This window comes from Accipiter gentilis, chromosome 30 (genome assembly GCF_929443795.1).
Source record: "Accipiter gentilis chromosome 30, bAccGen1.1, whole genome shotgun sequence".
Taxonomy (NCBI): domain Eukaryota; kingdom Metazoa; phylum Chordata; class Aves; order Accipitriformes; family Accipitridae; genus Astur; species Astur gentilis.
In genome coordinates this window covers 8,106,297-8,177,716 of record NC_064909.1, presented here as the reverse complement: position 1 = coordinate 8,177,716, position 71,420 = coordinate 8,106,297, and the positions used below count along the sequence as shown (strand labels likewise).

Sequence of the window (71,420 nt, the reverse complement as noted above, 5' to 3'; positions counted from 1 at the left end):
ACAGCAGCCTCACTGGGGCTACCGAGTAAGGTAGTAGCAAATGAGGTTTGTGAGGATGCATGCAGAATTTGAAAGTCTTTCTTACTAATAAGCCCCATCAACTGCTTCACGTGCCCAATCCTGCCACCGCAGGAGGGTCATCTGGAAAATCCCTAGCCAAGCTCCTGTGTCTGATTCCCCTTTGTCTCCTGTCTTGTGTTTTTTACTTGCAGATGTGCATTTCTATACCTGTGTTGTGCAGGATCAACCATGAGTTATAATGTTAATGGTAGACTTTATTAATAAACCGCTCTAGGAGGGTGCAACTGGTTTAGCACAGTTTACTTTTTCCATTAGGTATGGGAAGCCTATTGGGGCACCCCACACTTGCCCACAAGCTGAGAGGTGATTTAATGAACTGCCTCCTCTAAGGGTTGGCTTACACTTAATTCTGAATGAGAAATTACTGCCATGATAGTTTTTTGGTTTTCCCTACAATGATATCATCAGGGTGAATTTAATACAGTATCAAGGTTTTGACCAGGTTTTATGTTTCAAGTGAGCCCTTCTCAAACACCCCATCACTATAACGCTGGGTCACAAGGCACCTCGTTTGGGAGGTCTCTCCAAGTGCACTATTTTTTTTTCTTATCTGCTCTTCTTGTGGCCATTGCTAACAGCCTGAAAACTTACCATCTTGTGTCTTTGAAATCTTCCACTTAAATGATAAAAGAAAATTGTTCATGAAATAGGCAATGCTGGATACATTCCTGACGGTTACACAAGAAGGAACTGAAGCTCGCAAAGAAACAGAAGCTCTTAAATTTTGGCAGCATCGAGTAAACCGTCTCCCATTAATAACTAACTGACATAACTTTAAACTTTTTACTCCTTTACAGATGCCTGTTACTTGGCAGCTGGCCTCATCCCAGCCAAGTCAGGAGTAAAGACTCCCGATGATTTCAACTGGCCAAAGGGTCGGGAGGCTGAGGCTGGACAGCTGGATGCTGCAGCGCTCCAGGGGGGAGCAGGGAGCAGCGGCCACTCGGGGAAGCCTCCATGAGTAAAAAGGTTCAGTCTGATCTTCTTTAAAAAGCTTTTCTCTGCTTTTTAATCTCGAGTATGGATGCACTCTGCAGGAATCTGCTTCGAGCACTGCTTCGCAGGCTCCCTTTGCTCATATCTCATCCTAAGGAAAGCAAGCTGCGTGGTACATGGCAGCTGTATGGGTCAGGTTTGGGGAGGTGAAGAGTGTGCATCCAGGCAGATCGATATTTGCCAGAGAGGATAAAGCAGCTGTACCTTTCTTTCCCTCTCCCATAAATTAGCCCCCCTCAGCCCAGGTGTAGGCAGGCTTGCACACTGGGAAGTGATGCTGTTGTGCAGCTGCCAGTGCTGCATTTGCACAGGGCTGCATCCATTCCTCAGCCCCCGCTGACTTCAAGGGGGGAAGAAATGTGCCCCTTTGCAGCTTATATACCTGTGGGTGGTGGAGAGAAGCACAGGCACACCTAAAGACGGAAGAATAAAAATCCCACTCCGGTTTTTCAGCCTCAAGTTGCAGCCTTGGTGACTACTTCTTTATGGTACTTTTTGTTCCAGTGGCTGAAGGCAGGTAGGAGCAGCACGTGGGCTCCAGGAGGGTGCCTGCTTTTCTCCGAAATTCAGAGCCTGTCCCAGCAATGCGATGTTCACTGGTATCAACCTCAGGGGATCTCTTCTGTGCTGTGCAGGATTGGCCCTGTAACTCACACGCTGGCCTATTGGTCCAGTGGAGTAACTCGGGATTTGAAGCACTGCGAGCTGAAGCAGAAATTTGCCCTTAGCAAACACACTACTGTTTGATAGGGCTCTGTGCCTGCTTGTTGAATGTAACAACTGCACCGGTTTTCTAACAACAACTTTAAATGCCATTCATCAATAAATCCATTGGGCTGCTCGGCTTGTATTACATGCCACTGATTAACTACCATTAAATTAGCAGTTAGTGTAATCAGATATAAACATTCCTTTGTGGCTAAGCTGTTAAACTTTTTTTCCTTTTTACAATTGTGTGTAACACATGTCGGCACGAGACAGGCTCAGTAATTTCACGTTACTGCAGCTAAATTATGTTTGTGGGCTCCAGAAACGCTTCTGGTGCTACCAGGCTCGTAAACACCTACCTGGCAGGGAAAAGCTACAACTTCTGCCCCAGAGCGTTCAGGGTTTAACAGGATTCGGCGTAGTACAGTGAGTGAATTTATTACACAAATATGTGCATGGGCTATGGACAAGCGATTGACAGGAGGAGTTCAGAATTTGATTTGCTGCCATTCGCCACTGATTTTCACCCTGGGTCACGTTTATTAATTGGCGTAAGTCAGTATCCAACTCATTACAAGGGGACATGAAGGAAAGGTAGGTGTTTGCAGTTTAAAAGGAGAGTGATGCGACTGTGTGGCTTTCTGCTCTGGGAACTCCTGGCTGTTGTAGTCAAAAGTGGATTTTGGTTTTTCAGAAGGAGACACTTCATAGGTATTGATTTGTAGAATAGAATGAACCTTATTTTACACGCAGCTCTGCATCCTCTCTGTTGCTAGGCTTTTTTGTAACTCTTAAAGAGAGAAACTAAATACACAGCTGTAGTAATACTCATAAGCCACTTTCTTATATACCTGTGCAATACAGAACATAATTAAATTATTACTTGAAGTTACTATCTCAGTGCCAATGTTAAATCACAAAAAAATACCAACTTTTGTTAAATCACAAAAACAAAGACGTTCCCATCATAGCCTTCCATTCCCTCACAGTGCAAGAAAATAGCTAGAAATTGCAGCACACTCAGAAGATGGATAAACTTATGTTCGGACAAAAAAAGGCTGTGGAACAGAATTTTTTAAATGTTTGGGTGGTGGTTTTTGTTGTTTGGGGGTTTTTTTGTCTGTATTAAATCTGACAAATTTTTTTATCATTTAGATATCACTGTATTGGCTTTTAGATGCTTATACATTTTAGACTATACTTGTGCATAATTGTAGGTGAAAATTTGCACCAACAGATATTGGTCTAAATGACTTGTAAGCAGGAAATTGGACTACTAGATCAGCTGTTTTAAAAATTCAGTCTTGTCTTTTTAAAAAAACATATCATTCAAAACATTTAATTCAAGTCATTTAATTCAAGTTGTTGGGATTTTTTTGTGTTTTGTTTTTTGTTTTGGAGGTTTTGGGGTGTTGGGTTTTGGGGTTTTGTTTGTTTGTTTGTTTCATTTTAGTTGTACTGTTTGGAAATACTATATGGATTATTACAGTTTGATAATATGTTGTCATTTGCTCTCATGGAAACTTGTTTCTCCGGCTATGTTCAGACGGCTTTCCTGAGCTGTCAGCCCTAAAATGAGAAAGCGAGACAATTCAGCTTAGCTGCATGTGTTGTCTAACACTGTTTCACGATTTCAGAAACTAACAGTACAAATGACATGGGTTTCCAAAACCCAATAGTGGGCCACTCTCCAAATGTATTCTCCCTCACTCGGACTATGAGAAAGGGGAATTTATATGGCTGCTTTTAATATTTTCTTCAGGGGTGTAAACCTGTAGAAACTGGATTAGTATGTTGACTCCCCCAATTAACTTTAATCTAATATCCTGCCTATTTAAATTAGTGTAAACATCGGTGTATAGGGTTAAGGGAAAGAGTTGAACTGAAAAAGATTTATTTAAGGATTAGTGTAGTAGCTAAATTAGAATTAAATCCAGGAAGTAAACATCCCAGCAATGCAAGTTGTGGGAAACAAGAGACCGCAGCAAAGATCAGCGGTTTGAAACAATAATGTGCCACCACGGGAAGAGAAAGGAAGAAGGGGAGAAACAAGTAAATCAAGCATTACTGTACAAATAAGACTTTAAGCCTATTACTGCCACACAGGTTGTGGGGAAACTCCCAATTAAATGCAGTGGAAAGAAACTTTTATCCCTTTTATCATTCTCCTTGATTTGCTTGATTGCGTCATGTTGCAGACCGCAATATCCACAGCAATTAGAATAAAAGGATAAATTTGTAGAAGAATCCCTGAAGGTACAGAAATTATCAAATTTGCTGGCATCGGATTTGCTGCAACATCTCGTGAGGGTTTGTTAGAGCCTTTGGATGAGAAAACAAGCAAAAAAAGCAGCTTCGCTCGCTGTTAGGCAGCACTAGGAACCAAATTTGTCCGGGACGTGAACGCATGAATGTTTTCTCAGACTTAGCAGAGATTTTACCTCTGTTCTGTCCAGCAGTACCACGGCAGCTCATACCAGCTGTGGCCCCTGCTCCCAGTGCCACCCGTGAGCCAGAACGCAGCTGGCCCGGACTTACTTGCTCAGCAATACCGCCCTGGCGCAGAAACCCTGGTGCGGAGCCTGGCTCCGCCTGCGCCTTGCCCTGTCCCCGGGCTCGCCGACAGCTTCGGCACAACTGCAGGCTGGGTCCCCGGGTCTGAGAACCGGCCGCTCCACTTCTGTCTGTCTCCTGTACGAATAGGAAGGGTGAAAACCTGAGCACGCTCCTCCTAAATGAAGCCTCTCAGACTCCAGGAGTCCTCTGTGTGCCGAAAGGAGAAGGCTATGCTCTCAGACTACGGAAAGCTGCCTTCCAGATTTCAAACAAAAGTACTAAGCCTGGCTCTCGGTATTCACGTAGTATTACCTTGGATGGAGACGTGCCATCTGCTGAATTAGCCCCCTCAGACCTGAACTTTAGTTGGCAATTTGCCTTCCAGGTATCCATTTGAACAAATCCTACTGAATCGGTGACAAAAATCTGTCAAAAATTCAGCCTGGGGTAAAATGGCTGAAGGCTGCTCCGGCTGACTAATTTATAAATTAGGTAAGGGCTTGTTCATTCAATAAATACAGTTTTAACTGGTTTTCTTCCCATATATCCAACAGCCTTAGCAAATGTCCCATGTCCTCCTCTACTGTCAATCCTTATCGGCAGAAAAATTAGCCCCTCGCTGCCGTGCTGCCGAAGAGAGCGCGGGGCCCTGCCTGAAACGAGGCTTTGCCCGCCGGGAGCCGGCGTCCAGTGAAAGGCCCGTGAGAAGCCGGAGGAGGAGGAAGGCCCGGAGCTGCGGGCACCCGGCTGGCGGGGCAGAGCTGGGAGCACGCGTGGGGTAACCTCTGCTGGCAGAACACGCAGATTGCTTCCCAGCCATGCCTATAGCTCATTTTTTCAATCGTTTTGGCAGTTTCTTTGCGCTTTATACCCCCCAAAGACTGAAATGATCCAGCCAGCTTATTCCAAAGGAAAATGTCTGAATTTCAGCTCCTACGAGCTATTGTCTTGTAAAGGCAGGCAGCTTAGTATTTCGTCTTTCTGACTAAAGCGGCTTTTAACAAGCTCATTCTTGGCAGAAGGTTTTGGGCTTAACCACGACTGAAATAATTCACGTGCCTTAACAGTGTGCTTTGCGTGAACTGCCACCCTGCTTGGCAGGACTTGCAAAGAAACAGTGGTCTGGGGGTGACTTGGGCCCTTGTAATGTGTCCTCTGAGGGGTCAGCGGGAAGAGTACAGTGTCACTCTTCATGCGACATCTCCTTGCTGGATAGGGGAGATAGTTTACAGGGCTGTTACTTCACAGGACAAAAAAGTCAATCCACAGATTTGTTACTCTTGTTCTAATCCTCTTCTCTGCCTGCACGCTGAGCACCCTGTCAGGCAAACCTTCCGCAGTCTGTTCTGGGTGGATGTGGATGGCAAATATGAATGCAACAACTCAATGTTCCTCATTCACCTAAAGAAATGCACAGCCCCATCAGCAGCATTAAACGTGCAGCAACAAGACCTCTGGGTAAAAGCTCAACCAAAGAATTTGCTAATAAACCTCCCCTGTCCCTGTAATTCAAGCTTTCCCCCTGCCTGACACCTGTTCCAGCCGAGCTGCTTGGCTTTAGAGCTTCATGATATTTTTAATAACGTTGCTTGTCTGGGCGCTCAGCCGAGGGGTGCTGCTGTGGCCCTGGGGCACCCCGCCGCAGTTGGGGTGATGGAAGGGCTGTGTTGGGGGCAGAGGGTTCAGCACCCACCCTCGGGGCCGGGAAACCCTCCAGTACCCCCTGCTCTGCAAAGGCCGCGCTGCCCCAGCCTGGTGCTCTGAGACACTGGCTGCCCTCGCATCCCACCATGCATGCGACGGAAAGCAGCAGGTACGGAGAAGGCGGGGGGTCAGGCATATGTCTGTCCCTAATCGCCATCTGCTGTAAGGTTTTGTTGCTCTTTTTCTTGGTGCATGGGACCTCACTTTGGGAGTAGTGCCCCTGGGCCAGCAATTGATACCTTCTTCAAGCTAAGCAGATTTGTATTTCCCTGACCACGTAGGAGAACTTGGGACTTTTATGAGAGTCCTTTTATCAGATGCTGGGGAAAAGAGGTCTTACTATAACCATGAAGTGGGCCCAGTCTGTGTAGAAAGGGCAAAATCTGTCCATAGATCAACTTAGTGAAGTACTACAGCATACAAATAATTTAACTCTGCTTAATTCTATTACCTTGGACTCCTAAAGAGTTACGAGAGGCCCCTTAGTTTCAAATGGAGTATAAAGAGAGAGTAGAGAGTACTATTTCAAGGCTAAGTCCCATATACCTGTCTCTGAAAATCAGATCTGAAGAGGTCTCAGCTGGAGTCTTAACCCTGAGATGTCCACTGGGCACATTGGGCCAGTCTGGACCCATTTGTTGGTGTCCTGACGCGCCCCTCAAGAACACACATATTGGGAGTTTATATTACTTAGATTAACACAGTTTCCTGCCCCTACCGGTGTCTGCCATCTCACCAGCTTTACAGTAGCCTGGCAAGGGGAGTTTTGCTTCACAGCAACAGAAACCTTAAGCTAAGCTCAGCTGGCAGCACCGACCCTCATTGGTATTTGCTGGTATTGGTTCTCCGCGTGGCCGCAGCCAACACTTGTGCTGGCCGGAGGGAGACGGTTTAGCAGCAGTGAGGTGGGATGGCTAGGGCAGGAGAAGGCAGTGCTGTCTCTGTGGCTGGGCTCGCTTGTGCTTATTTACAGTGCTTGTGAAAGTATGGCCTTGATGCAGGACCCATGCAACTCAGGGGTTTTTTTCCATTGACATCAACAGATTTTCGGAGCAGGTCTTTGGACAGGATCAGTAGGTGAAAAGCCAATTTACTTGTGATGTCTTACTGCCCATTGCATCAATCCTGCATATAAAAAAAAAAGATCACGTCTGAGTGGTGGTTTCCTCCCCTTGTTTAAATAAATTCAACTGCTCGGCTTCTGATTTCCACCTCCGAGCTCCACATCGGCTGGCCCTGTTTGTGAAAAAGTCAGCAAGCACGTTTCAGCCAGCGTGGGGTATTAACGTAGGAAGCCAACGCTGGGTCGGTTCTCCTTGTTCCTCTTACCGGCTATAGAGTTTCACAGCCTGGGATATTAGTAAATATTTATGTTTAATTACTTTCACTTAAGAAAAACAACCACAGCCAAGAAAACTACAGAGCAATTTAATGGGTTTTAACTTGCCACACTAAACCGCCTTCTTAAACATAATGAATTACATGAAGTCATCCAGTTTCAGACTCTCTTAAAGAGGTAATTTAATTCAAATAAGGTTGCATATTACTAGCTTCAGTGTCTGAAAACATTTATAGTGCCAGTAACTGTTCCATTGCCCTGGGTTATTCTGCAGCCTGAAAGACAATAACAGGCTAAGCTTAGAAAAGTGCGCTGTGGTTTGGTGCAACTGATAGATGAAATTGCTAGGTTCATCGCCTCAAGCGAGAAGTGCTGGGTGAGTGTGTTGGAGTCTCCTTTTATGTAAGTCAGTCTGGGTTAAAACAAAAACAGGAAAGTAAATAAGGCATCAGCTGCTCAGCAGCATCATTTTTGAATCCTTTCCACAAGAAAACAGCCTACAAAAGAACTTTGTGGGCTTCTTCCCTCTGGGTCCTAGCTACAGTGCTGCCTTTCTTACATACAGCGATTAGGTTCAGGAAAATGTCCTTCGGTCCTTTGTTGCAATATAATATAAAGACACTTCTGTTCTCCAGCACCGCTGTAGAGCTCCTATTCAGGGAGAAAATAAAGGGAATGTTGGGATACCTGCACAACTCTTTTTTCCCTGGCAGGTAACTAACAGAAGGAACTAAAGAAAAATACCTGTACTCTTCCATCCAGAGATCCCCAACTGCTGGAATGTGTGTATGACTAGGAACATCTATCAGGATATTTTTTTCCTCATGAGACAAACTGTTATCATTTGTTTGAGTTCAGTACTTAAGAGCCAGAAAGTCTTGCCACATAGGCTGTAAAACTTTGTGATGCTTTCAGTGTCCTTTAAATGGCTGTCCTTTAAAGTAATTGCATATTCTAAAGCTCCTTATGGGGCTTAAGGGCTTTATTTGCCTAGGACAATTGCACACCTTGTGAAAAAAAAGCTATAATCCAAATCCCGAGCTTGGTTCTGCCAGTTTTCCAGATGTTGATTGCTAAACTTGTGAAGGCTTTTAGACGTTGATTGCTGAGTATGCAGCCTGCATGTATGTCTATTAACATGTTAGAAGATGCACAGGGAGAGCCCCTATGTTTCTGCGAAGTTTGATACACAACTCACATTTCGTAACTTCGGTCATCTATTATGAGAACATGTAATGAATGCAAAACTGAGGAAAGATTACTATATTAGAAAGTGCAGCAAGTGTAATAAACAGTCCACGCATTAACACAATGCCATCATACTTTAACTGTACACCGTGACTAGCTATGCAGATAATACTTTGCCAACTTTTGAATAGGACTGGGAGCACAGACAGCGTTCAGTGGAACTAGCTTTGATTTCAGAGCTTATGGGATCCCAGTGAAATTACAGTACAATGTTATTTGACACTATGTCTTCCAGTCATCTCCTGGTTCAGATACCTTTTCCTATCGATTAAATTCTTACCTGAGAACGCATTCATTCCCCTCGATTCATACTCCAGCCTTGAAAGAATTCCATGCGTTTCAAGTTGACTGATGGAAGAGTGAACCACTGATCAGTATTTGTACGGGTAACGATATCAGTTTTGGAATAATTTAAAATCTTTGAAGATGGCTTCACAGAATGGCAAAGAGTTTCTTTTCAAAAACAGACTTGTGGGGCAGGGACTGACTCCTTCCTGGAGTCACGCAGCATCTGGCTGAATGGAACCGTAAGCTTGCAGGCTCTGCAGACTACGTGACTGTATTAATTTGGTCTGATTGCAAGCTCCTCACTTCCATTCACGTTCAGCTAGCTCTGACTGCTAATTAATTATGTGCTTTCAAGTTTTACTCTCATAATACAAAAGTCACCCCTGGGAGAACATTGCTGAACATGCTTGATGAATGTATGATCTCTTCTTCAAAATAAGCCACGTATAAAGTTGCTTAGGTGTTCTTACAGAAGACTTCTGATAGGATTAAAAGCGAACATAGAGCAATGGAAAAAAAATATTCTTCATTAGAAGGGATTACTTTTAAACCTTTCAAGACAACTGATTTTTTTTTTTTCCTTTTAACTCAGACTTGAGTCAGCTGTTGAATGAAGCTGAGAGATTATTTCTTGTCAGGACCTATCAAAAAAACCTGAGATCACTAAGGCATTTGGGCCTGTTGAGCATGAAATCTTCATTTCTCTCTATGTTGCATTTTTACTATGTCTAAAAAACTGTATTCACTTCTAAGGGTACTTAGCCATCTTCTAGGAGAACTAATTTCATTTAAGATCATGGTCAGTAATCAGCCTGGAAATGAAACCATTAATTTTAATGCAGTAAGTGCACATACACATTAAATTTTATTGCTTTGTCTGAATTTAAAAGGGCAAAGGTAGGGCAATTTCAGGGTAGTGTAAAGTTGCAGGTGCCTGTACTTTACTGCTCACCTCTTAAGAAAGAAGAGCTCAGCGTTTCAAACTTAGTCCCACGTGTCACTGAAATAAACTGGAAAGGTTTCAGGAAGATTTGGATCAAGCTTTTGGACTATAGCTTTTATGCATGAGGATCTTCTCACCTAAAGATACATCATCTGTAAAGTGTACAACAGACTTGACAGCGTAGTACCACTACAATCAGTAATGACACAGATTTCACGAGTCCTGAAACTTGCTACCCGAGCTTGATAAATGTAAAGATCTATTGTGCCAACCATAAGTGCATTAAAGAAAGCATAATAATAAGAGCGTAACCAAAGCCAAGAATATTTCCATTTTTTCAAAGGCTTCCAAACATTTTATATGCCGTAAGATCACATGCAGAGTCAAAGCATCACATTTCAAGTTAAAGTCAGACATTCAACTGTAACTCTGAATGTATGGGTTGGATTCAAACACAATATTTTCACATTACTTGAGTTTAGACTTTCTTTGTGTTTTTATGTTCCTGTTCAAAAGAAAGGAAATCCCTGATACCAAGACAAGTAATCTGTGTTCTGAGCCAATAAATCCTCAGGGAATTTGAAGCAGGTAGATTGTAAGAGGCCCGTTTAGGAGTCTGAAAAGCAATGGGTGACATTAGATGGATCTTAATGAGAGTTGCAGGTGCTCAGCTTTTAGGACGAGGTCATTTCCCGTGTGTTGGCACAATGACAAAGATGGAAGATTGAATGGTTCTTCTAATTCACAACTCAGTAAAATATACTCCTTAACTGGAAACGGCTGAAAAGATACCTTTGGAATGCTCTCGGTGACCTAACACGTCCTAAACACTGCAGCCAAGTCTCAGCATCGTTAAAATAATAGATGCAAATAAGAACCTGCTAGCCAGTAATCAACAACAGCTCCTTTCCCAACCCTTATCTTTTGGTTACATGTTTAATAGAGATGTTCTGTGGCTTTGTTGCCATCCTGACTTCAGGGGGAAAACAAACCCCAACCAAAAGTCAGCAGTGCAAATGCATGCCTTCGTATTTAATTTTAACGAGAAAAATTGTGCAGGTGGAGACTGGAGAGGCTGAGATGTCTCTCTCAGCCTTCTGAGAAAGCACAGCTTTGGCAACATGTCCAGCTGTGGGCCAGGCCTAAAACACCATCTAAAAGCACCTAAACTTCCTTGTTTGTCTCTTGACCTCTGTTTGTAGTGTCACAGCTAAATGATTCAATACAAATTCCCTTGAATAAACATGCAAATAAGACCAAGTATTTACATTTCAAATGGATTGTCATTAAGGTTTCAAGCTGTCAATAGGACCAGCACAGGAAAATGTTATTATTAGACCTGAAAGTCTTCGAGGGAATGTGTGAGAAGAAAGGCTAATATCAGGGGACCAGTAATCTGTTCCTAGCCGGCTTTTAATTCTGCTTCGCAAACATGAATGATTTTGAGTGTTGAATGAAGAAGCAAGCTACGGAACCTGCACCATGCATTTAAACTACAGCTGGCTGGAATACTATATGCCTGAAGGCAACATTTTTAAGTTCAAAGGTAAACATTTGGGGTTTTATAGAGAAAATTAGTTGTACAGCATATTTGATTTAGTATACCGCTACCTAGTCCAACTTGTAATTGAAATGTATTAAAAAAATAACCCTACTTCCACTGACAGTATGCAGGTTCCTAGAGAGCCGCATGCTTGCTAGTAAACATCAGTCCTCTGGGCCAGGTCTAGAAGACAGAGGTCAGAACTTCTATAACTTAACATTTTTCAAGGCACCCTAAAGACTTCCTCTTACCTCCCCATGTAAATTGTTTACAGCCTGCTCCAAAAAGGAGCTCCCCTGCAGGACCTTGACCATGCCTGTAAACTGATAAAAAACCTCTCCCTGGAAACTTCCCCTGGTGAACCTTGCCATAATATTTTATTGTCTTCAATCCTAAGTGTATACACAGGGATCCTTTCTGGTAAAAACGCAGGCAATAAATAACACTGAGCAAGGAGAGGTCTATACATTGAACCTTATTAAGGAGTGATGGTGGCATTTTGTAGTTGTTCTTGCTGTTGGATTAAAGGGGAAAAGGGAGCTTCCTAATGCTGCTCCAAATGCCAGCACGCACTGACCTGCAAAGCTGTCACTTAGCATTTGCATGCGATTTTGGACATTTTAGTATGGCCTGCTTAGATTTTATTTCTTGTAATTGTGGGGCTTTTTTTGTTTAAGTAAACTTTTTAAAAGTGAGGAAAACCTATGCTGCACAATGAGGTATTGAGAACCATGTGTTCCATGGTACAGAAAGATATGTTATGATTCTTATCTTTGTGAGACTGTGAAAAAATAGTTCTTTGTCCTCAAACTCATTAAAAAGTTATTTAATAAAGAACTTGAAACCATTATCAATATTTACAAAAGAAATGCTTGAGAGCTGAGTTATGTGTTTTGAAATTCACAGAAGGCTCAGTGCATTGAAGCAACAATATACGTGATAGGAAGTATAGCTGACATTTTCCAAATATAAAAACCAGATGATGGAAGGTTTAATTTCTATGAATTGGAGCAGTAGCTGAGAGCCTACTAATCTCTCAGGAATATTTTCAGCCCATCGGGGTGCTCAAAGAATAGAAAATTCTCAGCATTTCTGGAAAAGCAGTTGAGATCAATGTGATTTTGCTAGATCGAAAGGTGGCTCCAGTCTCTGACCTAGATTTGAGGACTAAAACAATTTTTAAGGTTTTTTGGTTTTGGTTTTTTTTTTCTGAATAACAGCATATTGTTTTGTTGTTTGTTTTTTTTAATTCTCAGGATAAACAGAGCCAAATTATCAAGGAATATTATATGAATAATAAAGGACTATACACAATTATACAGTTTTTCTACTTGCAAAACAATCCTGATGAGTTTATTGGCTGGTATCTATTACGCTTTAGAGAAAGGTGGGAATAAAAAGCCCCCTCCAAAGTGTAACCACATTTGACTGAGGATATATCCATCCTCAAAACGGTGTGAGAAAAACACTTCCATAGAGAGATGTAGTCGTTACCTGCTTCTCTAAGCACCTGGAAGCTTCAGAACCTGAAAAATCCTCAGAAATCCTTTCGACCCTTGACCCAGGGGTGCCCAAAGCCAGTTGGCAGGTCATTCTCCGCCAGCCAAGGCTGCGGGGCGCTCCCCTTCCCGCGGGGCACGTGCCGAGCCGCGCAGGTGTGAGCACCTGGGGAGGGCCTGACTCTGCAGCCATCCTCAGGGCTCAGCCAGCCTCGCAGAGCACCGCTGGGCATCTCCCCTGGGTCTGTGAGTCAGGGCGTTTACTTTCCTAAAGCCAACGTCAGCAGACTGGCCTTTAAATCCACCTTTTGCGCTGTTAGAGTTAAACGTGCCCTAACTGCTGGAAATGTGTGTGCTGAGTGTCTCTCTCTCTTCCATTCATCATTTAACCAGGGACTGACTCTCAATTCTTTTATGCAGCAGCTGATAAAAAACCACCACAGTACAGAATAATTTCCGTAATAGTTTTTAATACACAGCCCATCATGAGTAGTCATGGTGGAGGGAATCCCATCATGTATTCTCCCGCCAGAGTACTCCAGTAAGAGGTGAGGGACAAGGGACGAACTCTGGTCAGGCAGTACAGGGATTCAGGTATGTAGGTCTCCCGGATTGCAGGACAATCCTAACCACCAGGTTACACGATGAGGTAGCAGTACAGAGCCTCAGTCTCTGCTTTTTCATGGGAGCTAGGGGTGTTTCAGGGTCCGAATCCCAAGTGCAGAGGCATCACCTTTCAGCCTTAAACCAGGCACCTAACTCTGTATTGCACTCTGTACTTGCTGATGAGCTTAAGCGGCTCTTTTCTCAGCCTGATGGTTGTCCTGAGTCCCATTTGCAGTTAGTTCTCCCTCTTGGGATGCCCGGGCTCTTCTGGTGCATAACATGAACATAAAAATCCTATGTTGGCACCATAAAGTTGGCTGTCGTAAAGCTGACATGCCTGTTGTAAATCTATAGCCCCAGGAACCTTGGTCTAGTCTTATTCATACCAATATCACTCAAAATAAGAGGTCAGTGCTGAAGCAGGTTAGGATCGGAATCAGGAGCAAAAATACTAAGCATCATGTTAGGCAGTAATAACTACAGCTTAGGGGGTGAGCCCTGCACAAGCGCAGCAATGCCCTATTGCCCATGTACCTACTATTACTGCAGGCTTATTTACGTCTGAAGAATTCTCATCCAGGGTCCAACGACACATACAAATACTCAATGAGCAAAAGTAGTTATGTGAGGTGTTCATACACATAACGTGAAAATCTTGAACTGTTTCTGAGTGCAGATCCTAAAGTGCTTTTAAACACTTGTGGGTTTGTTTTTTTTACATGATGCAGTTGGGTTTTTATACGTGATGCAGTGTTGATGCTGTGCATGAGTGTACTTCACTGCTTGTACTGTCAGGGTTATATATTTCCTATACCATAGCAACAGTTGATTTAAAAATATTCAGGCAAAAGACAAAAAAAATAATGATTTATTTTTCATTTTTAATTACACTCCAAGGACTTTAAATCTATGCTTTAGCAGGCTTGAAAATGGTCTAACTGGAGTGAAGAGATGGCAACAGGACCGCAGAATAGATGCAGTGACCAGTACCTTGGCCAAAGGTGTGAGCCTGACCGCCGAGTGCATTAGTTTTCCCAGAAGTTTCCAACTTGGTGAGTATTCAATCGATATGCTAAGGCTGAGCTTTAAGCACTAGTTGGATGAGGTCTAATCCGTACATCTGGAAACAGCCTGTGTATCACAGAGAATATGTGCAGAGGGGGCTGCTCTTATATTTGTGTCCCATGTGTTTGCTTTTATTTGATTTTGTATTTGGGTGGGAAAGGGAAAGAGGAAATTCTCTGACATTTTCACATGCCTTTTTTTTTAAGTGACTCTGAGAAACAATTCAAACATCTTGTCTATTCAAATGGGAGGCTGTAAAGTGACCTGACATCTTTCTTGGACTCAGTCTTGGGTTCTCTCATAGGAAGTACCACATTCCCATCTCTAAGAGCCACTACTGCAATTATCCTGCCAGCACCCTTGGAGGTAGATACCAAAGGCACAGGGATAAATTACAGATCCAGGTCTTCCTCTTTGCCATGGCTGTGAACTGGTAGATAGCAAGTAATTGTCTTCTGAGTACAGAACACTCTGCTCCTGATCTTTCCCATTGCTCTATGCTGCTGAAGCAACTAAGATTCAGACAATCTCCTTCTGTACCTCTCCAGTCTGGCCCTTGTGTTTCTGTCCCGATTTTAATCCAAAATTGTTTAAGCCCTCTAAAAAAACTACTGCTGCCGCAAAGGATTTTAAGGCCTGGCAAAATATCCACATCAGTATCTTCCACAATTGCGCATAAAAGCTCACAGGTCCTAAAGCTCTTCAAGACTATAGGGGCAGAGGAATTAAAATAAAAACATTGGTGGTGATTAATTACACCTGTATTAACAAAATGCCAGTCTTTGCTAATTGTTCTGGGAGTCAGGAGGAAAAGAATCAGCATTGCCCTGCTGGAAGTGGCTCGGTCACTGCAGCCCTCAAAAGCCCGGAGGAGGAGGAGGAGCAGCAAGCAGCAGGAGCAGGAGCAGGAGCAGGAGCAGGAGCCGGGCAGGGCAGAGAAACTGCCATTTTCTCTGCTGGCAGGAGGAAGAAGCAGAAGGGATGCCCGGAGGGGCTTGGTGCATGGAGGGAAAAGGGGGTGTGCTGGAAGAAGCAGGCTCAGTGGTGAAGATGGGAAAGAGAGGAAGACCACAAGCAGAGCCTGGAGACATGAGTACTAAACACAGAGGAGGCAGCCGTACCTCCCACCGCACCTGGGCAGGGCAGCAAGGCACGCAGAGGGCAGCCGCTTCCAGGGAAATGCCAGGGCTCTGCCTTGGCAGTTTGAAGTCAAATACTTGTTTTAGGCTTTCTTGCTTTAATGCTGTAGCTGCCCAGAGCCACGGGTTGCCCCAGACTCCGGCCTATCCCCTTTCCTCAGAACAAGCTCCCAAAGCTTTTCTTTGGATGGTGCTTACGGAGAAAAGTGATGGGGCTAATGGTGCTGATGGTAAAACGTACTAGTTTTAAACCATCAGTCCCAAATCATTCAGTGACCTTCATGTTTGCACGACTGCGCGCTATGCTCATGTAGTATCATACTTATTGCAAATGTTACCTTGATGTTGCCTGAACATTTTGCTTCCCATAATAACTCTGTGAACCACAGCCAGAGAGAATTGCGCCTCAGGCTCAGCAGCAAACACAGCACGCACCCTTGGCCTGCAAAATCACTCCTTTCCGACCTGATCCCTGGCAGAACCCCTGGTTACATGTGCTGAGCAGTTAGATCAGTGCTGCTCAAGCTGTTCCTTCACTTCTGAGCACGTCCTCATTTGATGTCAATTCATAAAATTCCACAAATAAAGCCTATTCGCACCTGGAGCCCATCCCCCTGCATTAAAGTATTAGGTTATAGTTTATTAGGCAGAATGCATATTATGTGCATGTGTGTATGGTTTTTCATTTCAGATTATGAAGAAGAAAAAAAAAAGAAGTAAAAGTAAGAATTCAAGAGTGCCCACAAGCCGCGAAGAGCTTGGATTGAACTACAAACGCGGGGACAAGGTAAGGTGGCGTGATTCACTGAGAGGGGTGAGCCCTGGGTTGTCTCCTGGGTGCTGCATGATCGGACGTAAGTCACTTCCCATGTGCATGTGGACTTCCCACCTGGGGTGTGACTCCTTCCCGTTCCCTTTGGGAACAGAGCCCTCTGTGGTCAGCACTGACACCCCATCTACTACTCTGCGGTCCCGACGCTGCGAACACGGGGGATTTCTAATCTAATATAAATCATCAGATGAAAGAGGGGATTTAAAAACAATTTCTTTTGTGGGTGGTACTTCAAAATACTTTACAAGTCATATCAAGAGGATTTTTAAAACCCTTTCTTTATGAGTTACTTTCTTTTCCAGAATAGTATCCTTGGAAATGACCCACTGGTTAAAAAGAAGACAATAATAAATCCTTGCGAAAACCAGCCATTTGAATTGCCACGCATGTCATTACTTTCAAAAGCCATAGCAGCCTGCACTGTGTTTGGGTGGCACTGTGGAGAAGACAGAACAGTTGGAACAGAGGACTGGCAGCAATGGGATTACACAAAGATAGCACTGAACGTCATCCAGACTGCTGGTAAGTACATTTGTCCGTGTACCAGGCTCAAAGAAAGAGCTTGCAATGTGAATTCAGGCCTGCGCAAGGTCATGATGCTACAGTTCACATCAACATGGTCCAGCAAGACACAGCCACACCGTAGGAGTGAAATAGTGGGAAGAAAAAGCCACAGAGTAAATAACTCGCCTAAACAACTCACCCAGAAGCCCAGTGGCATAAGTACAGGCAACTGCCTGTGGCTTTACCCTGTTACGCACTAGATGATGTGACTGCTATTTTCATATAGGTATTTGCACCCCAGCTGTGCCGGCAGGTTTTGTTTTTCCAGGTGCCAGGCAGCACCCAGGAGCTTACATTCTTAGACTAAGCAGACTTGAGGCTTGCTGCCGTGTCACGCTCGTCAGACCAAACACGTAATTTTTGAAATGCCTGTTGAGAGGTGATCTAGAGCGTTTGGCATCTCCTCAGGGAAGGATCAGACATGGGAACTCACATCAGCTTTTTAAACAATTACTGGAGGAGCTCGTAGGGATATTATTCACAGGCTGGTAGAGGGGCCTGCCATGTGGGAGCTCACTCTTTCCTCCTGGCATAATGAACGTGGGGAGCTGGGCAGCAACTGGGAGGAGTGCAAAAGTACTTGAGATGCTTGGAAACATGTGCCTGTCCTCAGCTTACCTACCCTCACCTTTGTAGAGATGTGGGAGGGATGGGTCCACGTGCCAGGAGGAGCGGGAGCACTGCTGTGGGTTTTGAAGGCAATTTCCAAGCTGCCCTCATACTTCTGTGCATGGTCCTGCCATTTTATTAAATTCTTCTGAAGTTGCTCCTGACCTAAGCTAAGTACTTTTCTATTGACATCAACTTTTGCCACTTCACTACTCACCCCCAGGTTATTAATAAAGCATTAAACAATATTGGTCTGAGTCCTGCTCTCTAGGGCACCTCATTATTAATCTCTTTCCCTGCTAGAATTGGCCATTTATTCCATACCCATTTATAACCAGATTTTAATCCATGACAGGACTTTGCCTCTCACTTTGTGGTTACCAAGTTTCCTTAGCAGTTTCTTGGATGGGTGTTTATCAAAAGGCTTTTGAATGTCCAAATAAATTATATCCTCTGGTTGTTCTTTACCCACTATTTTATTAACTCTTAAAAGTGTAAAAGGTCTGACTGGCAAGATTTATTCTTATAGTGGCTATGTTACTTTTTTTTCCTTCTCTTGAGACTTGATATTTCCCTGCAGATTGTAAAATATTTAGAGCAGTGACCCTCTGAATCTTGTGGCTTGAAGCAGCACCAGATATGTTGTCAATGTTTAATTAAAACCAAAAGCAAATGTAATATACTGCTGACTTTCTCAACTACTTCCTTGTAATGACATTAAGCTAATAATGCAAAATTTCCATGAGCTTGCTTGTCTGTGTAAATATTTACAGGGTCTTTATCGCTGCAGTACCAGATTTCCACATGCATTAATGGAGTTATCCTTGTAACAGCTCTCTGATACAGGGAAGCTTTAATCCCAACTGCCTGAAGAATCAGGGCACACTGACATCTGGCACATAAAAACCCAAACTGCTGTGCTTTGAGAATACAGGTTAGGAGATAAAACATCTTCTCCCACTTACAGATGCTGTATTCACAAAAAATACAAGAATCATCACAATTCACAAATGTAATCAAAAAGCACTGTGCCCCAGTGTCTCTTCCCAAGCTCTTTAAACCCCAAAGTTCATTTTTCCCTTTGGAAAAATGCAGAGCACCGCAGGTAGAGTCCAAGCTTTTCCTTTTCTTGCAGGCCGTCTGTGCTCGCAGGTTTTTGCTGGCTCTGCTAGTGACCATTTATTTTGGACTCACACCACACATCCAGTGTTTCATTATGCATTTTTGCTCCAGCCAGAACTAATACAATTGGCTGCATCTCAGCTCGCTTCAAATATACGAGGGAGTGGGTTTCCTGAGAGAAAAGGAAGAAAAAACATCAAAAAAAGAGATCTTGTTTAAAGTAAAAAGCACTACAAAGATTTTGCCATGGAAGAAAACTTAAAAAAGGCTACGAAATATATGCGTCCAAGGGCCCACCACTGGTCCCACATCTCTGAGGAGAGAGAGACTTTCCACCCTGCCCTGAAAGCTGACAAGACCTTGGCAAAGCAGGGAATGACGGAGAGGTTGGACATGGAGGAGCCCTCAGCGAAAAGGCATGCAGGCCATGGACTTGCATTTTCGAGGGACTTCTGGCCTCGCGGCTGAGGCTGGGCTTTCCAAGAAAAGCTCTCCTTCCACATAAGCAGCCAAAACAGGTGGCCAGGAATTCAACAGGTTATGAAGTCCTTTCAAAAGAAAATGAACTCTTAAGCGTCAAAGGGGAGTGATGTGAGCGCAGAACACTTCTGGAAGAACAAACCTCCCCAGCAGAAGCTCTGAAGCATGCCAACTCAACATTTTTCCCGTTGTGCTTTTTAAGTGAGATGGTGAAGCTGCCCGCACTTGAAAATGTGGGACTTCTTTCTTGGGGCCTGGAGTCAAAATCCCTCGAGACCAACAGCGGGGCTCACTCGAAGATGCCTGCTTGTGGGTGTAAAACCAGGGATAGCCGAGCTTAGCCTGGCAAATTTCATTGACTCCATAGACCAGCGATGCCCACGCAGCTGGGCTGGGAGCGCAGAGGGGGCCGGGAGCACGGGCGCTGGCAGTTGCTCCTGGCCGGGTCTGGATGCAGACTCAGCCAAACCTCCCTTTCCCGTCACCCATTCCTGGAAGGCAAGCTTTGCCTTCAGGACGGCCACGGCTCCTGCAGCAACAAAACTATTTCCCCAGGGAGCAGTCAATATATTGCCACGATCTTAATCTCATTTAGCGTGGTAGCATGGTTTTAATTTTTCCGCGTTTGATCCCTCAGCTTTAGGAATATTGATAGAAATAGGGACTGTGAAGATCAAATAAAGAGCAGCCTGTTGCCTATGAAAAAATACCCTTCGGTCCGCCCTCTCTCCGCGGTGATTCAGCTTTTCCAACTGCGCTGCCGAGATAAAAGGCTCGCATGTGAGCAGAACCGTTAGCAAGGTCTGCAACGCTTTCAGCGCACCGTCTTGCAAAAGAGCCTTGGCTGCGGGAGCAGATGCCGGCTGCTCCTAAATCTCCTTCGGCGGCGGAGAGGCCGGGGGTGCGGGGGGGGGGGGGGATGCGGAAAAAGGCTTCTGCTGCGTTTTGCTTGCTCTTCGCCCCAGCTCGCCGTTGACTTTAGTCGGCAGCTCTGGTTACGGCCCCGTGTCGGCTTTCGCGGCAGCGCAGCGCGGTTTAGGGCGGCGGGCGGCCCCTCCTCGCCCAGCCGGGCCGCCCGCCCGCCTCGCCCCGGCACCGCCGCTCTAATCAGTGGCAGGCCCCGGGCGCGGGGTAATTAGAAACATGGAAGGGGTTTTCTGTCTTTTGAAATCTGTCTCTCAACATCAAAGTGCTCCGCGCAAGTCGTCCTCCAGAGGTCGGCTCCCATATCTAAATGAGTGATGTATTTCATGCTATCTGTCGGGAGGGACATAATGAAGAAAACCGGCTTTGAGATGGGGCGTGATGTGAAAAACAGGTGGCCCGCTTTAACGGGTTGCGGAGCATCTGTTTTGCAGTCCGGTTGTGTTCCCGTAAACTGCGCCAACACGGCGGGCCGGCGGCGGGCGCGCAACCTCCGCGGGCGCGTAGCCTCCGCGGCCGCCAGGCGCTGCCCGGCCCGAAGCGCCGCGTTCCCGGGGAGAGGCGAAGGGGAAGGCAGAAGGGCGGCTCTTCCCCCCCGGCCTGCTCTCCTTAAACCACTGCCTCCTCACGGGGAGAAGTGAAGCCCGCCCCGCCTCCCCATGCCGCCGCCGACCCTCTCCTCGTCCAGCAAGAAGAGCGGGCACTGCCTCCACCTCGCGGAGATGTTACCCCCCCCCCCCCCCCCCCCCCCCCCCAAAGCTTGCAGGGTGCCATGCGAGGTACCCGGCAAAGCAAGCTTCCCCCTCTCTCCGCGCTGGCCCCGCCGGGGGCCCTCAGCCGCTCCCCCGGGGCACCCTCCGCTTTCGTGGCTGGCACGGCGCCTCGGAGGAGCCGGTTCCCCCCCCCCCCCGAGAGGTTGCTGGCCTCGGGTCGCCCTGTAAGAAATATTCCGCTGAGATCACACCGCTTGCCGGTAACGCTTCCAGGGCCTCCTCCTCTCTCGGCTTGCACAACCGCCCCGACTTTACTCTGACTCTATCCGTGCAGGCACAGAAAGCGCTGGCTAGCATCGGCCAGGCCATAAATCCAGCCGAGCGTGCACGATTCAAGTGCTCTCGGGCAAATCGCCGTGATTTCCCCGGGGGGGGGCGCGCAGGACGGCGGGCTGCGCGCCTGCTGCGCTTGGCTCGGGCAGCGCTCCGCGCTGACTTGGCCGGCAGCTTGCGATCTGAGATGACCGGCTGCAAAATGTTGCACCTCGGGAGGCCTCTGCCCTACCGGGGGGATGGGGGGGGGGGGGGGGGGGGGGAGGAGGGGCTGCGCACCGGCGGAGGTCGGTCCATTCAGCTCTCCCGAACCTACGGCGGGAAGGCGATGCGAGCCTCCCGCCGCCTGCGGGGCTGGTGGGGGGGGGATCCCACTCAAAACAAGGGAGGCCTGCAGGTGTCCCGACATCTTTGGGAACGCATTTCATAACGTTGTGAACCCGCTTACTTTGCAAAAATTTACCCCGGCCTGCAACCCGGCCTCCTCTACACCCGTGAAATCCCACTGACCTCAGCAGGCGCAGGGGCTGGCTCGGGAAAGCTGCAGCGAAGCTGTCCCGGCGTGCCTGAAGGGTAAAACCCCCTCTGCTCCCGCTGGATAACAACAGAAACGGTGAGGTGAAAAAAAAAGCTAACCAAACCCACCCCAAACCCCTAACACCCCCTGCCCCCAGAAAAACCCTTGTGGGACACGGCAACCACAACCCGCCGCCTCTTCAGCACCCGCAGCGCGCCTCTCCCCCCCGCGGGGACCCCGCACCGCGGGGGGGGGGGCAGGTGGCACCGCCCCGGCGGGCGGGGCGAGTAGGGCGGGGGCCGGCCGGCACGCCGCCACCGGGAGCCCGCTGCCCCGCCCGGGAGCCCGCTGCCCCGCCGGGCACAGCCCTCCCCCGCTCCTCCGTGTTATTTTTATTTTAATTGGCGATCGCGCACCCCCTCACCACCCCCCCCCCCCCCGTTATTCATCTGGGGCGGTTAGTGCCGGGCTCCGGGAGTCCCGCGGGGAAGGGGCGCCCGGTCCGGCGTGCTGCTGCCCGCGCCTCCGCCCGCCCCGTGTGCGGAGCCGCGGGCGGGCCGTGCCGCCGGTGCCTGCGGAGGGCTCTCGGGAGGCAGCGACAGAAAGAGGAGGCTGCTGGGAGAGCCGGTCGATCTCCCACATCCCCTCCAGAGGCTACCTCGCCCGCCTCCTCCCGGTCTCGCCGCTGGCTCCGGTCCCCGAGCGCTTCCCGGCGGGTCCGGGCGCCGGCAGGGGCCGGGGGCCGAGCCGCCGCCGGCTCCGCTCTCTGTCGGCGCTGGAGGAAACGCTGGCGATCACAGCACGCTGGCTCCTGGGAGCCGTCGCCAATTTCTTTTTCATTTTTTTCTTTTTTCTCTCTTTCTTTTCTTTTCTTTTCTTTTCTTTTCTTTTCTTTTCTTTTCTTTTCTTTTCTTTTCTTTTCTTTTCTTTTCTTTTCTTTTCTTTTCTTTTCTTTTCTTTTCTTTTCTTTTCTTTTCTTTTCTTTTTTCTTTTCTCTTTTCTTTTCTTTTCTCTTTTCTTTTCTTTTCTTTTCTTTTCTCTTTTCTTTCTCTCTCTCTCTCCCCCCCCCCCCCTTTTCTCTCTTTTTTCCCCCCTCTTTTCCCTTTGCTACGTCCGATGTGTATTACCTAAATGGCTCGTCCCTTTCCCTTATTGGAAATGATTTCCCGCTTCCATTGTGGTGAACTTTGCCTCGCCTGACTCTTTACGGCTTTTCTCTTGTTGATGGTCTTTCCTTTGTGGAAGTTTCGCGGGCTGATTGTATTTGTTAATTAGTTGCTAACAGCATCGTAATGTGGGCTTGATGGATAACCATGTCATTAGCACTCACCCCTGCAATTCACATTTCCAACAGGGCAGGGGCTACCCCATGCCGAGACCCGTGATTTGTGGCTGGAGGCTCGTGTGGGTGACAGGCACCCCGAGCCCCTCTCGCCGCTCCCCTGCCCCCTGCCCCCCGCCCCTCCGCGCCCGCCTTCTGCTGTGCCTGGAGGGGGAGCGACCGAGACCCCGACGACGCGGCTTTCACCCCGGATCGCGAACCCGCAGCTCTCGGCTGCAGCCGCCTCGTTTCGCTTTATTTTGGAGGCGAGAAAAGAGGTGGGGAAAGGGCATCGCCCCTCCCCCGCCTTTGTGCGGCTCTGTGGGTACGCGGGTGCGTGTGTCCCCCCCCCCCCGCGCCCCGCGGCTGCCGGGGACGAGGGCATCCCGCGCAAACCGCCGCCGGCACGACTCTCACCGCGCCGCGCGGACACGCGTGGGGAGGACCACCGCCGCGCACCTCCCGCCTGGCCCGGCGGCAGCGCCCGCGGCCGGCCCCGCCCGGCAGCCCCCGGCGGCGGCGGCGGCAGCACCCCCAGCGCCGGGGCCGCGGCGCCCGTCGGGGGGTGGGCCCGCCCGCGCCGCCCCGCCCCGCGCACTTCCCCGCCGGGGGGCTCTGCCGAGCCTGGGAGATGTAGTCCCGGCTCCGGGCCTCGCCGGCGGGGCTTCCGCGGGGAACTACGTTTCCCAGGCCCCCCTGCTGCTCGGCCGGGCCGCGGGAAGGGCCGGGCTGTCAATCAGTGCGCGTCGGCGGGGGTAGCGACCCGGGGATCCCCCCCGCCCCCCCGCCCTCCTCCGCGTCCCGCTAATAATAAGTGCTTCAGAGGCTTAAAAGCAGGGAGGCAAGTGTCATGCGGCCGCGCCGTAAGGGGCTGAGCTCCGGTTGAGCGCCCGGCTCCGCTCTGCCGCCGGCACAGCCCGGAGGAAAAAAAAAAAAAAAAAAAAAAAAAAAAGGGGGGGGGGGGAGGGGGGGAGAAAAAGAAAAAAAAAAAAAAAAAAAAAGCCTCGGAGCTGGTTCTCGGGGAAGGGGCAGAGGAGAGAAGCCCGAAAAGCTGGACAAGCCGGCAGCGAAGTGGCGATGAGGCGCAGGAAGACGGCGGTGGCGGCCGGCTGCTGCCTCGCCTTCCTCCTGGGCACCCTGCTCAACGTCCTCTTCGTCCCCGGCTCCGAGCACCCGCCGCCGCCGCCCCGCGACGGGGCGCCCCCCTCCCCGCCCGGCGCCCCCCTCTACCCGCCGGAGGAGGAGGGCGGCGGCGGCGGCGGCGGCGGCCGGGCCGCCCTGGCGCGGCAGATCCGCGAGCGCTACGAGGAGGTGCTGCGCTACCGGCAGCACCGGGCGGCGGCGACGGCGGCGGCGACGGCGGCGGCGGGGCGGCGGCCGCTGCGGCCGCGGGAGCGGCGCCTGATGGACCTGGCTCCGCCGCGCACCTCGGCCGAGCAGCCGGGACCGCGGGGCCGAGCGGCGGCGGGGCCGCGGGCCGGCGCCTCGGCCGAGCTCTCGCTGGAGCCGCCGCTGCTGGGCTGCCGCGACATCCGCAATGTCAGCGGCGTGCAGTACTTGGGCTCGGGGTACACCAAGGCGGTCTACAAGGCGGTCCTCAACCGCACGCTGGCCGTGGCGCTGAAGGCGGTGGATTTCGGCGGGCACGACATCGCCCACTGCGTGCGGCAGTTCTCCGCCCTGGGGGACTGCTACCGCCTGGCCGCCTACAAGATCGTCAAGGAGATGATCCTGCTGCAGCGGCTGCGCCACGCCAACGTCCTGCAGGTACGCGGGTCCCGCGCGGGCGGGCGCGGAGCCCCGCCGAGGCGGGCGGGTCGCGCCGGGTTTCCGCCGTTTTCTTGGCCCCGCCGCGGGCAACGTGTCCGTGCTACCGCCGCCGGCCGGGGCGGGAGCGGGGAGCGGGCCGGGCGCCGTGCCGCGAAGCCCCCGAGGGTTCACCGCCTCCGCGGGGAGCCGCGGCCCCGTCGAGGGGCGCGGTGGGGGCCGGCTGTTGCCGAGGCAGAGAGGTCCCTGCGGTTGCCGAGGCAGAGGAGGTCCCTGCGGGCGCGGCGGCTCCTCGCCTGCCCTCCCCGTCGCGGCTCGGGGGGGGGGGGGGGGGAGGGCAGGAGGCGCGTCGATGGGCGCTTTCCGCCGGCAGCCCCGCACCACCAGCGGTGCTCAACCCCCCCCCCCCGCCGACAAGCCGTTCGCCCCCGCGGGGCGCGCCGGGCCCGGGGCAAGGTGCGGGACGCGGGGCGTCGCCCCTGCCGCCTGGAGCAGGGCTAACCTGGCCGGCATCCGCCCGCCACGGCCGGCCTTGCGGCTTGCTTTCTGGTCGCTCTTCCTCGCCCGCAGAATTAATACCCAGGTGAAGGAAGGGGGCGAGGGCGAGAGCTGAGGAAGGACTCGGCGATTCAGAAGCACTCCCCAGACGTGGGAAATAAAGGCCGTCTAGAATGCAAGCGCCGCTTGCTGCGGGCACCCCTGGAGAGCAGGAGGCGGAGGGGGGCACCCCGGCAGCCGCCGCGGTGGCTCTCGGCGGGCCCTGCCCCTCCCGCGGCGCCGCGCCGGGTACACGCAGCCCCGGCACGGGGAGCAGCCCACGGGGTAACAACCGGGAGAGGCCGAGTGTTAGTCTTGTTAGTCAGTGCGCCGGCACCGCGGCACTTGCCAGAAGGGCTGCGTAGTAGGACTGTTACACATCAGCATGAATCTCAACGGGTCCATTTGGATGTAAATGCTGGTATGGAAATTCCTATTGCGTTTCGCATAGCGTGAGCGTTGCAGTAGAATAAAAAATGAACGTTAGACCAGACGGTCTCACAGTAGGTGTTTTTTGAACTGAATCGAGCAAAGGAGTTTTGTGTTTCTTCTTCAGCAGCAGCAGCAGGAGTACCAGCTCCCCCACGAGAACTTCAGATCCCAGCGATCAAAGCTCTCGAGTTTCATATACTGTTCAAAGAAAGGGTGGTCATGGTTTATCCACAAGAAAATAGATATTAACCAACCTTCCTTCTTCCTTCCTTCCTATTTCCATGCTCTTTCCTCTGTGGTGCCAGGTCTAACTGTAATACATGAGGAGAACAACATCTGGCAAACTACAAAAAGCTGTGCTCCTAGTAAGGATGTTAGTTGCTCCTCTGTTGCCGTGATGAATTCTTCTCGGGAAACCCGTGCTTGCGTGCAGCCATCGTTACTGATTGAGTTGACAGCAGGAAATACACCCTACAGTTGTAAACGCTATGGGGATTTTTTTTTTCTTCCCCCAAGACTGTTTTTCTTGCTCAGCGGAAGCGAGTTGGCCAGGTTGAGCTGGAAGCGTGTGTTTTTAAAGTCGCGGATCATTTTAGTAGGCGCTAGTGGCTCTTCCCCGTGTTACTCGTGTGTAGTTTTCCGCTCTGGAAGGCTTCATTTGGCGTTGGTTTGGATCAGTCCTCCTCACAGAATGGAAGGGGGCTGCGTTGTCTGTGAAGGGGCCGCCGCGGTGTTTCCGCGTGTGCGGGCAGGGGCGACCCCCGGCAGCGGGCTGGCAGCTGCTGCAGCCCCGCTCCCTCCGCAGCGGAGCTCGGGGGAGCCGCACTCATTCGCTCCCCCGTTTCGTGAGGTCGGGTGGGCTCCGGAGGGCGAAGCCAAGGCGAGATGTGGGGTGTCCCTCGGCGCGGAGGGCCGGGGCTGGAGCTGCCGGCAGGACGAGCAGGCGCTTCCACAAGCGCCGGGAGAAGAAACACGCCCAGCCTCCGTGCTGGGAAAATGCTCTCATGGGCAAAAATCCCGCGTGTTAATTGGGGCTTCGTATTTACATGCCACCCAATTTAAAAATAGATTACACTTAAATCGGAAACATGTTTTCGGTTTCGTTCCGATTTTGTCATCGGGTTTTCCTTTGTCTGCCCTCCGGCTCCATCAGCCCCTGACTGAGCTGCCCGGCTGGGATCAGAAGAGCCCCGAGACCCCGTACGTCGCCCGCATTTTTGTTTAACGTGTTTCATTCTAGAGAGGCACGGGCCGAGGTTCCCGCGGCGTGAGCGAGGGCTAAACCTTTGATAAGACATTACCTTGAAGGGAGACTATAAAAATCGCCCTGACAGGCTTTTTATCTAGGCACAGTCGGGGCAGCTGTGTGCGCCAGGAATAGGTCTCTGGTGGCACGCCGGAGTCGTAAAACCGGTGCAGAAAACGGGCACCAGCGAGCAACGGGAAATTTATTAATTATGTCCCTGTTAGCATCTCAAAGGGGACAGGATCTACCGACCTCAGGACTGATTTTTAGCTTGTTTTCAGCGGCAGCCGGCCCAGGGCTTCGAAATCACTGTCCAGGGTTTGCTGCCGAGGCGGAGGAAATGGGTTGAAAAGGCAGCATCTCCTCCCCTCTTCTGGCTTTTGACAGGCGCTTCAGCTTTCATTGCAGCAGATGCCGAAGGCGCGACACAACATCTGCTGGGCCAGCCAAGGCCGGGAGCTTTTCTGCCTTTGCTCCTTACCTCTTTTTTGCTCCTCACCCCCCCGCCCCGGCGGCTCCCGGCATACCCAAATGCGAGCCGGCTGCTATAAATAGCTCGAAGGACGTGCCACCCTCCTGGCGCTGCGGGCGGGCAGGGCTGGCGGGCAGCCTGCAGCAGCCCCGGCTCGGGGCAGCGAGAGGGGAGCCGGGAGGGCTTGGGGCACGGAGCCGGGCGATGCTTTTCCCTCCCGGCCTCTGTGGGAGCCAGCACCCGCCCCCGCTGCCACCTGCGAGCGCCGTCCCGGCCGGAGCCGGCGGGATCCCCGCAGCTCCCCGCGCCCCGCCCGGGGCTGGAGACGAACCGGGGCTGCTTGGGGCCAGCCGGAGGTTTTTCCCCCGCCTCCCCACGCCGTGGGCTGGGGGGAGGAGGAGCGGGGGAAGCGGCCCCGGCACCCGGGGAACCATCCACGCACGCCGTAGGGCCGCCGCGGGCAGGGGAGCGGCGCGGCGGCGGCAGCCGCCCTCCTCCGGGCTGCCCTGTCCTCCCTCCTCCGCGCCCCGCCGCTCCCGAGCATCCCCGGCCGCGGTCAGGGGCTATTCGGGGTGAATGCGTTCCTGAGTTTCTTCTGCTGGAAATGAAGTTTCGTGTAGGTTCAGTCCTAGGAAAGGGGGTTTTCCTGTAAATCTCTGGCAGCTGACAGCCTGAAGTGTAGTTTGTAAGATAACAGGCTTGTTCTTTACTGTCTCAGCAGTTCCCATTCTGGCCTGTCTCTTGTCAAAATCAGCTTTTTTTTTTTTCTTTTCTTTTTTTTTTTTTTCCCCGCCATCCTTTTAAAAGGCTTGGTTATTGTACAATGTATGATAGAGGGGAAAAGAGCTCTTTCCAGAAAGTGCCCCTGCCTTCAGACAACATGTTGACATGTCCACCGTGCCCTCCGCCTGGGGAAGGAGCCAGATGTGTCAGCTCTGGCAGATGTGGCGAATCAAGTCTATCAAAAGAAAGGTGGAAAACCAGCAAGAGGGAGAGAGTTTTCGCATTAGCCAACGCCGAGGCGAAGGCAGCTTGCCTTCCGATTTTTTATTTACGTGCTCTGCCCATCACTAAAAGCGCCTGTATGTCGCCCAAGTGCCATCGCCCCCCTGGCCCCCGCAGTCTGGGGCAGCCCCCGGCCCGCTGCCGCTTGCCGGGGCTGCCCGAGGCTCCCTGGCGAGGCAGCCGCTGGTAAGGGCAGGTGCAGGCTGCACTGGAAATCTCTTTGCTTTGGAGTGGGGAAGAGAGGGGTAGTTCATTAAAGTTGATTTTATAATGAAGGGCACTGGGGAAGAGGGGGAACTGGGTCAGTGATTTATTGTAACAGAGGATTTAGCGGCCCGCTAATTGCTTTGCAGTCGCTCTGTGTCAAATGCGGTGCCTGATCTCTTCCTTTCCCTCCGTGCTGCGGTTTCTTTTCTTGCACAGTTCAAATGCTGCTGTCTGAATCCTGGCTTTCTGTGCGTTTTAGTGGGGAAGATGATTTAGTGTGCTTTAATTCCTCCCTGCCCGTATTTGAGGAAGAAAAGAAAATCAAACCATTTGCAGTTAATTTCAAACAATGAGCGCGATTGTAAAGACACAAAGGCAATGTTTGATTTACTGTAATAATGTAATTATAGCCCTGGAGTATCAGAATTAAGGGTGTTGCCATTCATGGGCATAAGTGGCTCTTTGGAGGAATTCTTTTCTTTCTTTGCCTTACTGAAGCTGAAGAGAAGGGGGGGAAGGTTTGAAACTGCAGACGGTTGGAAGAGTGCAAGCTTATTTCTGTGACAGCTATTTATCAGCACTGGTAGTGTGAGTTCACAATGATTCATTTAAGAAGAAGCTACCGCTTTCTTAAAAACAAACACAAAAGCTCAAGGAAAACGGTTGGCTTTGTCTGAAGCCAATGGAAGACACCAGCTGCTAACAGAACCAGTGGTTTGCCGGCTGCCCAGACAAGGCGTTTCATGTGGCTTATTTAGCTTTAGCGTGAAGCTAAGACATGCAGATGAAATACTGGGATGGCATCCACACTAAAAAAATCGCCATCCAAGTTATGATGTCAAAGCAGTTTCTATATGAACTGGTTCCGTTAGGACTAGTACATTTTTTTAATTAATTTGTTTTAAATGGTCAGGATTACAGTGAGAATATTTATCACTTAGAAAATTCACTGAATAAAATAGTACTGAAAATAATACATCATTTGCTGTCGACAAGTTTGGTAGACTTAAGATGTGCTAGCCGGTCATGATATTTTTAAATACCTATTTTTAGATAAGATTTTCTTTTCTTTACATGTGATAATTAACAGACATTTTACCCTGATGGTTTCCCTATACATATGCATAGCCAGCAGGATAGGGCAGTTTTAATTTTAATGTGAGAATTAAAATAGTAAAGCTTTGTATACAGTTTGCGTATTCCAAGTGGAAGTAGACAGTCTTTCCAAGTCTGAAGAAAGCCAATATACAATTAATTTCCAGTGCAAATACATTTGCGTAGGGAGTGCTTGGACTGTTGAAGGTCTGGTCCTTCCCCATCCTGCTTGCATGAATCCACAGTTGTTTTCACAGAAAGGAGGGGGGAAGGGGAGATCAAGCCATGGTGGAAACAGCTACTCAGGGACCTCTTCCCTGTTGCCAGTGGGTGGGCATTGAATCCCCTTTGTGGTGGCAATGGTGCAGGATTCCCAGCAACAAGCCTTGATCTGCAGTTGGCTAGAGTTTGACCATGACAACTTTGGGAACTGCTGGCCTGAGAAGGGTGCTGTGATTGTTGATACCAGGTGGTGGGTGACTATGTGAAGAATTTGTCATTCTGAATTTTGGATGGGGCAGCAGAGGCTCACAGCTCTTGGGAGCAAACGTTTCAAAACCAAGCACCTAATGAGAATTAACCTTCCGGGCTGGGGCTGGGGCTGGCTGGGGTCTGACTACGTGCTCCACATGCAGTCGTTGGGTAGGGGATTGCTGCGAGTAGGAGAGTCCTTTTAGACCGGGATTTTTTTGTAAAGCTTTTCTGAAGTAGCTCATTTGAGCTGCTCTTGGGACAGGTTGTCTAAAGATGAATGAGGCCACCACACACGGTGCAAGACCAGGCTGACACCATCTGTTTAACAGGCATTAGGATCAGAGGAACTTCAGGTCCAGAGCAGATGAGCCTGCCAAATCCTGTTGAGGTAGCAGGAGAGGTTTGCACCGCTTGCTGGGCACCTCCTTCCTCTGGAAAAGCTGCCACCACCACTGCCCGGCGAGCAGAGATGAAGCTGCGCCTCTGTCCCGGACTCTCCGCTGCTTGACGTTCCTGTAGACACACCTTGCAGGAGATGAGGTGTCGGAGTCACCGGGGCCTCTTTCGAAGTTGTTAGTGGTGGTCGGTACCGGGTGCCGGCACTGGACACTGACGTGGGTGGAGAGAAAAAAGCAGGCAGTGCCACCTACTGATGGCTCGGTGGAGACAGCTCGCTGCTGCTAACAGATGTCCCCACAGCCCCAAGGAGCTTGGGGTGGAGTGGAGAAGGGCAGAGAGAGCAGACGGATGCGGTTTGGCGAGGAAAGAAGAATTACACAAAGTGCTTCTTTATTGCAAGACTGCTTCCCAAAAGGCCCAGATGTTATCCTGCACTTTTAAGAGTGAAGAAAGGATCTGTTAACAAGAACTCCAGAGCTGCTGGAAGCGCAGAGCTGGTACAATTGCAAACCAACTCTAACTGTTCGTGTTACTGGAAAGGAAGCTGTATGTCTTGATGCTGAAGTCACCAAATAATGTTTTTTTCCCATTGAATTGCATGGGATGGCAGAGTCAGTTCAACTTGCAAAGCTGTTGGCAGGAGCAGCTTTCCATGAGGCGCGTGCCATCACACAAGTTAAAAGGGCTACGTCGTCCATCCTTTTGAAAGCAGCATTCATAAAACTAATCCCAATCATTTGTTGAATGATTTCTATGATTGCTTCTCAGTTTTATGTGCCATGTAAATCGTTCCAGAAGACTCTGGTTTGAATTTCTGCCTCCTTTATGGGAGCTGACGACTTGCAACCTCATCCAGTTTCCTTCAGGGGAGCCCAGCACTGTTTCTTCTGTGCGGCAGCTTGGGGAGATCCCCAGTCACCATGGGATGCTGTGGGTATGATCAAGTTCTCTCTTGCTGCTTACCTTTTTTCATGGGAGCCGCAATGAGTGAACAAGGCTGCTCCACCACATCCATATCCTGGCCTGGAAATTAGTTATGACCAGGGCAGAATTGCAAGGGAAAGCACGTGGTTTTTAGAGCTTCTTCTTTCACTCCCCACCCCATCCGAGCGTGGGGTAGCTAGGTAAACCTCTTCTCCCTGGTATCCATTGATAGGGTGCATGGGAATGGTTCAAAGCTGCACCAGGGGGGGTTCACACTTGACTTTAGGAAGCTTTTCTTTACCAGGGTGGTGGTCAAACACTGGAACAGGCTTCCTAGAGAGCTGGTCAGAGCCCCAAGCCCATCAGTGTTTAAGAGGCATTTGGACAATGCCCTTAATAACATGCTTTAACTTCTGGTCAGCCCTGAGGCGGTCAGGAAGTTGTACTAGATGATTGTTGTAGATCCCTTCCAACTGAAATATTCTCTTCTATTCTATCCTTGCAACGGATCGTTGTGGCCCTTTTGTACGTGCTCTCTCTTCTAGTTGCAGCCATATTTCGGGAAGGGCAGGTAGGGCTGTGGTGGTTGGCCAAGGAGGCGGGAGATGACCCGTGGGAGAGCGCTCCAGGGCTGGCAGAGCTCTGATCCTCCGGCCCTCTGCTCGCCGCACGGATACACAGAGTGTTGGTGGACTTGGGCATGAGCTGGGGCCATACTTGGAAGTCTTGCAGTCCCGATTTATTAAGTGTCTGTGTCAGATATACAAGCTGGGGTTTTTGGAGGTCTCTTTCACGGATTTTTGCACCAACACGGTCGTCTGATGGTTCAGGTAGATGCCTTGTGGCATCTAACTCCGATTGCAATTTTTCATGTCTGTGATGGCCATGAAAAAACTTGACAAGAACTGGTTCTCACAGGCACTGTGCTAATAGTAATATTGACTCCAGACTAATTTTAAAGGAGTTGTTATTTTTTGTCACACTCAGCTGAACCACTCAGTTTAGGTAGCAGACACCAAACATGGATATTTTATATTGTTCTAGGCCAAATTTGGAACAATATGATTTGGAAAATGTTACTTCTTTCTTGGACTATGTAGCTGCAGATAGACTCCAAACTTATTTTAAAGCTCACTATGATGAAGTACACAGTGACATGACTCGGATACCTTAGAAAGAAGAATTATACAGACATGTCTAATGAATCCAGGTCAAGCTTTTCTGGACGTGGAATGCACAGAGGTTATTTGATAGCTTTCTAGTGCAAAATCATGTCATAACAAAGGGTTAAACTTTAGGTGCAGTGGAACTGAATGCAGTGGCTGTGGACCGAGGTCAGGGGAGCTTCTGCTCTGGCTATTTGCAAGATAATGAACTCCCCTTCCAGTGATATCAGCCCAGTTTCCATTGAAATCATGGTTGTATGAGCGGATCTATTTGTCTTCACTGGAAGGCTTTACAAGAGTAGGCTAATTGTGTGACTAAATATTTGCAGGGTTGGGCCTTGAGCTTGTGCAGTGCAATGCAAATTCAAAGCACTATGAATGTTTTTAGAAGAATTTTCCACTACAGAGTATAAGGAAAGCGGGGAGAGTAAAAGGGAGTTAACATTACTAAATCGTAAGATTATAGCCAGCATAATATGTAGCAGAACAGCAGGTATATATGGGTATGTATACACACACATGCATATAAAATATATGGAGATATCTGTGGATCTCTGTGGGTGTACCGACAGAGGTGGTTAGACATACATACGCGTGTGTTTCTAAATAATACATTCCAATTTTTCTATTAATGAACTTCCATGTTTAGTAACAGTGCCAGGTACGAGATTCTGGTACCTTCTAGCTCTGCCGGAGTTTAATGCTAATCGTAATAATGTATTTATAAACAAAAGCCTAGCCAGAGCTCTGAATTTAGAGTTTAATATTTGAATTACCCACTGCTTGCTCTCGGTTCCAGTATCCAGCAGCAGAGGAAATCCTGCCTCATAGCTGTCAGCATACAGTTTGGGTCCTGCTCTTAAAAGTTTCTGCATGGTCCTGGGGATGCCCTGTATGAAAGTCTGTTCCCAGTGAAGCTCAGCACTTGGCAGGGCTTGACTGCTAGATTTCAGTGAGGAAAATCAGTTCACTTCTCATGCACCATCTCTATATATCCTGTAGCAGGAAGGTTGACACTGGATTGACCTTTATTAAGTTTAGGCCTTTCAGGGAACTCACCCTTTTTCTAGGGAAATGCATGTTTCAGGTTTCCAGATGGTTTTGGGCTTAGTAGGTGTGGCAATATAAAACAATATTTTACTATATTTTAATGCATATTAAAAATATATAAAACATTAAAATATAGATGCAGATAAAATGTGTATATATTATACATAGAAACACTTATATACATATATATGCCATATATACACAAATATATACATATATATGTGCTTGTGTGTATATATGTGTATATTTATATATGTATATACCATCAGTGATGAAGGGAAATATTTAAAACCCGAGGGATGAATAGATCTCAGAGTGATATAAACATCTCAAATCATGGATTGGTAAATCACAGCTGTATCAGACAGTGCTGGGAGTTCTTGCTCTTGCAGGGACTGTCCCAGTGCTCCAGGAATGAAAGGTGAATCCAAGGATTGGTTACATAAAAAATATTACATTCACTTTGATGATAGCAATAAAGTAGCAAGCGCTTCTAAAATGTGCTGTGCTGGTTTTGACATGTAGCGGCTCACACAAATGCCTCATCAAATGGCTACCGATGTCAGTAGGAGCTTTTTATTTTCCAAGGGCACCAAGTCAGTACAAAACACAATCTCGACACAACCAGTTTTGATTAGGTAACCCTGTGTCCTTGTATTTTTTAAAAGAAAGTCTGTGGCCAGTGTTGACTACTGTTGCTCTTCATAAAAGTGAGATTTTTTTTAATTGCACTTTTGTACTGTGGGCAGCAGTTAGGCCTTACTGTAGTAAGTTTGGGCAAGTCCAAATTAAAAGAGATAAGAATTAGTTTTCTAGAAATTACTTCTAGTGTAATGCAATTGAGCCTGTCACTTATATTGCAGCTGGTAATAGTGTTCTCAAAGTTCCTGTTCTTGGAGTCACAGAAATCTCATGTTCATTAAAGAAAAAAGGGGGAAATTTCCAGCTTTTGTGGTTGTAGAGAAAATGTAAAGATTGTGAACATTGAGGGCTAAAAGCTGTCAAGGCAAAGAAAAAGATTCACATGGTGGTGTAATTTTTAGGGAAATTGCATGATCTATACAGGGGGGTTTTGCCCTCCATAGCCAGGGCAGCGGGTCTGCCGCAGCCAGGCAGCGGGGCAGAGCCGGGGGAGCTCTAGCTGGGAAAGGTGGCTGGTCCTATCATTCCCCACTGAGCAACCTCTATAAATGAAGTGTAACACTTTGGCGAGGTTCTGGCTTGACATTTATTTTTCTGAAAATGTGGCTAGGGTGCCTACGCTAATGCAAGAGGGCTCGTTGTTTGCACAGACTTACCCTGCTGATGACAGCTTAATAAGCTCCTTTATTTTGAGTTTTTATTCAGTAAGCTTGTTGGCTTTTGTGTAGGGGGCTGACCTCTGCTTTCGCCCTCCTCCCCCCCCCCCTCCCAGCTCCTCTGAAAGGGGCACCTCTGTCCCCATAATTTGTAGTAAAAGGAGTTGTAAAGGGAGGTGAACTGGCCGGCTGTAGGGACATGGGCTTCTACAAAGCAATATAACTTCCGCAGGGGCTGACCCTGTATGCCCAGCATGCCTAAAAACTGTGGCAGTCAGTGGGGGTTTTGGGTGCGTAAAGGCTAATGCAGGACCCAGCCTTTATGACTGAGAAAATGCAAACAGCGAGGGAAGGGTTCGGTAAACAGGGCTACTCAAAATGAATTACGGCACACGATGTGAGAACAAGTCAACATTTCATATCTGGCCTACATTTTTCTAACAGACAGAAAGGCATCCCAATATTGCGACTGTTTGCTATTAGATTCTACACAAAAATATACTAGGGTGGCATTTAAATGCAGTGACTCGAGATAGCAAAAAGATGTGGGATTGTATTTCCTTCCATTCATTTAATTGGAACCATACTGAAAAGGCGTATGAAAACCATCGCTCTTGAATATATCTAAAGAGTAGCTTTGCGACGCTGAGAATGATGTCCAACCTAATAGAATTTCAGATAGAGGAGATATTTTGGCTCATCTTTTGCTTCCAGCTATATTCAGTTTCCCCATGTGGTTATTTTTCTTGTTATTGTATGCATCCAGCTATCCGTTTCTTACTTCACCGTCCGGGAATACAAACCATTTTGTCTCATTTCAGACCTTAAAATGGATTGGACAAAAACAAAAGGAAGGGGAAAAAGAAAAAGTATTTTGGGTAGTACCTCTGTATTTGTTTCTGTGTCTTAATAAGTTGAACGGAAGGCCTAAGAATTACTGTCTTGCAAGATTTTACATCTATATATATTCTGTATTTTGTAACATCCGTATGCTGGCTGGTGGTTCATCAGGAGGGGATGAATGTAACCATTTTAGATGCTTAACTGGCTGTTGGGACTTGCCCAGTTTGTAATCATCGTAATTGCACATACAAATATGGCCATATAATTACATGTGCATTTTTTGCATTTAGTTTCAGGAGTTCATTTAGAAAAGCATAAATATGACCCAATAAATCCTTTATATCTCAGACTTCTGTGCTTTTATAACTCTATATAATTATGTAATAACACTGCATCTGGAGAGGTTTCACTTAAGTAAAAACAATAAAGAGCTCAGGTTGGATTATATCTTTTTTGAGTTAGACCTACACTAACTTGGACCGTACTGTGTTTTTCAGCTTGTGAGATTGATTAAGGTCAGCAGTACTCATGCAAGAAAATTTTCTTATGAGAATAAAGAGCAATTTAATATGAGACCAAAACTGGATCGGGTCATTTAAGCTTCCACAATGACTGAAATGATTACATGGGTATTAATATAGTAAAATATACACTAAATATTCAACTACTTGGGCAGTGAAGACTTTTGTCAAGGTACAAATCGGATACTAAAATGAAAGAATTACTTAGGAGCAAAGTTTCAGCTCTCTGAGAACAAGTCTAAATCATTATTATTACTGTTGGCATTCATGGATTGAGATAAAACAGGCACAAATAGATACTGTAATTAATTTCTACTTAAGTGTTCATATGGACATAAATAGTCTAATTTATCAATATTTTGTGTGTACAGATATGTATGTATTGTGTTTTTGTAATCAAAGGTATGTATAATTGTCATTCGTCTTCTGTATTTCTATTACTGGAATGGTTTTCACAAACATTGAGAATGTCTAATGAAGACCGATATCTTTTTTGTGTGCAGTGTTACTGTGAACCAACAGTTATTGCTAGACTGTGTGTCCTTTCCCAGTCTGGCTTGCTTGCTCGTTTCCCTTATGGCTTTTTCCCCACCGGACAGTGCTACTGTGCTAAAGACAAGAGCTGAACTCTGCAGATGATACAAAGGCAGATGTTAGATTTTGACACTCAGAAGCGAGGGTTTTCAAACCTACTGAGCTTCCTCCTTTGCCTCCTTAGTCTGCCCCTACCCAAGAGAGACGTGAAATACCTAGTAAGAACTGCCAAATCCAGCTTGTCTCTGAGAAGAGATATATATTGTATTCAATATTTTCATTTAATTTCATTTTTTCTTAGTTCAGAAGGCTTGAACAGAATTGAGCTGATGCAATCCTCTAAGACAGTTTGCAGCACACGAAGATTTAACTCCCGTCAATAAGCTGCACAAAAATGTTGTCACAGATGATAAGGAACAAACCCAAGTCTGGTCTGAATGGCTCTAGATTAAGAAATAATTGCTGTTGCAATCTTTGTCATGGTTGTGGCAGGAAAGAGAAAGGTCCTTTTTCCTATTTCAAACGTTCATATCGGCATCTATCACAAATTCTCTGTTGGTTGCCAAAGTCTTTTCGGCATGTTTTAAAATAAAATCTTCTAGCTCTTTTTCTGTTTAGGTTAACATCCATGCTTAAGCAGCTGTTTAGAAATACAGCGCCATTTTTACACCAAAAAGAAAAACATTTGCTTCTTTTACATTTTTCGGCACCCCTTTTTCCTTTAAGTGTAGACAGCTATAGTCAGAGCTAGCAGAACGGTTCATAACAAATTCCGTATTTGCTGACTTTAGCCTGGTCTTTGCTTTTCTGGCTGGGAGGGTCACAAGCCGTAAGAATGTGCTTGATACTCAAATCTGCTTGCAGTGGTTGTGTTCAGCCTCACCCTGCTCCCTCCAGCGATGGCTCTCTGGGCAGGCTCTCTGCTTTCCTGGTGAATTAGGGTTGGACCTCGTTCCTGTCTGCATGAGCCTGCCTTCTTCTGCAGGGCCATATCTGAGTCCCCTCAGCTCAGAGGAGACCTCCGTCATCTTCCCTGAGCTTTTTAAAACTAAAAGAGGTTTGAAAATTTAATTCAGGGCAAGGCAGTAGAGGAATAGCAGCAGGACATTTTTTAACTCTGCGTTTTCACACAGACCCTTTTACTCTATGGTTTATTTGACTGGGGGCAGAGATTACATTTAATTTTATTTCATGTGCATGCTGTTCGGGCTGAAAAGTTGCAATCAGATCCTTATCAGGATTTCTCATTTAACTGCCTCTCTGCCAGGGCTTGGCAGGGAGTTTGTAAAAGCCCGTCCCCCAGCCCTGTCAGATGTTGTCCCACTCCATATAAAGCAAGACATCTCTTCTCCACAGTCTTTAAATATTCTTCTCGTACAATTATTTATGCAAGTGAAAATTAATCATTCAAATGTCCTTGGAAAGCAAATACAAGAAAGAGCTGGAGCATAGATCAAAATTGCCATTTAAATGCTTTTAAATTGATGAAGCTACTGGCAGATAATTTTTTGGAGTATTTGCCCTTCTTGAACAGTACTGCACACAAAAGTCCATCAAGTATAGCAAGAAGCAATTTCTGGCTGGCAAAAGATAAATTTTGGCATTTCAATTGCTTTTCAAGCTACCATGTCATTGAAATACACATTGCCACTCAATGCACAAAAAGTAATCCTATGGGAACTGTCATTAAAAGCTACTTTGTGATGTCTTTTAAGCAGAAAATCAGTCTTATTTAGCCAGATACTGCATAGGCTAAACTAATTTTCCTCAGATAGAATTCTGTTTCTGCATTCATTGATATTTTAAATTATGATATTTTTTTCTTAAACAGTTGTGGTGGTTTGACCCTGGCTGGATGCCAGGTGCCCACCAAAGCCGCTGTGTCACTCCCCTTCTCAATTGGACAGGGGAGAGAAAATATAATGAAAGGCTCATGGGTCAAGATAAGGACAGGGAGAGATCACTCACCAGTTACCATCACGGGCAAAACAGACTTGACTTGGGGAAATTCATTTAGTTTATTACCAGTCAAATCAGAGTAGGGTAATGAGAAATAAACCCAAGTCTTAAAACACCTTCTCCCCACCCCTCTCTTCTTCCCTGGCACAACTCCACTCCTGGTGTTCTCTACCTTCTCCCTCCCAGTGGCGCAGGGGGACGGGGAATGGGGGTTGGCGTCAGTTCATCACACGTCTCTGCCACTCCCTCCTCCTCAGGGGGAGGACTCCTCACACTCTTCCCCTGCTCCAGCATGGGGGCCCTCCCATGAGAGACAGTCCTCCATGAACTTCTCCAACATGGGTCCTTCCCATGGGCTGCAGTTCTTCACGAACTGCTCCAGCGTGGGTATCTTCCATGGGGTGCAGTCCTTCAGGCACAGACTGCTCCAGCGTGCGTCCCCACGGGGTCACAAGTCCTGCCAGCAAACTTGCTCCAACGTGGGCTCCTCTGTCCATGGGTCCACAGGTCCTGCCAGGAACCTGGTCCAGCGTGGGCTTTCCCTGGGGTCACAGCCTCCTTTGGGCACCCACTTGCTTCGGCGTGGGGTCCTCCCCGGGCTGCAGGTGGAGATCTGCTCCACCGTGGACCTCCCCAGGCTGCAGGGGGACAGCCTGCATCACCATGGTCTTCCCCACGGGCTGCAGGGGAATCTGCTCCAGCACCTGGAGCACCTCCACCTCCTCCTTCTTCACTGATCTTGAGGTCTGCAGGGTTGTTTCTCTTGCGTATTCCCACTCCTCTCTCCTGGCTGCAATTGCTCAGGTCTTTGGTTCCCCCCCCCTTCTTAAATCTGTTATCCCAGAGGTGCTGCCACCGTGGTGGTGATGGAGGTGCTGATGGACTTGGCCTTGGCCAGCGGTGGGTCTGACTTGGAGCTGCCTGGCATTGGCTCTGTCGGTCACGGGGGAAGCTTCTAGCGGCTTCTCACAGAAGCCACCCCTGTAACCCCCTCGCTACCAAAACCTTGCCATGCAAACCCAATAGAACATTCACTGAGATAAGAGCCTGTACAGAGGGGTATGCAGGGGGCACTTCACTGGCCTTGTGCTGTATGATGCCCACAGGAGACTCTGCTAGCTAATTTGGGACTTCCAAGAGAGTGTTCCTCGAATGGGAGGACACAAAAGCTATTGGGGGGTGACTTCAAGCCAAGACAATGTGCGGAGCTCAGAGCCTTGTAAGAAACGCTTACTTTGCTCCTCATCCATAGAGAAATGTAAAAGCATGCTGAGATACGTTACACTGATATTGCCCCGTTGTGATTTTTTTCAGCTCTACGGCTATTGCTACCAAGATAGCAATGACATCCCAGACACACTGACGACCATCACTGAACTAGGCTCGCCTTTAGAGATGATTCAGCTTTTACAGACTTCCTGGGAAGACAGATTTCGAGTGAGTAACAACTGTTTTAAAAGGACTTTTAAGAGAGTAATGAATACAAAATATCATCAGGGATGAAGCAGGGGTTATGTACTATGCAATGCAATTCACATTTATTAACCATTTGCTTTGCATATGATTACATCCTGGTTTAGAAACAACTTTTAGCACTCCCTTTCTGCAGTGTTTTAAGATATCATGCTATTTTGTCTGTTGATGTTATCTAATTGTAGCTGGTTATATGATTTTTACACGGTATCTTCAAACATTGGTTACCTGTTAAAGCTCGAGGCCCAGGATTTTTGGTGTTGAGCGTTGTGCTCTGCAACTGGGATTTAAACAATAGAAGGATGCTATATTTCTCTCCTGATCCTTATCAGAGGTTGGGTTTAGAATTGTTCTCTACTGCTTCCTGCTCTGTTTGTCTTTTACTGGGGGAATATTGAAGTAAACGTACACAGATCTCAAAGCCAGGTTGTCCGCCACATTGGCAGTTTACCAGGAGCATGAAGGTCACACTTAATTTGTCCAAAATGAAGCCAGACTGCAGCAATGCTTTGATCAAGACAGCGCTGTCTCGCTCCGTGTATATTGGGATGTGCTGTCGGCTGAGGTTAACTCCTTAAGACGTTGCAAGGCAGCAGCAGTCTTCATCTAAACCACTTTGGTTTGCATGGCTACATCTGTACCAGAAAACTAAAAGTGTGCCTGACTGATCTTGGAGGCGAACCAGCAAGGTGCAGCCCACGTCTGTACTATCGCATTCTTGCACTCTGAGGGCCGGGTGGCTGCACGCAGGATGCTGGTCAGAAACGGTCCCTGGGCCGTGCTGCCTTCTGGGTCACGTCTGGGGACTGCGGGAGAACAGTCTTGGTCCTGTCAAACCCAGGCCAGAGACCGTGCTAGCAAGTGTGCATGTGGGATTAAGTTTCTGTGCCCAGGAATGTTCCCTGGCGGAGTTTATTTTACTAATACAGATGGAGCAAGTGTGTTCCCTCCGCTAGGCTTCAGCTCCCTTTTCCTGACAGAAGTACCGTCTTAATAAGCAGTAGAGGTACTTGTCACGGCTCCTGAAGTACAGGACCTGTCTTCAGCTCGTCTCATCTAGGGAATGCAAATAACGGACTGTGACGGCAACTACGTACAAAGTAAATGACCAAGAGATATGTTAGATTATGGGTAATAAACAGGGAAGTTTCCTTCCAGCGTGGATTTTCCGAGTGAGCAATTGCAAAGGGAGATGAAGGAGAATTAGATGAAGGTGCTGAGCTGATTCACAGAGGTGGAATTATAGCTGAAATATTCCTATGACTGCTCTAATGAAGTCTTAGGTAACATCAGACTCATTAGCTTGTCTAGGACGCAACTAAGGCAGAGAAGAAGGAGGAATTACAATCACATCTTCTTGATACGTGAGACTTGATTGTGGTCCAGTCCCGAAAACGGCTGCATAAATATTTGACCTTATTCCTACGGATAATAATTTCCTTCTGTTGAAGGACTCGGCAGTTAGCTTCTCCCAAGATCGGCACCTCTGCGCTCAGCAGAGGTTTGTGGTACTGAGCAAAGCCTTCATCTGTGTGCTTAAAGCTTTGTTGCACGGGGGCATTTGCAGTCCCAGCCTGGCAGTGGGTACACGGGGCAGCAGCCTGTCGGGGCTGTTCACAGAGGTTCCCGGTGCAGGAGCGGGGGCTTTTTGGCGTTTGAAAAAAGGCAATAATTTCAGATGACAACCTGTGTTTTTATTCAAGCTAAATTCTGGGTTCATTGGCAATTGAAGGTATGTGTATTATAGGTTAGTTAGGGCTGGATTGCCTTTTATATACAACATGTTGCAGGATGGCACATACTGAATCCTGTGTCCTTCCAGAGGAAGGAAAGGGTGGTCAAGTCCGGCATCCCATAACCAGGCCTGTGTTCATCTACACCTACAGGCATCTCCATGTGAACTGTGGTATCCTGTAAGTAGGTTAAAAATGTCCTAGTCTTGTCAAGCAGGGAAATGATTATAGAAGTGTTAAGGTAGTCCTAATGTCCCACAGGAGAAGGGTCTGTGCGGGATAACTTCAGACATGCTCAGCTTTCTCATGAAGGGTGCATTTAGTGCTTCCCTGAGTATACCATTTATGCCCTGAGAGTGATTTCGATTTGACTACTTCAATGCACGTGGCCTTAACAGCGAATTTTAACAGAAAACAAAGATTATGTATAAACAATAAAAAGCTTGCTAGACTGAATGAGACCTGTTATTAATTTAATATGTAGAATAAAAATTCCAGTATTTAACTGTGTTCATATTAATGCTACATTTACATTAATATATTACATAGTGGACTCTAAAGGAATGCGGGAATTGAAACCAGTCCTTTGGTAAGGGGGCTGAGTTCAACGTTCGTCGAGTTTGCTGTCTAGTAATAGTTACTCAGATTTTTAACCTGCAACTGAAAAGTGCAGCGTCAGCCTCAAAGTGGCACATGAGGGTCCACCAAGGTAGACCTACCAAGGTAGGTGGACATACTCACCTTGAGGCACAACAAAGAGTTACGGAGGAGCTGTGGGGTTCCTCTTTCCGGGAATTTGCTTCCTTTACCCCTGGAAAAAGGCAAACATGAGAGGAACCAGAATCAGTATGGAGGCAATACAGACACTGTCTGGAGTTGGAGCTCCAGGTCTGGGTGCAGAGTCGTCTGGCCAAAACTTCCAGACCTGGAGTTTGTAAAAGAGCAGAATCAGGCTGCATGGTCAAGGCCTGTGCGTAATGTGTTATTAAAAGTTAATGCTTTTATTTCTCTTAAAAGTAAGAATAGCAACAATAAGCCCTGCTTCAAGAATAGTGTGGGAAAGCACTGGTAAAGAAGCTTATTTTTGTTTCAAGTCTCTAAGGGTTTTACAATCAACTATGCTAATCCTATGAAAAAATACCTTAGTTGCAAGATTCAGTTTTGACAATAAGTTAAAACACTTATATTAAGTCATATATTTATGAATATATCTTCAGCTAAAGTGGTTTCATTGATATACTTTGTACTGAGAAAATAACGCAAGGTACCTACGTTTTTTGCATTTCAGATATGTCTCAGCTTAGTTCGGCTTCTGCATTATTTGGCTCACTCTCCTCTTGGCTCTGTGACGTTACTGGATTTTCGCCCTCGGCAGTTTGTGATCGTGGATGGGGAACTGAAAGTGACGGATCTGGATGATGCCAGCATCGAGGAGAGCTCTTGCACCAGTAACAGCGACTGCTTCATGGAATTCCCTGCGAGGAACTTCACACTGCCCTGTTCGGTTGAGGGACGGTGTCAGAGTATGAATGAAAAGAGGAATCTCTACAACGCCTACAGGTGCGTGATCGGATAAGGTAAAAGAGAATTGAAAGCAGGCAAAAAGTCTCCAGCATCCTTTATAGTTATTCACATCAACAAGTACGTATTGTCTCAGAACCGTTACCCAAGAGTAAGTCAAGCCATGAATAATTGTTTCATTTGTGAAAACGCATAGCATTTATAACTTTGGAATTGTTTTGCATACTTTGAGTGTGATTCACCACTCGGTCTAATTTTACATTGGCTTAATCCCACCGAATTCTTCACACAAGTAGAGATTTTCACAGGAGTGAAACAGAGGTGCCTGTGGAGTTGGGGGCCCGTTAGCTCTGTGGTGAGGTGATTCAGGCAGCTCTTCTTTGGTGTGAGTTAAGAGGGGTCGTGACACGTTTTTCACCACCAGCTGAGCAAAGAGCTGTCTTCAGATGCAGAGAGACGCTGGGCTCTCATCCTGCTGCGCTCTGGCTCAATGCTCCCTGCCTCACCAGGGCCTGCCATGGTAGGGTTATAACAGGCACTGGTGCAGCCGCGGGGCCACCGAGACCCTCAGTTGCTGACAAACTGGGGCATAATCCCAAACCTTTGAAAGCCAGGGGTGCTCCCTTTTGCCCCTCTCCCCTCTGCCTGCAGCCCCCTTCTCTGCACAGGCAGACGCTGAGGGACTCGCTCGCGGTGCTGCTCCCCCTCCGCGGCAGCGCCGTGCCCGCAATGGGGGACACGTAGGTCCCATCTGTCTTCCAAATTTGATTTTAAGGGCTTCCCTGAATTTATAGCGGAGTCCTTCTGGGCGATGGCTTTGTGTTTGCGGTCTTGGCTCTCCCCCGTTGGCCATCGCTTCCCTTGGAGGGCTGTGCGGAGTGCTGGGGGAGCCACGTCGCTGCTTTCTGGGGAGCCCGTGGCCGATGCTCGGTGCCATGCTCCTGCCGCCGCTCCGGCTGATGGACGCTGCTGGGGCAGGCAGCCGCCTTGTCCGATCCAGACAGGAGGATGGAGGATCTCAAAGCAATGCCATAATGGTGTGCTTGTTTCTTAGACTTCCCTTTCAAGCATCGTGCCGTTCACTGCCTGCCAGACCACAGCGAGGAGAGGCTGCTCCAAAGAGAGTCTTCTGCTTTGGTCCCAGGGTGCTCACCAGCATGTGTGTTGCATTAGCTGACCACACTGAAATGGGCTGCACCGCATGACAGCCCTCTGCAGTTGTGCAGCGCAGTTTTTAGTGTGTCCTCCAAAATTTTCCATTTCCATTTGCTTGGCTTAAAGATCTTGCTTAGCTTGCTAGCTTTTGGTTAAGACCATTTTACTGGTCTGGCTAAGAAACCTTTAATAGGCACCCATCCATCTCAGTTGTAAGTGGGGATACGTCTGCGGTGTGGCGGGCTTGCGGCAGGTTGCTGGTCTCGCTGAAGGAAGTGGTCTTTTTCTATTACAGTTCTTAGTATTGCCTTTGAACCGCGCACCAGTCTGCAGCACACGCGCAGCGCCCTGGTGCTTTCAGCCCCTGCTTTTTCTTAATTCGATAGAGAGAGTGAGGTTTTGTTCAACAGTAGATTCATGCTATAGTAGGCTGCGACCACCCGTGCTAGGGCTGTAGCAACAAACTCTGTACACTTGTCTTGGAAAGCTAAATCCTCACTTCGTTAGGGGTAGGCTACTAAATTTCGTATTTTCACGGCTGCACTCTGCTGCTGTAGGGTTAGAGATTGCCCTCAGTAAAGGGTTGCTGGTGCTCTTCGGTAGAAGTCAAAAGCAGTAGTATGTCAAACAATGCACAAACCCCTTGAAATTTTAAAATATAGCAGGCACTAGCCTTGAAAGTGTAATTACCCTATCTAGCTGGTTTCTTTATGAGGTAAATAATTAAAGGAGAGAACATTTTGGAAAAAACTCCACTATGCAAGCACTGGCCCATCGTGCCTTTCAGATGGTTACCTTCTGTCACGAATGTGTCTCTATGGGTTTTCCTCCAAATGTTTGAAACAAGGAACAATTTTCAAAGCACTGGACAGTTTTAAAAGTAAGGATAATGAATTAATATTTTGAACTATTAACCAATGGCTGAGATTATTCTCCGTCATTGATGGTTCTTAAGATCAGATAGTTCTCAAAAAGAAAAAAAGACAGGGAAAAAAAAGGCCGTAGGAACAAATGCAAAAGGACCAGACAATCTGCGTTACGCAGATCACAAAGGATGCCACTGGCCCTGCGATCGATGAATAATAAATGTTTCTGCAATTAAGTTGTGCAGGCACAAGTGTCTCTACACGTCAGAATTTCACATGTGGGTGTTTGCATTAGAACAAGTTGTGTATAGCCACAGAAAAACGAGAACCTCCGTGACTCCCATTCATCCAGCATTTAGCAAAGTAAAAGACAGGCACTGAATTTTTGCAATTCACATTCAGTCGGACTCTGCTTTATGGATAATCTCTAAGCAAAAAAAGTGAGGTAAAATTTACCAGACAAATTATTTATTACAAATGTTATGCTGCCTCTTCGATTTCTGTATGTATTTATACTGGCTGTTTCATACTCATCGCTAAGAATATCTACCTGGGGATAATCCTGCTTGGGAAATTCATAAATACTATTTTTGTAAGGGACGAAAAAGGGAGTTACGATCTCAAACAAATATTCATTGTGTAAGTAGAATATGTCAGCTCAATAATACCTGAGTCTATGATCAATTTTTGCTATCAGTAACTTAATTTTTTAATTTGTGCTCATTACCTAATATTTATGTCTGATAGTTCTGTTTATATTGTCAGATCCTGAACTGTCCGTCTCCATCTTAGGTTGCTATGACACTGAGTTTGTAATAGGTAGTAATATTGGCAGAGTAATAGAATTTAAAGGAACAATGTGAAAATTAAGTGTACTTTGAGTGATGGTAAGGGCATACTGTTTTTTCTTTTGTAATTAAAAATGTTAAAATGGAGAATATACATCCGTCAATGATAGCTACATGAATTCCTCTTGAATTTAAATAAATTACGAGAACAGAGAAGACATTCTGGATTGCAGTGGCTTTAAAACAATAGAAGGTGGCTTTCTCCTGGCAATTCATTTGAAAGTCTAAGAAAACTGTAGAAAAGAAAATAATATTCAGTTATTTGAAATGAGCAGAAATTTGATTTATGCACTTTCCAAGTTTGAAAAACACCCCCCAAGAATTCTGGGGTTGATGGCATCCTTTTACTTTGTTAAAGTACAGACAGCTTTGCCAATAGTCACAATCCAGGGGGCTTCACAGCAAATTTCTGTATTAATGGAACATTTACACAGAGTTACAAGGCAGCCTTGTGTGTAACAGCGTGGTCTAGGTATGCCAGACAGCTGTGTGAATAGTCTTAGCTCTATATTTATTTGACTATAGAATATGATTATATTTCCTGAATAGGTTGGTGGCTTACAAGCAATAGGAATTTTATTCCTTATGTTGTTCAGTAGTTACCAGACATTTGTAAACTCTTTTTTAAAATTTTTCAATATGGGTTACTTTTCCATTGCAGGTTTTTTTTTACATATCTTCTTCCACACAGTGCTCCATCCTCACTGAGACCATTACTGGATAAGATAGTCAATGCAACAGGTAATTGGAATAAACATGGTAATGCCAAATATTTCCTTTTTTTAATGTGACTATCATGTTTAGGATTGGGCAGGTGCTGCTTTTATGTTCACTGCAATAGAACCAGATTGTTCTTCTGTCCAGGGTAAAATTTCCCCCATACAGAGAAGGCAAGAATGGCTCTGTATACCAGAGAAACCCGTTTTGAGATTTTATCTAGGCTTCACAGAGGAACTTACTTCCTCCTGACACTTTAGCACTGGGGTGGGCTGCATGAGGACGCAATTACTTGCGGGATCTGGAGGAACCCCTGTCTCTGGCAAGGGGAATTTTAATGATAAAAACAGGATACTTCCCCATTGCCAATGGTACCAGTGGGGCTTTTACACCTCAGAAGCCAGAGGCAAGTGACATTACCACAGATCTTTACTCATTACCAAGGTAGTGCCTTTGGGACAAGAGTAGTTGCGTGTGCCTGTAAATCTGATTTACAGGGTTTTCGGTGCGTTGTTCTAGGGATTTTGTACCCTGTACTGTGTGCATCCAACGGGGAAGTTAATGATGCTGGGCTATAGCTAATTAACAAGCAAAGCCTTTGGAGTTCCCTGGATTGGCTAAAGTTCGTCCCTTGTGGGAAGCTCACTGCAGTGTTTTCTGCCCACAGGCCTGGGGTTCCCAGCTGGACGAGCCAGCCTTTGACATGCCTGGCTCATGTCAGGTATGAAACCCAATTTTTAGTAACTCAGGGATTTCATGTCCACATCACAAGGCCACCATAGAGCAGGGCACTGTTGGGCTCTGATGCTTAGGGCTTTCTTCGAATGTGACTGCATTTTGTCCTATGCAGGTTGCTCCTCATCTAACTCATTCTTTTTCTGTGCTTTTAAAGGAGAACTTCATTGGGGAATAGATGAGACAGCTGCTCAGCTAGAGAGAGTTTTGAATCTGTATAAGAGTGGAGAGTACCTACAGAACACGACCCGGATGCCGAAAGCTGGTAAAGTGGTCTTTCTCAAAAGTTAAAATCAGAGACTTTGCCTTTATTTTGAGGTTTGAAAGGGCAAATATGCAGAAAATGGGGCTCTATGGCCCTTGAAAACATACACATGATAATCTGTTGTCTGCTTTTTGCTTCCTGGGTGCCTTCTGAAGCCCTTCTCACTAAATGACATAGCTGGACATCCATAGGTGTGAGCAGGCTGTAATGGGGATAAGGAAATCCGATGGAGCATTGCTCTCCATAGCAGATTTGTGGAAAATGTGTTTCATCACATCCACACACTTCTCTGCTGTTGGAGTATCAGAACCTGCCCGAACATGAGTCAGGGGCAATCTAATCAAGATGCCGTAACCCTCCATGGATTTCCTGGGACTTACAGGAATTTCTTGCAAAGTAAGCACTTCTAGATTGGAAGAATAAAATTTTTGCTTGCTCTGCAAGAGAAGAATAATGTGTCCCTCAGCTTTGGCTAGCAATAGAATAAAAAAGAAAAGAAAAGGACAGGATGAAAACGAAGCTGCATAATAGTATCTTTTTCATAAAATCTCTGCAGCACCACAAGTAGGTAGAATGCTATTCAAGCTGCTGTGATACGAAGGGTTGCGTATTCTTCCCGGAAGGATAGCTTGTGGAATTATACATGTCAAAGAAGATTATGTATGATGGAAATGACTTTAAGTCTAACAATTGAAAAAGCTGTTTTGCAAATTATTTTTGTGTACGTACAATATTCATGTCAAACTGTCAACATAATTGACTGCAAGTTGATAAGAAAATTATGGCTTTGCTGCAAAAGCTCAGTAAAGAGGGAAAGACGGGTTCTAAATGAAGATGAATGTTGGCACAGGGGGTTTGAAAAGTTCAGTGAAGCATTTGCTCTGTGAAAGACACAGGAGCCAAATTCATTCCTGTTGTAGCGCTGTTAACCTAAAAGGGCCATGACACCAGGGATGAATTTGACCCACTTATCAGAATAATTCAATATTTATTTTGTTGTAAAATTGGCAGGAAAATTGTTGCAGGTGTTCATTTAACTTTCTAATTTTCAGCTTTTCATCACAATCTGTGCTGAGTGATGCCTGTCAACACAGCGAAATTATTTTCAGCAGTACAATCAATAGTACAAACACGTCCTTTGTTGAAGAAGTGCCAGGAGGGCTGAAGTTTTTCTGTGATGCTGGTTGATTCCAGATTTAACTGCTATATCAGGACAAGATGAAGTTTTGCATTTTAGAGGGCTGTCATGTTTATAAAGAATCTCAGGGAGAGAAGCTTAGGAAGCGGTGGTAAATGTAACAGTGGAGGTTTCTACTAATACGGAGCAGAGCTCCATGTATATTTGGCTACTGTAATAATTACACATTTTTGTGTTAGTTTAATTCCGTAGAGTCCTGGATAATATAACGCAGAATCTGCTACTCATATTCATGGTTAGTAACACCCTTCTGTGCAAGGAGCCCTTTTTATTTGTAGGACACTGCTCATAGACTTAGGCACTCTACAACGTAAGCAAAGATGTTGAAAATCCGTAGATGCTTTGTGTAACATATTTGGCCGGTCTACATCAAAGACCATGAGTGTAATGTTGAATTCCTTGATAGGAAAATGTTCTCAACCAATGGCAAGCCTGAGAAATCAGATATTTTAGTGGAAATTACACTTAGATGAGATGTGTTTTCAGACTTAGCTGCCATGCCTTTAAGATGTGCAGGCCTGTTTCTTGTTTGTTCTAAGGCTACTTTAACCAAACAGAAAAGGGGTTGTAATTTATTTCTATTTTAAGGCTCCCTTTCCTTGCCAGAAAAGTATGAAGAAGTCATATTGTGAGGGTGAAAATACACCTACCTACCCATTCATATCACTTTTATTCTGAACATATTCCTTCCTCAACTAGTATTTGACTGGTAATACCATGCTAGAATTAGTTTTTAATATTGTCAGTCCAGAGATTATGGAATTAGAAGTTATTAATCAGAAATTATCCAGAGATTATGGAATGAGAAATTCTCCTGTGGTACAGTGGAGTTGTAGGAGAGGGTGTCAGTGGTGCTGGAAGAGACCGGTGTCCAAGTTATCAACCTCTTCTGCTAGCAGGATGTGCCCAGCTGAGCTGGCCTCCTGACCGCCGAAACCGGGGCTGAACAACTGAGCGGATCGAATAATTTGTGTAACTCCTAGTGGGTGGTGGAGGGAAAGATGAGTGCGAAAAGGGACAACTGCGGTGCTTTCCCAGGCTGTCAGCTGAGGTCCTGCTTTGGCCCTGTTTGGGGTCTAGGAGGACACTGTCTTACTTTGTGGAAGCAAAGGAAAAATATGTTTAAGGTTGTGGGATTTTTTTTAAACATTTTCTGCCTTGCTCTACAGCATAATGAAAGTTCAAGGAGAGTGTTTTCCAACCCAGTGGTAGGTTAAGATAAAACTAGAGATGATGGTTTGGTTCTCAGGCCAGACTGGAGTTAATCAGAGCCTTGCATTCGTACACTGGTATGCCAAGACCAGGCAGGTGCAAGTTCACATCGATTTTGCTCTGGATGATGGAAGTCTCACAAGGTGACTTGGCTCCCAGGACTTTTGCTCTCTCAAACAGTAGAAATGTTAAGAATTAACAATGCCAGTCTCTTCTGGCATCTAAAGGGTTGTGACAAAACAAGGCCTTTCTGGTATGTCATCTATTTTGAAATCCTAAAAGCAGAACTAGTGGAGAATTGAGATCCAAGAATTGCAAGATTTTGTTTTGTTTCCTTTTTTTTGGGAAAAGAAATCACAGAAGGTTCAGGTAACAGTCTTCAGAATATGTCTTAGGTCTAAATGCTTTGAACTACCCGTTGTCTTGGATAGACCATTGTAAATTTGTACTAGGAAAGAAGAGATCATGATCTTCGCCAAGTGATCTAAGGCTGTAACTAAAACATAAACGTTGAGGAAACAGTGTGTTATCTAGCTGAACCTATGTTTTCAAAAGGCAGACCTCCTTCTATGAACACCATGAAGTGAGAAAGGTGATATTGATAACCAGTAGGGAAGTGATGTGAAGAAAGTTCTTGTCAACCCTAGTGTCCCCATAAATGAAGTTTAACAAGATGACATAGTCATATTACAGAAGATCTTGGATATTAAGCTTTCACTGTGCTTCAGTTGTAAAAGATTTTATAGTGCTGTAAATTATATTATGCTCTGGACTTTGCTTTAGTATCTTAGAAACAGAGTGGAGGCGTGGGAGACATTCGATAGCTATGTATGTGTTCTGTAATCATAAATCACACTACTGTTAATGTTGATATAGGAACATTACAGTGTTTAAAACAACACTATGAACAAATAGTTTTATGTTCCATTGACTGTTGGTCTCTCTTGCTGGAAACCAGAAGAATGTGAATTAAAACAGGAACCATGTATTTCTTCTGACATATGTTATCTAAAAATGATTAAGTCGTTCCATTAATTATCCATATTAAGAAGGCTATAAAAAAATCTACTGATGTTCATCAGTAAAGTCCTGCCCCAGTATCAACATTTTTATTGCTTCAATCAAGTGACTGATTTGTACCAACTGGGTGTCTGGCCCTTGAGCTAAACCTCAGCCCTTCAGTTAACCCAGAATTTACTCAGAAATGCGTGAAATCAGCTAACGCTAGTAAATCGAATAACTTTGTTACTCATTAAAGCTAATAGATGACCCATTATTAGGCCTGAGGGTGTGCAAGCCCACAGAAAGGCGTAATTAGCTGCTGTTGTTAGTTGAAAGTACATTCGCAATGCTAAAAAAGCTGGAAGGCTGGACATAAAGCAAAGACACTTTGTGCTTTCCTTTGTCTTAAGACAATTTGGCAGGATTATGCTGTATGTAAACGTTTACAGTACAACAGTGTTTTGAAAAAAATATTCTACAGGGTCGCTATAGCAACCTGCTTAGGAAATTGTAAATCCGCCCAAGAATTACTGAAATCGGGGAGGGGGGCGGGCGGTGTTTGTGCACACGTGTATATGCGAAAGAGAAATTTTGCAAGGTTGCTGGAATATTGTTTGAGGCAGTTTGTGTATTCTATGGCAGGCCACAATGTTAAGGCTAAAAGTATGCTGCTGAAGGCGCTTGAAGGCTCAGCCGGGAGCGTACTGCAGCCCAGTCCTTGCAGCTCAGATTCCTGCTTTCTCTGGCACTTGTGCGTTTGGTGTTTCTTTCCCAGGGATGTCAAGGTTGCTTTGTGGCCAGCTGAGGGGGAAAGATGTGCAGGGCTGCAGGCACGGGCAGAAAGTCTCCCTCTCCACCCTGCCTTGCACAGAGGGCTTTCGCACCAGCAGCCGGGCAATCCCAGCCCACAGAGGAATACAGGAGCAGGTTGCTTTGCAGCCATACGGCCCTGGAAATACGGTGGGGCCGTATAGTGACCGGTTGGTTGCTGCTCACACGTATCTCCACCGCCGTGCAAACCATGTGCCCTATTCACTGAGCAACGTGTTCTGCTGTCGCTAAACTTCTCCGCGTCCAACTTGGCAGCGTACAGCAAAACGCTTTCTGCTGATGGGTTCGGTCCTCAGCTCCTTTGAAGAACGCTAAAGAAGTCACCGAGCGTCTGTTACAAATCCTGTAGGCATCTGTCTTTAAGCTTAAATACCCCGCCACGTGAGCCTGTACACCTTTGGGCTCGTCCATCACCAGCATCATTGTTTTTGTGAGCGAGTGGGCCAGATGCAGCTTACAAGCACCTGTGGCGCTAGTTTGGGCTGGTTGCTTTCGGTAAGTCGGAGCGCACCGCAGCGGTGGCCGTGGGTGCAGAGCAGCTCCGCAGCCCGGTGAGCGGCCCTGGGACGTGGGGCACGAGGCAGGAAAACCACTGCAGCTGTGTCATGCTAATGGGAATAAAATGTCAGGGAACATGTTGTTCTTCTTATTTATTTGTGTTTCGGTGACAGCCTGCATACCGATTTAAATATGGCTCTACTGTAAGCACAATGGAAGCATATAAAAAGAGGCAAGCCTTACTTCGCTTCCAGCCTGCACGCGGGAAACAGCCAAAAGATGGAAATACTCACCAGAGAAGCAGGGCTATCTCCCGGGCTGACGGCAAACCCGTGTCCTGCCAGGCCTGTCTGTGCTTCCAAACAGTTGGGATTCGTCAGAAATGATTGAAAGCAGAGACAGGCAGGATACGCCTAGCATGTCATTTTCTAAGACATACCAAAAAGCAGTTTTCCGTAGCACAACTGTGCGTACAGCTTTGTGAGGCTTGTTGTCAGAAGCATGTTTAAATGTGAGGTATTGAAGCATGAGGAAAATTTCAGCATAAAATGAAGCGTACTAAAAGCATAAGCGTGTTATTGTCTACTTAGGATCTGACTCTGTTCTCCATAAGCTCCCTGGGAGTCGGTGGGGACTGTTTGTAGAGCAAAACACTGCTCAATACCACTTTTTGCTGAGATTGGCAAGATCAGGCTCTTTCTGCTTACTTGTAAGCAAAGCAATTAAAAGCAAATCCAGAGTTGACTGCCAGTGTTCCTCGGAGGAAAAGAGGAGGGAGGAAAAGGAGCAACGTGATTTCTCTCTCAAGGATGAACGTTACTGCATCTGTGTCATTGACCCATGGTGTATTGGCAGGTGATAACTAGAAAAGAGAACTGGGCAAATTTCCAACGAGTAGCTGTAGTTGGTAGTAAAAATGCAATCTGGCTGCTGTGGCTGAAATAAACGGTCATTAGGACTGATTAAAGTCAGATTTAGGGTGATTCAAACAAGCTAAAAGGGGGAAACCACAGGCGGTTTCACATAGTTTATTATATACTTGTGGAGTTATTTATATGATTCAGTCTAGTGCAGTGAAAATGAGTGTGTTTATAGATTGTAGCCGGCTTTGGGACAACGCAGGTGACTTTTGATGGAAAAAATTTAGAATAAGATTTTAAAGCATTGACTTTCTTTTATAGCTGTTGCACTGGTCAGTGATGCTGCAGATTGCTTTTAAAGATGCCTCTCACCTGTCACGAGAAGGTGCTTGGTTTGAATATCACTGTGGCTGTCATGGGGACTGGCTAGTGCTGTAACAAACTTTCTGAGATTTTGATGGGATCAAAACAGCGTGTTTTGATTGACCAGAACAAACTCGTAAAAATATTTCAAAACTATTAAAAATATGACAAAACAAAACTTTTGAGGATTTCCCAGATTCAGCATAGCAAGATATGTTGAAGTTTCACAATGTTTACAGGGCAGGAAAAATGTTTCCTAGTAGGATTTATTTGTATAACTGTGAGCAGGGAATCAGCTCCTGTATGTTAAGCTGGAGTAAATCTGTTTTAAGTGACATCAAGATCAGGCTTACTGCATTGCATTTATTTGCTTCAATCCTCACAAAACCAGTAGATGGAGAAAAGGATTCTTTTTCAGTTGTGATACCGGTAGGAACATCTTGCATTTCTCTGACCTGTTCCTTGCCATTACCTTGATAGACTTTATGTACTCTGTGTCAAGCTACGTGTATGTATGCAAAAGTGTAAATTTATGGCTGCATTTGTAGTATTAGGCAAGTATTTATTGGTTTTAAACACCATTAGTCTGGAAATCGACCAGAACTTTGACCTTTTTATGATGTGATTTACTGCCGTGAGCCTTCAAATTCCACGGACTCCATTTAAGCAAGTTTCAGGTCTTGGCAGGACAAAAACCTGAGCTGGAGCTGTCTTTAAACCAGTGGAGTATTGCTTAATTGAGGAAGTAACCGCACTGTAGTGATCAAGATGATCATTTAAAGGTGTAGGGGAAGCCCAGCTCTCCTGTGGGCTGGGGCTAATGTCATTGCCAGAGCACATCTCAGTGGAGGGGCATCCTTCAGGAGCATCCTTCTAGTTCACGTGAGGAGTGCATTTCTTCACAACTCGTACAAATAAGGGCTAAGGGGTCAGGTCCTTAATTTGTTGCTGTGTAAATAAGAGATTCCAGGGATATTTGCCTTTGCCGTGCAAACGGAGAAGGCAGGTACCTTGCTCTGCTCGAGATAAAGTGGGTTTTGGAGAGAAGTGCCATTTCCCCAGACCAGCGCTTGGTGTTGCAATGACTTTCTGATCAGTTCTGACTGTAATAGTTGGAAGAGGGGATCCCGTGTTGGCTTCCCAGGGCGGCGGGAGTGCCGGGCTGGTTTGGGAGCGTGAGCCAGGGTGCGGGGCCATCGCACGTCCCACTCTCTGCTCCTTGTGGCTGCCTTCCCATCGGGATGCTACTGGGGGAAGGCGCTCCCAGGCAGCCAGCCGCCCCTGCTGCCTGCCGTGCAAGTGGGGAGAGGGGCTGCCTTCCTGCCTTTCCCCCTCGCCGCATCCCACTCCCCTTCCCGCAGGCAGCGTAGGCAGCAGGCTCAGATCCCCAAACTGCAGGCATTCAGCAGTCTGTGCCAGTTCGGGGGAGCTGCCAGAAGCTGCCTTTGTGGAGGCTGTGTGACTCTGTGCTTTCCCTTAGACTCTGGTGGCTGTATTTTCACCTGTCGGGTGCTCGATGATCTCCCAGCCAAGGAAAATGCTCTTTGCATGTGGGTCACGCTGCTGTGTACCTGTTACGCTGCCCTGTTCCCATGAGTCATGCAGATGGTGGTGGCTTCCCTCGTGTAGGAGCTGGCAGGGAGCAGCAAGGAGAGTAGGAACAGCCACAGGGCTCTGCTGCATGGTGAGACCACCCTAGGTACCGGCGTGGGGGTTTGCATCCTTTCTTGCACCTGCAAGCCGGGAGCTTGCCATCACCATCACAGTTATTGCTGGCCCAAATCTGTCGATTAATGTGTCCAAGCTGTCCAAATGATTTACCAGGCTCGGTCACCTTGAAAAAGTCAATGGAATGAGAGAACTTTATCTCCTACCTCTAACAGAGCCTCAGGTCATGTAAATCACTGCTGCTCTTTTGAAATCTGTTTGTGTCAGTTGAGAGCCTAACCCCTGTCAGCTGTACCGGGAACAGTGTTGAGAAGAAAGAAAGTGCTATAGGCATATTAAGAGGCATATCTGTGCGCAGAAGAGTTTAAAAATGTAATGATAATTCAAAATAAGCATCTTCCAGTTGGGCTTCTGCCTTGCATGGAGAAAAATGCATGATGTGACATGGGGCTGCTCTGGTTAGTGCCCTGATGGCGTGCCGAGGGATGCCGCAGTTCTCTCCCAGCCCCAGTGTGGAGCCCGGCAGGCTCTGAGAACACCCTCGGGAAGGGCTGGTGCACGCTCCTTGCTGATGCAGAGAATCAGGCAGATGCTTCATCTTCTCATCATTCTGTGAATGTCCTCTGTGGCGTGAGGTTTGGCGCAGCGCAGTGTTAGGTGGCACTTCTGTATCCGTGCAAAGAAAAGTTGTGAATAGTCACATTTTATATTCGGTCAACACGGCATGCATGCTGATACAGATTATTGTATATGGTGCTGACAATAACGAATTGATTGGTTTGCATTTCATTTGCACATATCATTTTACTGACCTTGGCTGTGAGGTACAAATCAATACTCAGCAGTGTCCATACAGAGATAAGAGAATATTATTCAGTTACATTCAATTATTGTTACACTGTATAGTTGATACAGAAATTTAAAAAAAGGGACTTTACCTATCCAGCTAGTAGCAGTTTGATTTATGCTGTGACTTTTCTTCAGAATAAATACATATGTATTTTTTATGGAGACATGACCATTTGTAATGTAAAATTGCATTTTTATTAGGGTTTTTCTTTCTTCATCTGTGTGAGTCTGCTTTTTCTAAATTAATGAAAACTTTTTTGCCTTTGATTTAAGTGGGACATGATCAGCTCTGATTTTGCTTGTTGTTTGGGAATGTTTCTTATGATACTTTTACTGAGCCAGGCTTAAAATAGAATGCATGTACTGCATTTGTTTCCCACTATTTCAGACTGTGTGGTGTGAACGAGCACTTGTGGATGTATACTTCTTTTCCCAGTTGAAATACTGGCAGTTTAGAGTAGTAGACATACTCGCCTTTGACTCGGTGGTGTTCGTACTACGTGCTGTCTGAAATATTAACAGGCTGAATCTGCAGTTTCAGGCAGAAAATGCCTGAACCAAAGTGACTTAAGAATAGGCTGTGAGTCAGGGCCGGCAGCTCTGGTTTCCATGATAGATACAATTAGAAGAAATATAGAATGTTATTTATTTTTTTGAATAGGATGTAGCGGGGGGAGACAGGAGCGAACCATCAATTTGTGCGTCTGGACGCTAAACAGAGATGTTTAGAAATGATTTAGTTGAATTTGCTGATGCATTCATTAGAGGAACCCCGTCAGCGGCTGGGAAAGTGAGAGGAGCTGTGAACAGAGAACAAGAGGCAGCTCATAAAGGCTAGTGAGACTGAACGGCAGCCAAGGGAGAGGAGTAATCGGCAGGGCAGCGCGGAGGCGCTGGGCGAGGACCACGCTGACATGCTCCCGCTATTTTTTTTTTTTCCTTCTCTTCGGAGGCCCATCAAGAAACTCCCCTTTTGTGCTAATCTGAGCAAGCAAAAAAAAGTTTGCTTAATTAAAAGCCTGTCTTTTCTTCCTTCTCTAAAGGAGCTGGAGGAAAATAGCATGCTCTTCTGAGGGAGAGGGAGGGCTGGGAACGCCTGGTCGGGTCTCACCCTGACAATCCTGCTCACTGTTAAGAAGTAGGACAGTGAGTCAGTTCATTCAAGTGGATGCTGTTTATTCAATGGGACATTCTTCCTGTAAAACTCCTCATAAAACCAAAGCCTCGCCTGTGCAGTGAGGAAGGGGAAAGGGTTTTGTGCACAGACTGTTTATTTACAGACACTTTCTGGAGAAAAAGGTGAGAAGAAGAAAGGAGGAAAGGAAAAGGAAAGTAAGGTGCAGAGCTATAAACACATTTGGGAGTAAACTGGGGCTGGTACAGTCTAGCCCGTCACCTTTTCCATCATATATCCTGCTCCTAAGCTGTTATAATAAACCTTGCCTGTTAAAAACAAGCAGTTTGCTGGAGCTTTGAAAACGATTGCTTTGCTTTGGTTATTTGCAGAGTACAGACGGGTGCCTGAAGCTTTTATTCCTGATGAGAACTACAGATGCTGGCCATCTTACCATCATAAGGGCTGCCTCCTCTCTGTGTTTGACGTCAACGAAGCCATTGAGATCTGTGACAGCTACTCCCAGTGCAAAGCTTTTGTCCTAACTAACCAGACAACTTGGACAGGTAGGTTGCGGATGCTGCGGAGCAGAAGCAGCAGCCGAGTCACGTATTCTGGCTGCTTTAAGTGTTTTAATACAGTTTAGGGAGCATGCTGTGCTGGGCTGTGGGAGCCGCCAACAGCAGCTAGAAGTGGGAGAGTTTCTCAAGCTCCAGCTGAGGCAGTTTCGGTTTTGGTGGGGCTTCTCTTTGCCAGCTGTCAGGGGAGCAGAAACCTGCCGACGGACTCAGGGGAGCTGGCACCAGAGTGCTACGGCACAGGGACTGTAGGTGTCCAAACCGCGAGGTCTGAAATTTTATTTTAAAACACAGCAGCAGAAACCACAACAAAAGCCTGTGACCTCTTCCCACAGTTAAATGTGCAGGACATGGTCCAACATCTGGATTTAAATAAATCTTTCCAATCCCAATGGTTGCTGCAGTTTGACACAAAACCAAACAGGTTCTTCCGTGCGCCTAGCTGGGACTTCCCGGCTGGTGTCAGAGATGCCCTGCCGCTGGTGGGAGCATCGGGCTTCTGGCAGTAGGGCTTTGGCTAAAGAACGGTGAGAAGGGAGGGTTTAAAACCGGGCAGAAGTAGAAGTAGCAGGAGTAGAACTTCCAGGGGAAAATCCCATTTGCTACCGCAACTCGTTTTCTTGTCTAACAGAATACACTTGTTGAAAAGAGAAATGCATTTTCCAAAAGGTCTGTGGGCCTGGCAATCCCGGTGTGGTTCCCCTGAAGGCAGGCAGTCGGTGCCGATTGACATCAAGCGTAGAATTGGCCCTGGCGTGCTGCTTCTGCACCGTACTTGCGCCTGTTTCGAGCAACTCGCTCCAGAGCGATCTGAGAAACAAAAACGTTACAAGTCTCTGCTAAAAATCTCCGGTAGCTGCAGCTCCAGAGTGGCTGCGGGGTTCAAAGAGCGGAATGCCGCAGCGGGCTCCCAAGCCCGCGCCCCTTCCCCGCGTGCCCGGCGAGCCGCGTGTCCCGGCGGCTGGCCCCGTGCCCCTGGGCGCCCTGCACCCCGTGAAGGGTCAGGAAGGCAGACGCGGTCGTGCCCGCGAGGTGCAGTGGGCCATATCCGTGTTCTCTCGTAACCTACCGCCGAGACAAAGCCCCCACCGAAGTCAGGGTGAGTTTTTCTTCCGCGAAGGCTGGTTGCGGACAGGAGGCCTGTCCCGTCCCGTGACCGCTGTGTGTCGTCTCCTCGTGCACCGGGCTGTTTCCCTGCCTGCGACTGCCTTTTTCTGCTAGGGCCAGGTCAGCTCCCCTGCCCCTGTCTTTGAGAGGAAGGGGGGCTGGTGCTAGCCTCACCTTGGGAAAGCTGATTGAAGTCCTTGCTCTGCCACGGACTTTTGTGTGGCAAGTTATTTAGGCTCGGAGGCTCAGCTTTCTGTCTGTACCTACCTCTGCAATCTCCTATCTTAACCTGAAGTCAAAATCTACCCTGGTGCAGTTGGGTGCTTTAGTTGTGTTTAGTTGAGCAACGTAAATACACACCGCAGCCAGGCCTATACACGTGCCTAGTGGGTCCCCAGCTCCGAAAGCGTCACTAGCAAATAGAAACTTTAGATAGTTCATACGTTTCAGAGTATTTTAGGTAGTGTACTGCTACGGCTTTCTGCATTTTTTGTGCTTCTGGGGGGTACAAACAGAGACTTCCATGGAACCTAGAAAAAACTGCTTTATATTAACCTTGCCTGTGGCTAACCAGTGACTACTAGGTCATCATGCCAGTCTGTGTCTATAGTCAGACTATTGAAGTTAATTAATATACGAAAAAAAGCAATTATTATGGCACAGGGAAATTCATAGGAAGTTTGGAGCAGCTCCTCTCTCAGGTTACAATATTAAAAGCAGATGAGACATAGTAGCAATATTTCTAGTCCTATTTAGCATTCCCTTTACCTTGGTGTTCCTGAGGCATGAGCACTTGAGTCCCTGAAACCTGCAGCACGGGAATTTGCTCAGTAGTTGAGGCATCCCATTTGCCATGTGCTACTTTTTAGGAAAATAGTGTTATGGGAGCCCCCTAGAGAGGCGGCTGGGAGTAAATAGCACTTGATTTTCTGAAGTTTAGAGAGAGGGAAGGCAGAGGCTGAACAGATGTGGCAAGTATCTCTGTGGCCCCTGCTGCAAGGAAAGGCAATGACAGTGCGGGTCCGTGGGACGGCAGGTACTCATCGAGAGGCAGGGCTGTGAACAAGATGCCAGGTCATTAAGCATGGGGAGACACAAGAACTGTGCTGCGGCTCCCACAAGTACCAGTGAGTGAAACCTCACCAAACGCAGCCCCCGCTGGCCTCGGATGTATATCTGGCAGGTGCCTCACACTAACCCAGGCTGTTATCACTTGCTGGTGCTTTTTGCTTGAGGAGTAGAAGCCTTGTTCCAGCTTGTTTAAAACCCAGAGCTACAAAGTGATCAGCAAGAGCTATTTCAGAGAAAGTCGTGTTTAACATACATTGCACTGATCAGTTTTGCAAAGATTCAAGCACGCAAAGATGATTCTGCTCCTGTACACTCAAATCAACGTCCTTCATTTAAGCCCTGTACTCAAGCCTGTTTTGATCAGTGGGAGAGTCTTTAAATACTTTTTTAAAGATCATGTGAAATTTGTATTAAAATCTTCAGACCTTTCCTTCATTTACCATATTAGCTGTGGACAGCTCTATCTTGACCTTAATTAGATAAGAGTAAACATACTGAAACCAGGGGAGATTTGGTGTCATTTTAGACGAAAGCATTTCAGGTTTATACCAGTTGAAGTTAAGAGAGAGTTCAGTCTTGGGTTTCCTGAAGAATGCATAGGTTGAAGCAGAATATGAAATGTCAGTATTTTAAGATAGGCAACCTTTTGTTCATCACTTCTAATTTTTTTTTTTTCCCCTTCCCCGCTTCCTCCTCCCGCTTCCCCTTTTCCTATTCGGTGCAGGTCGGCAGCTTGTCTTCTTCAAGATGGCCTCAAATCATATCATGCCTGATCCTGACAAGATAACATATGTGAAGGTGACCGACTGACACCTAAAGTGGCTCACTCTGTTGTGTGAGTGACAAGAGCTGTTTGTGTATAAATATAGGCAGCTGTTAGGTAGAAGGCGGCTGTGGCTGGAGAGATAATTGCACTATTACTCATTCTAATCTATAGAGTGCTAAACAAAACTTTAAAGAAATAACCTGCATGCCCAGGATGAACGTGCAATAAAACAACATTTTGAAAATGTGATTTTTTTTTTTAAAAAACAAAGCAAAATACAAGATACGATACACTGTTAGGTTATAATTTTGGTTATAAATCAGCTGGCAGCTCTGGCTTTCCTAACCAAGGTTAGCAAACCGTTTCTGACCTGTATGTGTGTGTACAGGGATGAAAGTTGAAAGTCTGTATCCTCCGTGCTGATATTTATTTGGGCACGTACAATCACAACACAGTAACTGAAGCATATCAGTTTGTAAGCTGAACAGCAAACGTTGCTGAAGACAATCAGCATTTGTGTTAAAGCTATCAAATGCAATGCTGGCATATTTGTCAAAAGGAAGGAATTGGTTATATTTAGAATTGCAAGACTGTAGCTAATTTTCATTTTTGCTTCCAATGTTATCATAAAGTTTCATTTTTAATTTAAAAGAGCCATGTTGTAGGTCTAGCGAATCACATAAACATATGAATAGTCCCACTGAAAGGGTAGGGACTTAACCAAGTGCCCAGTGCTTTGCTGAATAGGGATAGGCCTAAGCATATGCTTACAATTAAGCCTGTGCTTAAGACTTTTGTTGAATTAAGTTTGAATTGTTCAGGAAGCCACGTCTTTGACAGACTAGCAAAGCAATCCAGCTGGTGGAACAGTACTAGTTTAATGACTATCTTGCAGTTATTCGTATTTTTTATCATCAAATCCTTGGTTTTCTAAGGCACTGCTTGCTAATTCTTAGAGTGAAAGAAGTAAATGACCTTAATAATGTCAAATGAATGCTAGCCTTAATTCTATATAAAATGCGTTTTACAGGCATGGTGTGTCTAGAGAATTTGCTTTCAGTGAAAGCAATAAAGTAAGTGCTAAAGTGACCAATGTCATACTGTTTTGTAGTTTGTACAGTCAGGAAAATAAATGTGCTTTTGTTTCTCAAATTGTTTATTTTTGTAAAAAAAAAAAAAAGAAAAATAAAAGACAAATACAATTTCTTTCATACTCGATTTTTTTGTGTTGCAAATAAATGCCTAAATCCAGTGAAGACTTAGACATAATGTATTGTATGTAAACTTAAGCCTGGGCTATTTTTTCCAGGAAGGAACTGAGGTTGTTCCAGTGGCTCCCAGTGAAGGGTGTATTTCCAGGGTATGTGGTGGCTTTGTCTACATGGTTGCCTGTCACGAAGCGAGTGACTGTCAGAATACTGTTGTCTTGAGCAGCCTTTCCTGCCGGGTGGCTTGAGTCACACTGGTACCAGTCTTCTAACATTTGGAAGGGGTGAGGATGAGAGTAGAACCTGAAGGAGTTGTTCCTTGGGCTAAATGGTGTACTTTCTTTACCAAGGAGGGTCAGGGAAGGAGAGTAGGAGAGCCAAGGCAGCCGGGCAGCAGTGTGACCATGCAGGAGAGGTGGTCCGACAGTGACACCATCGGCAGTGGGTCTCGTCTCACCGTGGTTTCTCTGAGGTCACTGATACCCTAACGACTTCTGGCAAGTGACTGAAATGACATGCTGTAACGGCTGTAACTCACAAATTATCAAACTCCCAGCCGTAATAGCTCAGCTGATTGTGTCGCCGTGCACTTAGGAACCCATCAATCATGCTCTGGTAATAAACAAATACTACAGATTCTTTTAAAATTGCTACATAAATCATGCCAACACATACTGCACAGTTCATTGAAGTGATATGGGTTGTTGGCACTGAGGCGCTGGTGTGTATTTTGAAAGTCTTTAACCTTCTGTGATTGCCTTCCCATTAAGCACTGTACACCATTCCAAAAATACCCAGTGCTTAAAAACAATGTGAATGGTTAAATTCTTTAGTTGTATTCCTAGGTAAAAAATATCAACATTTAACAGGAAAAAAAAAAAAAAAAGATATCCAGGGTAATTCTTTAATATTGTAGTCAGGTAACTTAGGATAATTTCATTCCATCGCTTTCCACGCACCAGAAAAAAATGCCTCTTAAGTCAGGAATTGTCTATCCCTGGAATTAAACATAACTTGCCAAACCAATTTACATCAGCTTTTGCAAACAGAAATCAAGTAAGCAAGAAAGAAACATAGCCGTGAGCCAAGAAGCTGGATTCTAAATTTCACCAGTAATCAACTTTATACAGGCAGTTTTATAACTCTTTGAGAGTAAGGCTTTCCAGTGGAAATGCTGATTAAAATCTTAATAAGAGAGGCGTGATACTACAATAAGTGAATTTAATAGCTGTAATAAGCACTGGTAAAAGTCTGAATTTATGGGGAGAAAGTGTCTTTGGCAGCAGTGGGTCTGATTCAGCAAAGTGCCTGACTGGCGCTTGTGGCATGGAAACCCCTGAGAAGCCACAGAGGAGGAGGAGGAGGAGGAAGCAAGGCACAAAGTGAGCTGGCAGGTCTGGGCCAGTCAGCCTGGGAGCTGCTCCACGTTTTCTGTGGAAAAGGCATTTCTATCTGTTTTTCCCCCTAACATTTTGACTGCTTTTTACATTTCCTGGCTTTGTCAAGCCACAAGGTAGAAATGTGAAAGAAGACACCCACAGGGCTCTAAAGGACTGATGTCTGTGTGCGTGCATGCACGTGTGTGTACGTGTATATGTATTTATGTACGTGTCGCGCTGAACACGGAGAGCTTATTTCCTCAGTGAAAAACCAATTGGCTGTGCACAAAATGAAGTGCTAAACAGGATGTTGAGTTCATCTGGAGAAGTGAGAGCCACGTGAAGCAGTGGGTGCAGTGGGTGCTGCCGCTCTGCGAGGGGCTGTGCTGAGCGTTCGGTCCAGTCCAGCACCACGTTGCCCTGGTGGGGCTGTGGCTCAGGGCACCTCCAGGAGCTGCCCACCGTCTCCGTGACGGTTTGCTGAAGGGGTGACACTAGTGAAGGGGTGACAATAGCCCCACCACTGGGAGCAGGCTCCAGGCAGCGAAGCAGTCACTGCTCAGTATCACCTCTGAGCTGACATCCTCAGGGTCGTAGTGGAGACACGCCGAGAGCTTTGGTCTTTGCTTAGACCAAAATAAAAATGTGTTCTTCTGTTTTTCTGTATCTTGTCTGAGCCTGCTGTCTTGTCTCTGGTCACTTTTCAAAGGCCTCTCCCCAGCTTCAACGCATCTTTTTAAGTGGAAAGCTGAGGTCTCGTGTTCAGCTCCAGAAACAGGTTGTTACAACTTGCATCACACCTAAGAGAAACCTGTGGTGAAATTAGTGATATCACCATGAGCAATCATCACCCTGAGAGAAAGTCTGAAAACAAGTGGGCCCTGTTGCCAGCTGAGGTGCTCAGCTAAGTTTGTATAGAGGGTGAAGGACGTTGGATGGGCAGTGAGCCACTGGTGAAGACTCTGAGAAAAATGTTCTTCTGACATGAGATAAAGGAGTTTAGTGTAAGTACAACTGTTTCTAACATGCTTTGCCCTGCCTCTCCCTGCTTCACTGAGGCATTTTGCTTAGTACTTCTGCCAGCCGTGACCACCAAGTTTCCTGTAAGATTTGCGAGAAGGATGGCAGAGTGGGGTGCAGGGGGGACAGCAGCTTGGAGTGAAAGCAGGTCTTCCTATTGCCAGTTACTGTCTGTAGTGTGGTAACTGCTGGGGACCACTGTCATGGAGCAGGACCTGCCCCTGGTAGGTGCACACTGAAGACCTTGTCCCTGCCTCTGAAATCCACCTTATCGACTTGTACCACAGCTCACAATAAGTCAATGCAGCCTCATGTCCATACCGGGTGAGCAAAGGAGTAGACTTAGTGACTAATCAGTCAGTCACAGAGAAGCATCCTGAAGAACATAGCTAGCCACGTGGGCTCCTTCTGCTACTACGGTTATGGAGAGCAGAGCCCCAGCAGCTCCCCGTGGGACTGCCCTGCACGGCTGCTCTCCCACGGCCTGCTGTAACAGACACCTGGGGACACGCAGGAGGCATGCGTTACAAGGAAAATTGGAGAGAGGCAAAATATATACTGTTACTCCACTTCTACTGGTGCTGACCCTATTAATGTTTATAAGGCCCCATGCCTTCATGCACAGTTGCTGTTTAAAGCAAAAAAGACACACTTGTTGATAATAATTCAGATTAAGCAAATGATTTAGAGGACTTGTAATTCAAAGCATATGGAAGATGATAGTGAAGATCCAGAGATCATGTTATGTCGCCTGTCAGGAAGAAATATATGAATACAAGGATATTCAAACTTTAGTAGGAAGAGTCTTATCTTGTATTCTTTAGCAGTAAATTCTGTGAAGACTAACTAAAACCTACTACTGGGGAGGGGGCGGGGGGGGGGGAGGAAAAATGGAGTGGCAAGACTGTTCACAAGTTTTTCCAGGAAAACATATCCCTACCCTTTTGGTCAAGATGTGAAACACTGTTGAAAGAAGTCAAACAGATTCGTGTTGAAAAGGCTCAACTGAAGTTTTCATCAGTCAACTGCAGAAAGAAGAAAATGGGGCTCAAAGAGGAAGAGGAAGATTTGTGAAAAGCAGGCAGTATATAAAGACTTCACAATCACACTCTGCCTAATGTTTCTTGAGATGTGATAATTTGATCCTTCTTTTTTTAAGAAAACATATCTTTTTCTCTCTCTGAGTTTTAAGCAGGAGAGAGAGAGACACATCGGGCTGGTTCAGGCTGACTGCCTCTGAGAGCTCCCAGGCCACGTAGGGCCCGTATCCTTTCTTTGGCACAGACATGGACCTTGGCATCTTAACTCTAACAAGTAGGCTTCTTGCAAGGAAGTACAAGTGATTTTTTTCAAGTTGACATGGATGCTTTTAAGAGCTGTATTTTAAAAACATGAAGGAAACAAACTGGTTTATATCCTCCCTTTGTAGTTGCATGCAGTCAACAATTGCCTGTGTGTAATAGGTGCCCCACTTCCCCATGCAAACTGAGGGGAAATATAATTCAGTAGGAGCCACCCTCATTATGAAACTGTCTTTGATGTCAAGCCAGAGGGCAAACAACACATTTATTAGAAATTGCGGCTTTTAAACAAAAAATCCCTGCTAACCACAGTTTTTCAGCAAACGACTGTGAGGCTGAGAAGGAAGACTGAACTTGGCTTCTTGGAATGATAAAGCCGGAATCTGATCTTGGCTTGATTTTACCAGTGTAATTCAGTTAATCCTTGATTTATGTTCACAGAAAACAGAATCAGACTGTTAGATTTTAAAGTATCTATGGAATGGGAACTTCATAAAACCTGCCTCTTGGACCTAAATGTTTGGACCATGTAAGTAAGGAAAAATAGACTGATTTTCCCATATATACACACACGTGTGTGTGTGTGAGCACGTGTGTAGGTTCCTGTGAGACTTAAACAATGACACCATGAAGAGTTACCTTACTTTAAGATGGAAGCTTTAGCAAGACACAGCAAATTAAAGACTTACTATTTAATAAATAATTTCAGGAAAATAATAAGAGTTCTACACGTTTACACTCACTGTTTAACAGGTATAATGCCATTCTTATTTATCATCTTTCTGCTAACTTCAGGTATGCCCTAAGAACAATTTCCAATTTTCAATATTACAAGTACCTGGCATGTATGAAGATAATGGTACAAATTGGTATTTATGAATTGCAGCTTTCTGTAAATACACTAGAAGGAATGCAGAGCAGCCAGTCAGACAAATAGGTGACCAGGGGCACAGTAGCACTTTTAGAAGTGGGTGTACTTAATGTTTTATACAAGACATTGGCTTTGTGCAAGTTCGTGACCTATTAAAAACCTTATATGACTTACTAGCAGGTATTGCCTCATTCTTGGACGCAAGCTGTTGATCAGCACAAATGCTACTATTTCTACATGTTTTACCATCCTGTCCTTTAGTCCTAAGAGTAACGAACCTAAAGTCTATTTGAAAAATGGAAACTCTTCAATTAAATGTCAGGTTTTAATCTGTATATGGCTCTGATTTCTGATTCATTATAGAATTTTGATAAAAGACAGCTCTTAGCAGAGCGAATATTACAGAGGCAAAAAATAATGCTCATTTCGTCGAATAGGCAATGAATTTGCGAACAGACTCTGTACAGTCTACCTGGGGAATTGAAAAGTTTAATGACTTAGACTGTGGGTCAAGGTGGCAGATATGAAAAGAAATCACCATTTTGCTGCCTTATGTTACAACATGTGTTCCATGACCTATAATTATTCTGATACACAGTCCATCTCTTAAAGACCAAGTTCCCAGAATCATGTGTTCATATGGGAACAAACTCCTCTTTGCTTCTTTTTACCAACTACTAAAGAGTATGAATAAAAGAGAACTCTATAAGTGTAAAAATAATCTTGCAATTCAGAAACCACCATAGCTGTGGTGCAACTGATTCTGTGTGGCTTCTTGACAGTAACAATCAATGGACAAGAGTAGGTGACTAAAATTAGCAGTAATTCCAAAGTGGATGTTGATGGTGAAAAAAAAATCACAGGATGGCAAACATATCTCATTCTGAAAGTAATAGGAAAGGGACATGAGAACTATATAGTAAAAAGGGCGTAAGAAAAACAGAGATACCGTTTATATAATAATATTTGTATGATTTACTGTGAGGGAAAACCAAATATGCAGCACCAAAAATTCCACCCTAAATCTCAGGAACAGATTAACTCTTACCTCTCTGAAGTCACCAGCCCATGTAATATCAGTTCTCAGTTTCTTCGGTACCCTCTGGAATTTATTTCTGTCTGAATTTCAGTCTTCCAGGTCTAGCTCAGAGACGGTGGACTCCTTGTGTGTGACAAAGGAAGTTGCAGCAATGCAGTGACAGCTCAGCCAGCCTTGGTTCTTACTTCATAGTGCAAATCCCTCACCAAAGTTGCAGAGAACATGCCTTCAGCTTGCTTGGAATAAATTCCTTAACTACTAGTATTCCTAATAAAAATTACTGTGGATTACTGACAAAAGCTACCTTTTTCCCATGATGAGATAAAGCACCCTCCAATGCCATCTAGTGATGCCGATAGAATCTTATTAGAAAACCTAGGTCTTGGGCATTCCAAGTAAATTTTATGCGTGTGTATACTATGTCTTATACTTATGTTTTCATAGCAAACCCAGAACAATTTTTCTTCAACTAATTTCAGCAGTTTTTACTAATTTACTCTGTTAATTTGCTATACTATTAGCATATTGCCTTTTTTTGTCCTTCAAAAATTGTTTGGCAATGTAAGAGGCTGCTGAATCTGCTCCAGCTGTCACCTTGGAAGGAAAGTTATTTGGTGCCATATTCCATGTTGATTGCCCTTAATTCAAACTCTACCACGGGACCACATGAAGCTGGCTGTTCAGTACTTTCCAAGGGGCATGCAGCCCACTTTAAAGCAGAGCTCCAAACGCAGAATCCTATGGAAAAATACTAATAATTAAGAAACTGCACATTATTTATTGTAGCAAAGCGTACATGAATGGCATCAAATTTCTGTTGCCATGTCCTCTTAGAGCTGTTGAGGCTGATAAGATTTCATAGAGCCACAGAAAATCTGGGGAACGGAACATAGAGGGGATGAAGGAGGGAATGGCAAATTTGCTGTGTTTAATGTATTGGGCACCATCTGTATTTTATTCAAATAGGGTTATATATTTTGTGAAAATAAAAACCAGCCTCATGAGTCAGTGTGTGCAAGGCAGTCACTTGAATATATATAATGGGAAACATGTTTTAGGTTGGAAGTTGCAAAGGGAAATCAAATGTTTGAAGTGTCAAAGTTGGAAAAATATAAAATACGCCTGACACCGTAGCTATTGAAGCCAAAATGAATAAATCATCATCTCAGGAAAGAAAACCCCACCAAGCTCTTGGCTATAACCTTCATTTTCCTACACTCAAATAAAATTACATACAACCTGATAATTTAACCAGACTTGTCAATAAGAACTGATGGCTTCAACAGACACTATCACTTCATGCTTCAGTGTAGACTTCAGAAGCATCTAGTGTATTATCCAAGAAATAAATTTAATGTCAAACTTTTCTCTTTAGGTTGATAGACAGAAGAACCTGATGCAGTGGAGCTGATGTAAAATATGTCATATTGCAGAACACTAGAGTAAAATGAAATTAATGCCAGCTCAGTACTTTATTCCCCATGTACAGCTTTTCCTGAGCAGTTATGTAAGAAGTATTTTAGTATCTAAGTAGGGCAAGCATGACTTCCAAGAAGGAATTTGAGAGAAACTTTGAGGTTACAATAATAGGAGCCTGAGTTTACACTCCAATTTCTGTTACAGTCTTGGTGTTGATTCTGGTCAAGAAAACTTAAAAAAGGCATTTTCTCTTCACATTAGGCTCAGTGTCAGAAACGTGATTTGCAAACATAATAGCACCTATCTGTGCCTGTCTGGAGAAAGTTATTGGGACATAGTGTTTTCTGGCTTTGTCTGCTTCGAGGTTTTATTTACAACAAATGAAGTAACTTGGTGTCTTTTTAGCTGCAACTTGACATGCAATAATTTGGGCAAACTGAGGACATCTTACCATTTAGTGTTTAAGATGCATACATACCTATTTATTCATTCATCAGAAGGGAATAGTCCCTGGAAACTGCAAGTCAAAATAACGACTCGTTTTTATTTGCTGAATAACCTAGCTGGCCTTTTACATTCTAAAAATAAGTTAGCTGGTCTAAAGCCTCTGCTGTGCATAGCATGAGCTGAATGCTCCGGTGAGGGAAAGAATAATCGGGACGGGATTTGGCAACCCAAATCTCTCCTTCACTCTGGCCCTAGATACATGTTGCAAAAGGCTTTCCTTACCTGTTTAGGCTCTGTACAGGTCTCAGAGGACCATCGTCCCCCCGGGAGCTGCCATGAGTTCTCCACCTACTCTGTCCTGTCTAATCTTCTTTTTCCCAGCTGTGACACAGTGAGCTGTGCAGCTTCTTGGCCATGGTTTTACACTGTGAGAAAGCCCCAACTGCACCACGTGAATTACGTTTAGAGGTAAATTGGACTTCTCCTGAATGGTGCCAGGTAAGCAAATGGGCAGATGAGACAAACTCCGGCACCTTCCCCCACACTAAGCAGCAATTAGGTTTCGAAAGGTCCTGTTGGCTTTCAAAGGATCATGTGAAGATAGGTATCCAAAGCTGTGGTGACACTGAAAGCCTGTCACCCAGGCAACTTTCATGTCTCCAAAATGACCCTGATGGGTCTGACCAAAAAGCCAGTCACCCTGGCTGCGATGTCTGACAGTGGCCAGCAGCTGACCCCGAGGAAAACAGTAAGTACAGACATGACCTTTCTTCTGACACTCTCCTCCTCTCTGCCAAGCAGCAGTTCAGGATTTCCACAAGGTTAAATTATCAAACCAACTCCAGTCATTATCTACAAGAGTGTCATATCACTTGTCTTGGCAGCTATGGCAGGACCAGTATCTCCTACTTTGAAAATAGACTCCTCAGCTTTGGCTTGATGCATATACTGCAGCAGGAAATCGTTATTCTGTGACAGAGTGCTTTTCTATTGACATGATATCTTAATTAAATCTACAAATGGAACATGTCTTTGGTGTTTTCAGTAATTTTTTCCTCTGTGAATTACCTTCAATATTTGTTTGTTCATCAGCCAGAAATGCAGTCCAAGGGAAGTTGGAAACAATGCTCAGCTTAGAATCTTGATATTAGCAGATACAGCCCACATAAGGCCATTAAAAACATTTATTTAGCAAAACCTCAGGCTCCACAAAGAAGGTAGGGCTTTTCACCATCCTTGAAGATTAT

At 46.2% G+C, this 71,420-nt stretch overlaps 1 protein-coding gene across 1 annotated transcript; it reads left to right on the top strand.

Moving 5' to 3' along the window:
• Positions 1 to 24,122: 24,122 nt before the first annotated feature.
• Positions 24,123 to 62,691, top strand: PKDCC (protein kinase domain containing, cytoplasmic). Its single transcript, XM_049833901.1, has 7 exons — positions 24,123 to 24,897; positions 40,374 to 40,496; positions 43,554 to 43,825; positions 47,317 to 47,396; positions 48,265 to 48,372; positions 58,360 to 58,533; positions 61,448 to 62,691. Exons 1-7 carry the CDS (start codon positions 24,208 to 24,210, stop codon positions 61,531 to 61,533), a joined length of 1,533 nt encoding a protein of 510 aa, XP_049689858.1. The 5' UTR covers positions 24,123 to 24,207; the 3' UTR covers positions 61,534 to 62,691.
• Positions 62,692 to 71,420: the final 8,729 nt, after the last annotated feature.

Coding starts and splice junctions, on each gene's coding strand:
- PKDCC (XM_049833901.1), top strand. CDS start 24,208: ATGAGGCGCAGGAAGACGGCGGTGGCGGCCGGCTGCTGCCTCGCCTTC. Junction 24,898..40,373: donor GCCACGCCAACGTCCTGCAG/GTACGCGGGTCC, acceptor GATTTTTTTCAG/CTCTACGGCTATTGCTACCA. Junction 40,497..43,553: donor CCTGGGAAGACAGATTTCGA/GTGAGTAACAAC, acceptor TTTGCATTTCAG/ATATGTCTCAGCTTAGTTCG.